We start from the raw sequence: 62776 nt of genomic DNA on the forward strand, positions 1-62776 counted from the left end.
TTTTCAGGAATTTGAATAATTTTACCCCAAGAACCATCTGAAGTTTTGGACGAAAGTTTTCTATTTGTCTGAGGGTACGTCAAAATTTGAAGGAATTCCGGGTCAGTGGCTATTTGAAGCGTTTCAAATAGCCACAAAACAAGCTACGCGAGGGGTCCCTTTATCCTTTATTTTATATAGCTAGAACTGTCCTTTATTTTAGATAGATAGAACGAGCCTATGATAAAAAAAAGTAATCGTTTTCTGCCAGCGACATCGCATTTTAGTCTCATAGATATCAGTATGCTACACCAGGAAAATTGAAAATCCAGCTTTGTCACTGCCTGAAATTGCATTGGATGTCTTTAAGCAAGAAGCTCCTTGCTTTAAGAGAGTACATGTTTGCAATGGTGGTGCGTGCGACATCTGGGGACAAGTATGCCCCGTAGTTTGTTGAAACCCTGTCAGGGGTGACAGTGACGTACATCCGAGGCCGTTTTTAGCTCGTCCCGTGGCCGTGATCGCCGGACCGTGTCGGGCCCCGCGCCACGCTACGCCGCCTCACTCCCCGTCTCATCCCCGCTAAAAACCCGCCAAAGCCGCTTACCTCTCCGCGGTTTGTTTGGCGGGGAACCATCGGGGCAAACACCGCCGGCTCCGCGGACAATACCCCCTCCTTACCGCCCGATTCAGCGGATGTAGACCGAAAATAATCCCATAGTGTCCGATAAAAGAAAAGGAAGAGACGAGAGGATGGGCGACCTGACATGCTTTCTTCGCGGCCACATGATATTGTATCGGCGGATCTCCGAAATCGGGGATCGGAAAAAGATACCGAGCTCCGGGAATTGTTTCGCTAAGTCGTCCTAGAAAACAGGAGGTGGGGTCGGCACGGAAGGTATAGCCGGTGGCTTTGTGTTATAAAAACAAGACCGTCCCTATAATCTGGTTTGGTCAGGCGGTGGGCAACCTGCATGAAAGACCCTCGCGACAGGTATTGCGTTGGGCGTAGTTTTAGATAGCACGCAACGCAGCGTACACCATGTATATACCAGTGGGGTTCAATCAAAACTCTACTGCATCAGACCTTTGCATAAAACTTTAGGCCATGTTGATTACACAATTGAAACAATTGATTGAGACAATAGCACAAAGTTACGAGATAACACGATGTTGTGGACAAATTCTACGAAAAAAGTGAAATCTGTATTTCATGACCCACAAGGTACGATGTTATAAAGTCTAATCATCAAAGGCGCAATAAACGAAGGATTGCTAGCCTCCTTATGTTTTGTAGTCTTTAATATCATACTTAACTCCCAGAAACTACCTATTTTTGGCGTGTTTTGAGGCGTATTTATCGGGCTTTCTTTTCTGTATTAGTCAGTAACTTTATCTTTTTTTTTACGCCAGCCTAAATCTCAATTAGTGACTGCCTGGCAATTTTGATCCAGTCTTGCAGCCACCAAAAGATCTGCTTGGTTTTAAATGGGGATTAAGAAACAGCCCGGCCGGGCCCCGGGTTGGGAATTGTGACCTTAACAAGTTGGCATAACAACTTTACTTATCCTCGCTCCATAAAAAGAGAGGGCTGAAATGTCTTGGGTGTCCCAATGTCACATGGACGTGCCCGTAAAAGAACTTGACCCCCCCCCCCTTCAGTGACCCCGCACGACCTACAAAGTCGTTTGCTCGATCGATCTTTCAAAGCATGTAATCAGGGAAACTATCAGTGTCAAGCTGCTTGGGGGTGGGGTCGAAGGATCAGTTTGAGAGCAACTGGGTTGATAAAAATTTGATTGACATATCGGCCTCCGATTCTGGCAGATTCTCCTTTTCTTACAAGCTAAATTCAGATAGTTTCAAGTTCTTGTATATTTTAATGCTAAGATGCATTATTCGCATACTTTTTTTCGCATCATCTTGTCTTTTGTTCATCAAAAGTAAATAATGTTATAGACAATTAACTATCAGCATCTAAGAATCATAATACTTATTTTGTGTGTATCAATACATGTTGAAGTCCTTACGAAAGTCACTGTACTTTTAATGACTGTTGTTTCTTAGGGGATTAATTAAATTATCATAATCCTGGGCGATTTAAGAAACTCATAAACATAAAATGATAAATATCGCAATTTGACCATGTTGCAGTAACGAGGACAATTATGACTGAGGCCACATTAGGTTCTGAAGTACCGTTTTGTATGTACCGCGATTTGATCTCCTTTTGGGCAGTCGACATGGTGGGCTTGGATATCTTAGCCTCAAAGCAGGCTTCGCTGACGGCCTTTTCTAGCTGCCGTTTCTAGGCTAAATTTTTCGATCTCTAGTTTTAGTGGCTTTGTTTAATTTGTAAACAAAATCAGCCTCAAAGGTTGCAAGCAGAAAACATACCGCAATGTACAAAAACGGAGATAGCAAAATGTTGACCGTCGAAAAGCCTGTTGACCGAGACTACAGATACCGTTGGATCGGACCGGCGACAGACTGCCCCTCCCGCTGTTTGACCTCTGACCTTTGGTGGATTTTTGGCGCGAACCACGCCGACAGCTGCAGACAGTAAAAGGACGTAACGCTACATACCGTGGAACAGTAACCCGTGCTAAATACGGTCGTCTGTTACGGTGCTTATAGAAAGACATTTATTGCTGTTAAGTGACGGGACACAGTTGCGTGTTAGTTGGCTGGAATACAGGGCAATACATCGTCGTCATCATTATATACATTATAAATATATATAGTCTGCTTGGCAATACATAAAAATATTAAGTCATAAATCTATCGTCCTACGCCTATAAAATGACGCTACATGGGAACATGCTTGTATGTCACACATTTTTATCTTCAATTTCCTATTTTATGAGCAGAAAGTTGCTAAGTATACAGTGATAGTTTTTGCTAGATTATTTTTTATCTAATATGAAAGTAAGACTACTAAGCTTAAGGGCACGAGGAAGATATTCCAGCAACAAAAATATATACGTTTTGAAAGCACAAATAAAACACTGTACAGGTTGACAGTTGAGACACCCACTTTTGTGAGAAAATTAGAGTAAGATTTGTATCAAGTTCACATCTGACGAAAATAGACAAAGAATCAGTTTCTTACATATCTAAAATTCAATAAAGTTCACGAAAATTGTGTGAAGACTGACAAAAATTGTCCTTGAAATAAGATACTGTGTTGATCCTTGTGTAATGGAATTTTTGTTGTCGTGTGACATTTTGACCTTGAGGATATTACCCCCCTCCCCCATTCATCTGACCGACTGAACAAACAATCATCTGTCATAACATTTGCAGGTCAAGGTCATTGGTTTAAGTGCCGAATCCACCCGCTTGTTTATCAACCACAAGATGGCCGCCGTCTGCCCGCGAATGTCCCGACATCGGGTGTAGTCGGAACCCCTCGGGAATCTCCGGTGCGATCGGCATTTGGTTACGACACGAAGCCCCGACACACGCCAATGTTATTCTGGTAAGCGAATACAACTTTGTTGGGTTGACTCAATTTGTGGCTTTACTGTACAGGCCACTCTAAGTAAGTCGTATGGATGCTATCCCCTGGAAATCTTAAATTTAGGGGGTTGCCAAAGAAATTAAATAAATATGTACTGAAATCTTATCATAATTGCTTTCATCGCATGATAATGGTGATATTGATAAGTGCAAATATGAATGAATGATAAAATAGATATTACTAAAAGTAATGAAGTAAGCAGATATTTTGGTAGTTGCATGCAACATACAGTATCAAATTGGCAAGACAATATCAACTTGGTTAGGCATCGTCCAATACACTACCCAAGGGGGCAAATAATAACTCGAGTGGTCGATTTGACCCCCCCTACCCCCTTGGAAATTAACATTGATCGGTTCAACTGTCGTCAGCTGGCGGATTAGCAACAAGTCAAGTGTTGAAGACCTTTGCGATAACAGCAAACCGCTTGGCGATAATTTGGCGGGAACGTCGTGTGAGTCAAGCCTGTCATGACGTCAGAATCAGACGATAGTTTGGGCACTATCAGAAACCTAATACTTCTAGCTGCTGGAAGCGCATTAAGATGCAGGAGAGCTTTGGAGATTTGGATTACGGAGACGATGCGAGACTTTTAGGGGAAGGTTTTCAGAGAATTTGCTGTGCAAAACCGTCCGGACAGCGGTGTTTTTGTAACGCGATCCTATAGAAACGCCTCACAGCGACATGAGAAATATGATGCATCTTTCAATGTAATTCTTGGAAGGGGAAGTTTTAAGATATTTCTGTCAACACGTTCAGACAGATACGACCGGAATAACCAATAGGACTGTTTCTGGTAACTATATAGCCCCCATCAGGCTTTCATAGCCGGTATAACCGCCCTTCGGCGTAACACACCAGCTTAGCAGGCACGCGGCGCAGCGGCAGCTGGCTACATTGCACCGACGACTTGTTATACCTAAACTCTGGCCAATTATTTTCCCTGTTCGGCTTAATTTTACTGAATCCGCAACGTTAGTCTGCTGGAGATTAGTATTTATATAGAATTATATAAAATTTACTAATCTGAAATAGTAGTAAGGCCATGTTGATTTGATTATATGGATGACATCCTCTGGGAACTCCAAAACTGATGCGAGCGTGCGAATAAAAAAAAAAGTTGCTTTCATTATGAAATCTACGTGGTCATGAAGATTGAACAAATGACACAGGGTATGGTATGGCGAATAATCTACTCTTCAAATTCATTTCTTTACATTTTCGTCTTTTTCGTTTGGTTTTGACATTCTACAACATTGTTATTGTTTTCCAATACTTTTTGTGCAACTTACGGTATATATTTGCTCATTTTGCAACTGTTTTGTACGATTTACAGCATGGTTGAAAACGTTTTTTTTTTTTGGAAACGGCCGAAAATTGATGCGCGCGCGGATGTCATCCATATAATCAAATCAACATGGCCTAAATAAGAAATGACTGAATAAAGAAAACAGAAAATGCCAGCGTATCACTGTCAATACTGGAGCAATAAGCAGATGTTGGGAGGCAAAATTGTTTCGTTTTTCTAGCTGCCCATTTATGTTACAGACTATACCGATTTTACCTCCCAACATCTGCTTGGCAGAGCGGTTACCATGGCTACACCATAGCGGTTTGGGTGAAGGCGAGGACCGGAAACGGCTTCCCAGGTTACCCGTCATGCTTGGCCCACAACTTCCGGTATGTGGGAAAGTTGGTCGGTGTGTGGTTTTCTGACATGTGATAGCAAGATGCCTCCAAGCTTCACGTATAGGTATGTAGTACTAGCTGACAACATATGTGTTATGTGGATGTAGAATGATGTAGTTGTGTCGTGAATATCTTTTCTGACATGTTATATAATATGCAAGTTTTTGCTATGTTATTGATGCCTCTATCAAGCAAATCTAACGCAATATTAGTTTATTTATTAATACCTGTTGATATTGAGCCTGCATGATGCCAAATTGTAAAGCTTTTGACTCCCTTTCATTTGAAATGAAAATGGTGGATGTCTGAAACATTTTCAATATTTCAAACAATATATTCAGATTGCGAACACCGTTGCATATACATGGTAGACTCCACTGTTTCCCACATACATATGCAAATAGGCGATTAGTCAGTAGCAGCGACATCTACCGAATTCTATCTGTACTGCAGCACATGGAACAGATGCTGACATGTGACATCTCGATTGACTTTGACCATTTGGGGACAGCTATGACTAATTTGGCAGCGACCTCAACTGTGACGACAAAATGAGTCAAGTTCATTGCTAAGGAACAGGCAGCCAAATTTGGTTGTTTATGAATCAGGCTTCTAGGAATTCAGGTAGTCAAAAGATGAAGCAATTTTGAGTGCTATTCCCAAATGTCATTGACATTTATAATATTTAGGTCAGGTTGTTTTTTCAGTTCTAGTAGTATATATTTCTTATTAGGCCAAATATCAGTACAAAGACTGCTGTTGAAAATATGCATGTATCTGTCACACAAGATATAAAACAATTGGGCAATGTCTTCTTTATCCATGTTCCAAGATTCGTGACAGATATGACGTCTAGATTTCTTAAGGACTGCTTTGTGACGTTTAGATTATGATAAAGTTGGACAAAGACCTCCCCAAAATTTTCTACTGAGAGTCTTAAGGTTCTACCAGCCAAACTGCGCACAATAATTCTTCTGCCGCCACTCAAAAGTGGTTTTAACAATAGGGATAATTACAGCGACTGCCGTCTATTGTCCCGAAGCTTTCGGTAGCGGACCAATCGGGATGAAGAACGCGCAGCTTTGGCAGGTGGTGAAAAGGGCGGCCGACAAGTTGCCCGGCTTCTCCGCGGCGCAATTATTTCAGCTTGGTTAATCGTTGGCAAGCCGGCGTATCCATGGCGTAAAACTGTTGGGCGGAAAACATACCCGCTGACATCACGCGAAAGCGAAGCGTACGCCGATTTTTTTTTTCCTTCCCAGGGGGACACGGGTTCGAATCCCGGTTGTACATCGGGGTGGGCCTCCCCTGAGAGTTTGGTGTGTCCGGTCCCCCCTGTATCCATGACATCATTAGCTTCCTGATGATCAAATTATGATATGAATAATTAATGAAGGATTTAAATCCACTTTGCTTTGGGCGAGCTCACTCTGTACAGCAGGGGTGTGCGTCTTCCGCGTATATGGAGGGACTACTTGATAATACCTTTAAGATATCAGAATCGTCGCATTCTCAGCTATATTATACAAATCTTAGAAATAATAGAGCTGATTATAAGATCTGCTTTAAGGGGGTATATGTGTGGATGTGTTCATGAAGATATAGGTTGGGGGGACATCCCTCTCGTTTGGGGCAGTGCAAGTGGTAGGGCCCACCGGTCATTCCAGGGAAGGGAAAAAAACGAACGCCCCACTTCCCACCGCCGCTATCTACCTGCACAGTCGCCTCTTCCTTCCACCCTTTCCGGGACCAGACCTCGCGTTTCCCTCCCAGGTCCACTTTCGGCGTCCCGCCAGACGACATCCCCCGTCCCCGACCCAACCACACACCGTAGAAAACCATGGACGTGAAGCAAGAAAAGCGAAGCTCCGGTGGACAAGCTTTTGAGGTAAGAAACCCGCATTTTCAATTCCTAACCCGCCATAAAACACGCCTTTAGGCTATAACCGTGATACAGTAGCATAATTTGGTGCAAATCGTCGCTTATATGTTTCTAGAACGTCAAACTATGGATACGTTCTGAGAAAATTATAGAATAAGATGAATTGCTATTCTTTAGCGATAAGGTATGGGAAGACGGGTTTTTAATTGCAACCTCGAACCTTAAGGTGCAAGGGGGAAAACGGTTGGTAATTTGAAAGCCCAGTGAGTGGAAATTTCCCGCCCCGCTTTGCAACACATCGTTATGTATCATCATGTTTTTGCCATGATACATATTCAATTAAACATATGGGATGTCGCGGAAGTGATTTCGGAAAGATACCATCAAGCAATCATAATTTCCAAGTTGTTTTTTTTTAACCAAAAACGGCGCTGTGGATTGATATGAAACAAAAGGGTGATGTTATATTGTGGGAGAAGCGAACGACGGTTGTTGTAGAGAGAGATTTGATTTCAAAATGAAGATGTCAAAAGGAATTGAGACGGATGTGCTGAATTAGGCGTGGATTTGCGCGTGTTTGGAGCAGGCTGCACATTTGTATTCAGACCGTGTTTCCGCCGTCCGCGGCAGGCAGACCAAATCACGTCACACCGACATCCATATCGTCTGTCAGCCCTGTCGATCAAATCCTGACACGTTTGTTGGTCATCAAATGAGAAAAAAAAATTTCCATTTTTTTTCTTTCACAACATAAGGCGTATGTATTTCTCCACCTAGTATGTGTGCTAGTTTTTTTTTACACACGTGAAATTTATTACGGCGACGTAATGGTCCATAGCCACCCCAAGTCTTGTCAATTAAATACACACAACACATTTGTTGGTCATCATGAGAGAAATATATTTTTGTAATCTTTTTTTTCACAACCTAAGAGGTATTTTTCCATCTAGTCTGTGCTGTGCTTTTTTCACACACGTGAAATTTATTACGTAATGGCCCATAGCCACCCCAAGTCTTGTCAATCAAATACTGACACACAACACATTTGTTGGTCATCATGACAGAAAAATATATTTTTTAAATATTTTTTTTCACAACCTAAGACGTATTTCTCCATCTAGTCTATGCTGTGCTTTTTTCACGCACGTGACTTTATTACGGCGACGTAATGGTCCATAGCCACCCCGAAAAAATAGACCTAATTTTCTTGCTTTTATTTCTTTGCGTGCTGCTGCGGTTTGACATTGTAGATGGGAAAATAAAACGTGCGTTCTGCCTGGTAAACAAGCGTTATTTCATTTCCCGTCAGTCGTCCTTTCTGTGAAGGTCTTGTTATTAATAAATCATAACCATGCATGCGGCGCGTCTGCCTACATAGTGTCAACCTATAGAACGATGGGCCCCTAACGGCAGTCGTAAAATCGAGATATATTCACGCAAAATGCCCATCCGTACATTTTATTGTCGTAAAATCTGACCCCATGCCCTTTACTTCTAGGAAATGGTGGGCCTAACACAACCATAGCTGTTAGGATGGAATAAAAAAACATGTTTGAAAGATATATAGCAAATTCTTTCCCCAAAATAATGCTTAAAATTATTTGTTTCATTGCAGTAGAGACTTAAAAATTAAACATAAAGCTTAAAATCACTTACAACTTTGATAACTCTTTGTATTAAATTCACCAAATAATTTACACACTATTTGTACATCCTTTCTGCAAGAGCTTAAATTTATTTTTGATTGTAATACAGGACAGAAAATAAACAGATAAAGCTTAAAATCGCTTACAAATTCTGTACATTTTTGTACTAAATTCACTAATGATTTACATACTATTTGTACATCCTTTCTGCAAGAGCTAGAAACATAGAATGCCTATAATGTCGAGGGAAAATGGGCATTCATACATAAAGATGTCATGCTTAAAGCATCATTACCTATCCAGAGCACGTTTCACCCAGGCTTTGACAGCAGAATTATGGAATCATTGCTGAGGAATTCCTGCAATTTTCGCAACCATTTCTACCGCGTATAAAACTCCTGTGTCTGCACTAAAAAGATCACTCCCAAGCGACAAACGATAGCAGGATTGGATGCATGGTGAATTTACCCACCCTATTTCATACTCATCAGATGACAAGTCCAATTTCTGTACAATATCGTCTTAGTCATCTTTGATATTTCACACGAAATCAACTCATTCGTTTATAGTACGTTTCTACAGTGGCGTTTTGGTGTAAAATCTAAACGAAACAGTTCGTTATAGTTTGTACTGTGCTACACGAAAGAAGCATAACATAAAAATATGAAATTTTGGTATAATTATGGATTTTGGCATGTTCACATCTGTCTAAGACGAATAGTCGCCGGGAGGGTCATTAGTGAGAAAAGTGCGTCCCCCGAGAGAACAGGTTTGATATGGGCGGAAAAAGGGAATATTTTATTACACCGGGACGATTCATTAATAATCACAGAGAGGGTGTGTATGAAAAATATTCTTCGTTATTTTAGTCACTAGTTTCTGCAATTATGTGTTCTTGTGCAGATTTCATATTTTCTTTGAGGTTTCTTTCTCAAGTTATTTTTGCTATGACAATATGACACATTTTCGTTATTTCGTCTACCCTCCCCCGAAATCATAAGTGATTCTCCCCTGTCGGTTTTATTGCCCCATAGAAACGCACACGTACCATGTGGTTACTCCAGACATGACGTAGCCACGATGTGACAAGAATCTATAAAACCGAAGAAGAAGAAGAAAAATATAGCCTGGGTGCCAGACTGTTGCTAGGGCCAGTATACAGGCTAGCTCCTCGGCTCCAGGGCCAACCTGTCCCCAAGGAAATTTTACCACAGACCCCCTCGGTTCGAGAGATAAATAAGACCGTGGGAGCCAACTCAGGGAGCGGGGCTTGTGGCTTCCCTCGACCGAACGAATGGAGTATCGTGTCGCGTCGGGGCCTGGCATCCAGGCTAAGCAGATTAAAAAAACGGTCACCGGCTTTCGGGTGAGTACTAGTAGTCCATTATGCAAATGAGCTGTCATGGCGGACAACCGTCACCGGGTGACATAACGCGATTACTGTCACAATTTTGATTGAGCGACGCTTTTTCTTCGTTCTTAATCTACGGACCGGTCGGGGGTCGCAGGTGATCGATGCTAAGAGCTCAAACCTTCATAGATTAGAACAAAAGAAGATATCTGTGAGATAGAATCGCCCAGTAACATTATAGTCTGCGACCGCCGAGCATCCAAACATTAGACAGACCGCTCAACGAATTTAAAACTAAAGAACTTTTTTTTTCGTTTTTATGTCCTGTTGTCTTAAATCATGATTTTGTATCGTACATGCTGTTACAATTTCAATAAAATAAAATAAAGCGTGTATTATATTCTAATCTTAAAAACAAGCTTGAGGGCTAACGGAAAACCAATTTTGTTCTCTAAGGGGGGCCTATTCCACATGATGAGCAAAACCACCATAAAAATACGATAAATTTCAGATAAGATAGTTAAGGTTTAATAAATCACACGAATGCGATGCATTGAAACTTGTCTCTGGTGGGATCGCTGTTGGAAGTCTCTAAGCTTATATCACGGAAGAAGCTGCATTATGTGATAAGGCCATGTTGATTTGATTATATGGATGACATCCGCGCGCGCATGAATTTTCGGCCGTTTCAAAAAAAAAAGTTTCAACCATACTGTAAATCGTACAAAACAGTTGCAAAATGAGCAAAAATATACCGTAAGTTACAAAAAAACCATACGAATGTCGTAGAATGCCAAAATCAAACGAAAAAAGACGAAATTGTAAAGAAATGAACTTGAAGACTGGGTTATTCGCCATATTTTCTGTCCTCATGACCACGTAGATTTCATAATGAAAACAACTTTTTTTTTTGCAAAACTTTTTTTTTTATTCGCACGCGCGCATCAGTTTTGGGGTTCCCGGAGGATGTCATCCATATAATCAAATCAACATGGCCTAACTGGTTATCAGTATTAGAACGTCGCAGCCCTTTCGATAAGGGTAAACGTATTGAAGGCGGAAGGGAGATATGATATAGAGAAAATCAGAGATAGAGATGTGTGAGAGGAAGAAAAATAGGAAAGGAAGAACCAGAAAGAGAGATTAAAAAATAAAATGATAAAAAATTATAGGTGATTTTCTCCTAGGTAATGTCCCCTTATGACCTAGCGAGGGCGTTGTTCTAGAAAAATACAGCGAGCAACACCTTTTATGACCTGTGTACGTGATCAGATTCTACCCTTTTAAGTTTTATTGCTCCAATATCTTTGGTCTTGTGGTGCTCTTTCGGCCTCTTTTGTATGTTGTTTTATCTAGTCAATGTCCTCATATGACATTACAAGGGCGTTCTCCGTGGTATAAAAGACAATGAGCATTACCTGGGATAACCTGTGGCCAGATCTTTACGATTCTATTGTTCCAATGCCTCTGGAAGTGTGGTGGGTTCTTTAACGCGTTTGTTATTTTCATACACGGATTGACGTAGCTATCTTCAAGCGCCGAAACGACAGTTCTTAGAACTTTCGCCTAGGACTGCATCCAAAACTTCATACCAGATCACAGCGTAATATCCAAAGCCTTTGGCTCCAAAACCAGGTTGCTAACCGGTAGACCAATAATGTTTTTATAAAGTTGCCCCCCTCCCCATCCAGTGAACTGAAAAGCATTGAACGCCTGCAAGAATTGTATAAAAGGCATACGCATGCGTACACAAGGGTACCTGTCACTGTATAGACCACACTGCCGGATGATATCTGCATTTTTAATCAAGGCAGACGACAGAAGAATGATTTGATGGGCATGAAGGACTCTTCTATTATTCCTGCTTTCTGGTACGGAACGGTTGAATTTTTGCTGTAGAAGCAACAAAACTTAATTGGTTTTCCCCAAGGTTTGCAATTAAATGCAAGCAATCTTCCTGCTGATTATTGTTCCGTGTCAACCAACCATAAAGTTCTGCATTTTTCATCAGCTCTGACAGCTGGAAAAAGGAAGAACCGCCTGTCATCTGGGCTTTCGAAATTCTGGGCTTATTGAAATTTTGCTGTAAAACCAACGCAACTAAATAGGTTCTGTAGCTTAGAATGCTTCATGTTTTCACTCATGTTCTGCATTTATATCTAAAATTATGTTTTCTGAATACTTTGACGACATGCACCATCAGGATATGAATTTAAAACAAAATTAATGATTTTTTTTCGTAAAATACATCTCTATCAGAGTAAGGCTGAATTACGTATTTCTTACAGGTTTGACATATTTATTAAAACACACCTATATTGATACATCATATTTAGATGTCTGAACGTTACAAACTCCAACACCAATACTAGTAATTGTAAAAGCATATGTATTTTCATCACATACTACATAATCTTGTGTTTTGTAGATCATAACATGATGTTTGTTGCTATATAGAAGTAGATGCCAAACGTTGCAATTGTACTTTGTGCAATTGCTGTGCAATTAAAGCGTTCATGACACGCATTTTATGACGTCACTGACAGCTGACATGGATTATGTCTCTTTGTCGTGTTGTACAGAAGGGAATTATTGTTCTCTTGGGACTCATAAACACCAACATCTGTTTCCCAGACAGAAGGTACTAGTATAGTCATCACACCAGTGTGTGTACTACGGCCATATAAACCCTAGGCCTTGGCAAGGTCTCCGAGCTATAAATTACAAGACCAGATGCCAGTATTGGTTTCATTGCCTATGCCAATGACCGCATGCTTTTTACTGGTATTCCATAGATTATATAGGTTTGGTAACGATGCAATTAAAAAGATATATACATGTACTAATATCACGATTAAGTTGATGATAAAGGTTTAGGTCCTGGTTTCATGGTCTTTGCCAATAAGGACCATAATGCTTTTTCTGGTATTCCATAGATTGCTTGTTTGAAAACGATACAATGACATATAGATATACATGTATTAGTATCATGATTACTTTCTTGACATTTTTGGGGTCTTGGGTTCATTGCCTTTGCCGATGAGGAAAATTAATGCTTTTCATAGATTGTTGGTATCATCTAACTGCTGATCTGTTCTGATAGCTACAAGTGCTATACTTTCTAGGGACACCACACTAACACAGTACATATATGGATTCGTAATCTAACACCAAATCTGAGGGGTTTTCATTCTCTGGATCGGTAACGTTAGAGGTTTTGTCAGTGTACTAGTATTTCATCACCCCATGTACATGCATGTCTGCGGCGTTTATTGTCTTCGTCAGAAGGACTATGAAATTGTCTCGCCGCATTGTGGCTGACTGCGGTTTTAGCGGAATAACTCTTGAAGGCATTATTCGACGTCCATGATTTTTGGCAGGCAGATTACCGTTGTAGAGGCCAATGCCAAGTGCAAGTTTGGGCTTCGTGGGGGGTCCGTACGTCACTTCAGTGGACTTTTTTTGTGTTTGTGGCTTGTTAGCAAAATAACTCGAGTACATTTTAACAGATGTTCATGATTTTTGGTAGGCAACCTACCATTGTAGAGGCCAAGGTCAAGTTCGAAAACGGGCCTCGTGGGGGGTCCCTATGTCACTGCAGTGGACCTTTTGTGTTAGATATATAATGTACTACCCCCACCAACGTCTGCATTGATTCACATGGGGACAGCTGTCCTCGCATGCATCTGGTATCAATTGCTTACAATTGAGGGGCTGTCCTATAAATACTGGGGCGGGGGAGGAAAAAGGTGGACATGCGTCAGGCAGGTCATTCCCTAAATTGTAAGGCCAGACCAAGTAATTTTTATGGATGACGTCCACTGAGATGCAAAAGTGCGATAAAATACATGAAGGCCAAAAAACCTGATTACTAGTAATATGCACAGATTTGGAACATACTAACTGTGGAAATACAAAGGTTAGGATGCAAATTGAATAAAAGAACATAGTGTAACAACAAACGAAAACAGCAATAAATCTCCCCCTGTTCTGATTCTTTCCTTTCATCACATCTTCTCATTACATTTTGCGACACTGTCGTAGAATAAAAAAAAAGGAAAAAGGGAGTACAGAGATTCTAGCTTTTGTACTCTAGACCAAATTGATTTCTAGTATTAAAAAACGTTCCTTTATCTAGAACAATGTCCCTCTGACGAAGGCATGAGATCCCCGACCTCTAGTTCATTCTGATAAGAGGCCACGGGCCAGTGCCTGAAGCAAATGATAAACTAGAGGTCGGAGATCTCATGTCTTCGTCAGAGGTACGTCGTTCTAGAGAAATTAACATGCGTATTCTTCAATCTTTTTAATAATCAATTTGGTCTAAAGAACAAAAGAATCTCTGTACTATTTTTATGGTACAGAACACCCTGAAACGGTTTGCCGCAGATTATACAGATGCGTCGTCACCCGTGTTAGCCCCCCCCCTACGTTATTTGAGTTTGGACTGTTACTGGAAAAAAAACGTTCAAGAAATTCTTACTGTGTTGAAAGTGTCACGACAGCGCCGCAAAATATGATAAGAGAAGATGTTATAAAGGAAAGAATCAGAACAGGGTGACTACTGCTGTTTTGTTAATTTGTCTTTATGACAAATAGAAGACTTGTTTCTTGTGTTCTTTGTGTCCTAACATTTGTACTTCTACAGTTAGTATATTCCAAATCTAGGCATCTCGTTTTTCGGCCCTTCGTGTTTTTATTGCGCGCTTGCCTTAAATTTAAGGTAATTAGATTTAAGGTCTCCAGTGGACATCATCCATAGCAATTACTTGGTGTGGCCGTAGAAAATAACCTGACATATGTCCAACCTATCCTCCCCCTGCTGAAGTTATAGTACAATCCCTCAATGTGACGTAATTTGATCCCATCCCATTATGGGGTTCCCCGGCTATATCCAGCTGTCGGCTGTCTCCAAGCAGATGTAGGTGGGGGATTTCTAAACACAAAAGGTCCTATTACGGGGACATAACGACCTCCACGACTCTCATCTTTGAACTCAATCTTGGAGACCACCACAGTAACATGCCTATCAAATTTCATTAACTTCTATCCACACATACAAAAGTTATCCTGCTCACAAGAAAAATTAACAAAATGCCCCCTGTAGTCACAACGAAACCCCCCACGAAGCTCAGTAACGAACTTAACCTTGGTCCTGACAATAGTAAGCACCACACCAAGAATTATAATCAACATTTTACAAATACTTGAGTTATCTTGCTAACAAGCCACAAACACAGAAGGTGCACTAACGTGACGCACGGACCCCCCACGAAGCCAAAACTTGTACTTGACTTCGGCCTTAACAGCGGTAATCTGCCTGCCAAAAATCATGGACGTCGAATCATGCCTTCCAGAGTTATATCGCAAAATCCGCAGTTCCCCACACTCCGGCGAGACAATTTCATAGTCCTTCTGACGAAGACAATAACTAACACAACCAGAATGGATTTCATGAATTTAAAGCACAAATTCTACAGCAATCGTGGTTTTAATCTGACCACCGGGCAGAGGTCTTCCCGCAATGTTGTTTGGGAAGCATTTGTCAACCATGACCCCTGACCTCCGCGACCTTTCTTTTCCAAAGGTCATGATTGAACCTGATGACCTTCGCCATTGTAGAAATTCAATGGAAATCTATTTTATATTGGCGTCAGTTCAACAATGGATACACACACACACTATTTGCAACAAAATATCGATGTAAAATTTGTTCTAATGTACAGACAGCAAAAACGAACGTTACTATTAATAATGAACGTTACTGTTCAAAATGAACGTTACTATTCAAAATGAACGTTACTGTTCAAAGTGAACGTTACTGTTCAAAATGAACGTTACTGTTCAAAATGAACGTTACTGTTCAAAATGAACGGTACTGTTCGAAATGAATGTTAACGTTACTGTCCAAAATGAACGTTACTGTTCAAAATGAACGACGTCACTGTTCAGAGTTCGTTTCTGTTACTTGTCTACTTTTGTACTAGTTAACGTATTTTCACATGCTCTTAACATACATTTGCATTTTCCCATGCCCTAAGCAATATATTTCAGAACTAGTCTTTGTAATGACAAATTCACCAGTCAGAAGCTTAGTAGTTTATGAATGCTCCTGATGTGACACTTGTGATCACCATGCGTGGCCTTGGCTAGTCTGTCCCAGACCTTGTCCTGTCAAATTGTCCACGAAATTATATACGTTTATGTCATGCATATTTCATAGAGCTGATGAAATTACAAGGTTCGTCTGCCGCTTACCAGCTGCGTAACATTGTGCCATTTGTCCCAACTCGTTTCGTTTTGAGCTGCACACATGTGCCAAGATTCTGTAACCTTAACCTTCAGGCTGCTAAGGTACCTTTTGGTACCAAATTTGTAATGGTTATATCGTAAGACAGCAGAGAGAGGGTAAAAAAAAAGAGTTCCACGATCTCATACCTTCGCCAAATAATGTTAACCTTTCCGGTGAACGAATTATACATTTTTACTGATTTGTATGAATCATATCAGTAAATCATATTCTCCAACCAATGACAGTCTTATCGTAAGATGTTATGCTGTTCACAGACAGACAAACGCTACTGAAACCATAACCTTCTTGGTAAAGGTAAAAATGATGATAAAAAATGAAATTGAAGCAAACGGCAAATTTCTAAGCCCCCTCCCCATGACACATGGGGACTATGAGTAATTTTGAGTCACACTGAAAGCGATACCGTCACGTCGTTAATCGTTCGCCTAAAGCTGGTCATATTCTCTGATTGCTTCCTAATTCACTTAGAAACACCGTCGATTACAACATTAAATTGTCTTTACATTATGTTGGTGACTGGTACAGTCATACACACACATTCACTAAGGGTTGAAGAAAGTTGATAATTATTAAAAAAATAGTTTCTTGCAAATACATTTCCAAGGACTAATTGCAAGTACAAACAACATGTATGAAAAGACGAATACAGTGATATAAGGGACTACGTCCAACGTCAATGAGGTTCAAAAAGATGAACCTCCTTGGTTTAGTTGACATCTTCTTTTGAGGCAGTAGAAGGCGAATTTGCCCACTTCTTCTATGATATGTGGGCGATTTGATTTTAGCTGTAAAATTGTTTTCTCATGGTTAGGAAATATAAGGAACGATGTAGTTGATTCCCCCTCCCTCGTTTGGCTCTATACCAATAAATGTAGAAAGACAATCATCAATCCAGACAAAAATAGTTAAAATCGATTTCCAATCACCATGTATATAGGCCGAAGGGCCAACGCTATCATAATGCTATCACGGTATATCTTCTATATCACCTATGTAATTCTACTATGTAGGTCAGTGATAATGTATGCAACATGCATACCAATATTCCAACATACCCCTACATTGAAAATAGCTATAGCAAATGTACTTAGTTATTACTGTTCTTTCTTAGTTAGAATAGTTTCTTTTGCCTAATCTCCAAGTAGATCATTTGGTGACTGCAAAATAATGTTTTAAAAAGGCCCGATAAAAACGCATAAAAAACGACAAAGAATAAGCTGAAGCCTAAATATTTGGAGAGCATCTTTTGCCATACTTTTAATCGTGTAAGTCAATCATAAAGAGATAACTGTGCTCACGCAAATTTGAATATTCGATTTGCCATATTCTTCAATAATGTCTTGGAAACACCAAATGGTCCTATATTATTTTTTCCCAAAGATAGATTGAGCTCTGAAAAACGGTACAGATAATTTTCTCATACACGCGATGTAAAACTGGCTGACATTTATGACTTTTGCGAAACAATTCCTCTCGTGTGTTTTCGGTCGCTCACTCTTCTACCCCGCACGAAAAGGTCCAATTTGATGCCCGGCTGGGCAACTGTTTTGACAGCTTCCGACGCACCCGGACAATACGTGATTAAATGTACAGATATTATATATGGTATAATTGATAGAGGTCGAAAATGTCTGGAAGGACACGTCACATTCCTATGCATCAACTACAGGCTGTACATGCAACACTGAGAACATCAGCCCCCCTCCCCCTTAGCTTGCAAACTGCGCTTACAAAGAGTCAAAAATGACCTGGGCCAGACGTCATTCACCATGGTAACTCGTTATAGTGTTGGGTTACATAATGTTGCAATTTTATAGCAGGAGGGATTTAGACTCCTGTCGCCATATATATGGATGTGTTTGAGTAGGAATTAACAGAGCAGACCATATGCGAAGGTAAACATTATGCATTTTTCTTTGCAAATGTTACCTTTCTAGTTTATTTATTTGTTTGTTTGTTTGTTTGTTTGTTTGTTTACAGATCGTGCTGGGTGACGCGGCCGGCCCTCCCCCCAGACCCTCCACCCCCGCCAAGAGCCCGCGCTCCGTCACGCAGGAGGACATAACCAGGAAGATGCAGGAGGCCGAGGACAGGAGGAAAGCGCGCCAATCGCAGATCATGGAGAAACTGCAACAGGTGCGACATTTGAACTTTGAACTCTCGAACCCTGACCTATAACCTCTATTCCTTATTATAAGATAACATGAAACAATTGATCTCAAATGGCTTATCAACGGTATGAAAGGTCAATGACCAGAACCAGACGTCTGTCACCATGGTAACTAGTGCTGGGTTACATCATGTTGCAATTTTATAGCAGGAGGGATTTGGACTCCTGTCCCCATATATATGAATGTGTTTGAGTTCTTTTTTTTAACAATGTGAAAGATATTGTCTATTCCACCTTCTCATCCATTTCTTCTTTTCTTTACTTTTTTAGGAGGACCAGAAGCGAGATGAGGTCCTGAAGCGAGCGGCGGAGGTCAAAAAGCAGCAGGGCGACAAAGACGACGAATGATTGACACATTTGTCAGACGACATTTCAGGCATGGCTGTAGCTAGGACGCTAGCATTCAAATTTAGGAAGCTTGTCTCCTTTTAAAAGGTCGCAGTCTATGAAAATGGAATTTTGTGGAAGGGAAAATCACGATTTGAACTGCTGCGAACATTTTTCCTGGCGACAGTCATGCTTGGGAGTGGTAGTCTACAAAATCTGCATCTTTGTATGCTAAATTGTTTGTAACTGTCAATCTTGTAGTTAGGACACATGGGACAATCCCTCAGCTTCGTCTTCTGCAGCAGTCACGTTACGTCATCAGGATCCGTTGATTTGATTGGACGGGTGACATTGATCGCCAAATAAGGCAAAACTTTGTGTTCCATCGCTCGAATCTTTGTGGTTGCCATGGCAAAGAATCTGCTGCAGAAGACGTTCGAGGAATTTTGTTTGACTCGTAGTTGCACGATTTTAAGCCTCGGATACCTGATTGGTCGAGGCGGGTAGGTTCTGACCAATCATAACGCGGCAAACAAAAAGCGTTATATGTCACGACCAAGTCAGCTGCTGTGATTGGTTCAGGAAGTTTTGGTACGGTCGACATTGACCAATAGGAAGAGAGCTCATTTAAGAATGGTCAAATACATGCAAAGACAGGTCAAACATGTTGTGATATTCTTATGACAGTAACTTATATTATCGGCAAAATGTTTGTGCAATTTTATAGTGCACGGTGCAGCAAACAATTGAAATATATACATGTATATGGGAAATTTTAGTTGCAAATAATATATTGATATCACGAATGTAGCATTTGTACATGCGACGCACATGTGTTGGGGACACCTAGCTAAAAGGAGGAATCTGCATAATGTGAAGGAGTGTTTTGTCGAAGCTCAAAAATGAGGTATGGGCTTGGTCTTTTTTGAACGATCGTTACTAATTTTATGTGTCTGTTGACTGATACATTCTGTGGAATTGTATCATTTAAAATGCTAAAAGCGAACGAAAATCACAGATGTTTAAAATGATCCTGAATCAAACATCTACAAGTGGCGGAACAGTACTAGACTGAGAATGGGGACAACCGTTCATTGGTTACAAAAGATCACGTGACGCATAACTGTTTTCATTGGCTGGAGGTTATATGCAATTAGGTAACGTATCGGTCACTATGACGTCATGGGGTCAGTTAGCTAGCGTCGGTGGATGTGTCGTCTGATATCATTGATTTTAGTGGCAAAATTTCCATAAAAATCAGATATTTCAAGCATGACACTACCGCGTTATGTGCATGTATGCAATCTGTAGTGTGGAGGGAATGCTAATATCCATGTAGAAGTGTGGCTGTTGTTCTTGTTGTCTTTTATTGCACTGGGATTTGGTCCCTTAGCGACCAGCAAAACAACAACACTAGAAAGGTAACATTTGCAAATCAAATCCAAAATGTTTACCTTCGCATATGGTCTACTCTGTTAATTCTTACTCAAATACATTCACATATATGGTCAGACAGGAGTCTGAATCCCTCCTACTATAAAATTGCAACATTATGTAACCCAACACCAGTTACCATGGTGAGAGACGTCAACAAATCAGGTCATTGGAGGAAACGTATCAAAAACAATGTTTTCCTTCGGTAAACTTAAAGACAGCGTAAAAACAAGCAAAAAGCAAGCCACAGTCACACCTCTGCTTGGAGATTAGAATGACCACCTTTAGTTTGTTATTCAAAGCCATCATCTCTACTACAAGTGCAATTATGTCTTGTGCCTCTTGTGTGTACGCTGACTGTGCTCTACCCAAGTCGAATGAACGATAGACGGCTCGACTGTGAATCTAAGCCCCCCTCCCCCCAAAAAAACACAGCCAGAAAGGCTTATACTTTCGGCTCAAAACTTCATTCTCCTCTAGTAACAACGATGGCTGAATATAGTAAGATTTAGTCAAATAGGGAGGATAATTTAGGGCGTTTAATGATCACCCTCCTTGCCAATTATTGACCCTATTTTTGCTATTTCTACTATCCATAAACCCCTAGGGAGGCCTTGTGGAGGCTACAAAAACGTCTGAACAAACAATGCTGGTTGGTAGTTTAGTTTAGTACCCCGGATGGTAAGAAGGTGATTGGTCAACATTTGTGACGGTTGTAATCTTGGGAAGGAAAGAAAGGTGTGTTTGTTGTACCGCTGGCTAGCAGTTACATGATGTATCAATACATGTTTTAGACATGTGAAAGAAACAACACAACTGCTTGGGATGTACATGGGTAGCTCTGCTTGAATTTGGTTCTAAATACTGACTAAGAACGCTTGTGAGAATGTCTGAAGTAACCGTGTGTAAAAACTGTGTTGGTGCTTTCTATCTACACAGACATTAGCATGAAAAAATCGTACTATCAGTGTTGGAAACGACTTGACAACAGGAAACTGAACATTTGCTCTAACTCAGTATGGATGACCCACGACTTCCGGACTCGTGACTCCAATATTTGGTCAAAACTATCTGGAAGTCGGTATCGTCCCCCGTCTGTCATTCAAGATGGCGGATTTTGCGAAGGATAAAAATCGGTGTGATACGTTTGACCCATTGCTGACGTCATGGCGTCTCGCGTGACTAAGGTCACGTGTCTGTAACTCTCGCGGGTTCACGTTCGGAAGTGATTGGTCATGAATTATCCTGATGAAAGCGACAATGGTCGTTGAAAATTTGATCCTTGTGTGCGCTTTGTGTTTTACATCGTACTATGACGGGTGTGGAATTGAGTACAATTCGTTTCGACCTTGTACCTGAGCAGGAGTTCAGTTTCCTAAAGATTTTACGACGTTGAGGATTTTACGGCGCTTCTTACAATCTGCTGCGTAAACTTGGCTTGTGGATGTATGTACGTGTGAACTTTGACCTCTTCGTGTCATTCCTGTCTAATAAAAAAAAGCCATTCCGAAAAAAACTGCACTCGTCTGTTCTGATTTATCATTACTTCTATACACGAGTAGGGATTCGTTTTTTCCATGTGTCCTTTGCTTTATTACCTTCCTATACGGTGACGAAGGTGTGCGGTCGCCGAACTCTTGTTTTCCTAATGACAATAATATATCATTTCGTATGTTAACATCATTTGGCGAAGGTATGACATCGTTGAACTCTTGCTCTGTCTAGCTTTGTTTTTATGTGCTTGGAAATATTGCTACTATTGGCATTCCAATGTGAAGACTGCTCTAAAAATGGCAGACAAAATCGACCTAGAATCGGTCGATGCTTCAAACATGGCTTTTAAAGTCAGATCGATCCTACATATATATATGTCACGTACTTTGCAGTAGCAGTAGTGATTGCAGGCCGGGCGTTCGTCAAAGACAACCAATCTATTTCCTTTAAAGACCCGGAGCGCCGAAGGATACCTATTAAGAGCCGTATCACACAAAACAGCCTCTCTGAAAAATCAATACGCGCATGTACGGGGGGTCACCTCTATAGCTCTAGCGGCACAGAATGATACCATAAGCCTTAGGCTTATTACCAGACTCAATTTGTAAAGATCGCGCTGTGTATTCAGTGACTGATCAACGCCTGGATCTAAGACCACCTTAGAATGAAAAATAAACAGCTAGTCGATCAAAATACGATTGCTTTGTGCGTCTGTAGATATCGATTCAAGAACGTGTCAATCTATCAACCATGTAGAAATTTTTTATAACTTTTGGTTAGGGCATGCCATGGATAAAGCAACATAGGGCTAGCCTCTACCTGGCTTCAGAGGCGTCTGGAAAGAGTAGAAATTGGCCAGAGAGAGTCTATTGACGCGGAGTAAAGTTTGTTGTTCTCTAGCCGCATCTGACGCCTGTTAGAGGCTACTTCGGCCTGGTACCCTTTAGAAGGATCGTCCCCCATTCCCACTCTCTCACCTTCCCTTTTCTTATCAATCTCTTCGTTTTTTTTTCTTTTCATGCCTCCTACACTCCCCTTTTTTCAATCTCCAAGCAGACGTTGGGTTTTCCGATTGCCGAGTTTTGGCTGACATACAACCATCTGCTTGGAAATCACACCCCGGGAAATTAGAATATGAAGCCCCTCCCCTCAGAGGCCTAACCAATGGGGGCTCCTAGAGAGCTTGATTTATTGAAGCTAGTTGTTCGTTCAGGCCTCCTTCAGTCAATATTGGCTATGGTAAAATCCTAATTGATATCAGCCTTAGAACTTCGGCTATGACTGAACAGTCTTATACGAGAATGCCACATAGGGTGCATCTGTAAGCTGACTCAGGTCTTTTGCAGAGTTGGGCCATGTTGATTTGATTATATGGATGACATCCTCCGGGAACCCCATAATTGATGCGCGCGTGCGAATAAAAAAAAAGTTTTGCAAAAAAAAAAAGTTGTTTTCATTATGAAATCTACGTGGTCATGAGGGTTGAACAAATGGGACAGAATATGGTTTGGCGAATAATCTAGTCTTCAAGTTCATTTCTTTACAATTTCGTCTTTTTTCGTTTGATTTTGGCATTCTACGACATTGGTATGTTTTTTTTGTAACTTACGGTATATTTTTGCTCATTTTGCAACTGTTTTGTACGATTTACAGTATGGTTGAAAACTTTTTTTTTAAACGGCCGAAAATTCATGCGCGAGCGGATGTCATCCATATAATCAAATCAACATGGCCTTATTTTCGTGTATGGCACTTAAAAACAAGCCCATACCCGTCAGCCACAGCACACAGCCGTGTGGACATTTTACGGACGGTTAGTTCTCTTTCCGCTTACACTCACGCCTGGCTAGAACTGACATCGTGAGAAACAAACTGATCAAAGCGAGCGGGCCTGTAGATCGATCATTCTTGGCTAAACGGGCACTTAGAAGTGCATTTCTACATTTTTGCTTTGCCATTTGTACGGTTTTTGTTTTGTATGCCTACGCCTTTACTTTCTTTTTCCATTGGACAGTGGCAAAGTACTAACCTGGGGTGCTATTCTAGTTAATTCGCCGGGTCTAGACAATGAAAAGGGCTACTTTGTAAGAGGAATCTACCATCAGCATCAGGGCAACCTACCATCACTCAAACAAAGACGGTGGACGATATAGACTTCCTGACACTTTTGACCAATTGCTGACGTCAAGTGTCCTCGATGTCACGTGATCCAGGTGATTTGTCACTTGTTAGACTGCAGTAGTACAGTCTAGGCAGACAAGTTTTTCATTCAGTTCTAATTCTATGTCCTTGTCTTATATTTCAATGTCTTAGCGTTTTAAATAAAGGTGGATGAGGGACAATGGCAATTTGTTACAAAATCGTAATCACTTAGCTCAATTTGAATATTGCCATCTCCAACCTTATGGGGTAAAAACGGACATGTTATCTCAAAATATTCGCGCATTAAAGTCAAAAGGCAGTGTTAAGCAAAAAGTAAGATGGTGGTAAATGGAGGGGGGGATCAAAAGTGGAAGGCCTAAACATCCTCGATCTCAGTACTGTAAACATGCTAATTGACAACCTTAAGATGTACGTATGGGTCAATATTTTTCCTCTTCTATTTACCTTTTCTTCAGACGTGATTTATGAACTACCGGCAGCTAAGTTGATACTTTTTCCACTTCCTCCCACTTTTAATTGCCCGCACTTTGTGCTGACTTGTCTGTCCTGATTGTGGCATGTAAACTCGTTCCACTGAATGTCTATATACCCGGCCATGCTTGTGACTGACCATGTCTAAGGACACAGTGTAACGACCACTACTTCAGCACGTGGTGTTTGCTTATGTCCAATTTCTGTCGACTCGGTTATAAATAGCTTCCCTAAGGTGTGTACATTTCGGTCGACGTGCGCTGAAAAAAACTTCAGAAACTACCGCTGTCCTTGAAACAGGGAGGGGGGACACGGTAAATGGTCAGGAGAGAATAGAGAGGGGTGGATTCTGGCTCGTAAGGTCAGGGGTTCGAATCCCGGCATAGAAGGAGGTTGATACTGGATCGTAAGGTCGAGGGTTCGAATCCTGCCGTAGAAGGGGGTGGATACTGGATCGTAAGGTCGAGGGTTCGAATCCCGGCATAGAAGGTGGTGGATACTGGATCGTAAGGTCGAGGGTTCGAATCCTGCCGTAGAAGGGGGTGGATACTGGATCGTAAGGTCGAGGGTTCGAATCCCGGCATAGAAGAAGGTTGATACTGGATCGTAAGGTCGAGGGTTCGAATCCCGGCGTAGAAGGGGGTGGATACTGGATCGTAAGGTCGAGGGTTCGAATCCCAACGTAGAAGGGGGTGGATACTGGATCGTAAGGTCGAGGGTTCGAATCCTGCCGTAGAAGGGGGTGGATACTGGATCGTAAGGTCGAGGGTTCGAATCCCGGGATCGATAGTCTGAAGCCTGAGAAGCCACTTAAAGTCACAGTCCAGACAACACCGTTACCAAACGTTTTACCTCAACCGTTGCTAAGAATTAAGATTTCCTTCCTTTGCCCAGGTGTTAACATCACACAGATTAAGGTAAGCCCACAGACTGGAGTAAACGTGCATGTGAAATGTGAGAGGGTAACTGATATGTCGTAACAGCGCCTCCTAGCGTGAAAATAGTTAAATATCAATGTTACAATGTACTGCAAAAAAATAGGCAAACAGATACGTCTGTCCCTCCCCTGAGGCCGGTACTCAGTCCGCCATGTATGATGAAAACCATCCTAGCCAGGCCACCACCGGTGGGGCAAACAGCCTACGTCTGTCCCTCCCCTGCGGCCGGTGCTGGCGGGTCTCAGGCAGGTACCTACTGCCAGAATGACCGTAGAGAGGCAGTAAACAACACCCCAGAAAACCCCGAGACAAACAGCTATGAGACTGTATCTGCTAACTGTCACATTCAGTAAATATAGAAGGAAGGAATTGTTGGGAAATTTGTCTTGATTGCCAACATTTCTTTACTATGTGTTTGGCTATCCCCCTCTCCAAAAAAGGTCTGGTTCTCTCTTACGTTTCATTAGATTATGGACATCAAATTCCGTTTAAGATGAATACAAATAAGCATCATATTAGATAAACCCTTTTTTAAGATATTGCTCTGGTAAACTCCAGTACATTGTTGCGAAGCAGGTACAGATGATTTGCAGCAAATTGAATATTTTGAAAATACCAAATGCAAATATATATTTGTTCGTACCAAAATATCTCAAGATTGATATACAGGATGAGTTTGAAAAGATACAAATGAAGAAATTCTATTGACAAGATAGCTACTATAAAGTAATGCATATTCTAATCAAAGACTTGTGTCGATTATCATTTTCTGTTTGTCTCAAGAAGGAATGTCCTACAGAATGAGACTTGTGAATATCTTTGGACTAAAAATTCTTCAGTCCTTTCATGTCGTCCTAGATACAGCGGAGAGTTATTTAATCCAAACCTGTAATAAACTGGGAGATGCTGAGCTGAATATTAGACCTCTGTTGCGCCACTGAGGCTGCAACACGGCTGATTTCTGTGCTGTCCAGGTTATCCTACAATTGTGGAGAAACTAACGGTAACATCTTGTAAAATCCTTTGGTAAGGTAAGTATGGTAATGTAGCCTTCTGTTGTTGCTCAATGCTATCAATAGTATGGTGTGTTAACGCTCTATCATGGCGATAAAGCTGATGGCAAAAGTCTCTTTGTTGCTGCTTATGCAGCTGCTAGTGCCATGTGTGGACGCAGGTAGCTGGCAGAGCTGCCATAAAGTGTCCGTGGCGAAATGTGGTGTAGGTGACAGCCGTAGTGATGGCCATGAGTACCGGTATGACATTGGGGCGTACCGGTACAAGTGGACCAAATACCCGCATGAAGTATTCAGCTACAATGGCCCCTTCAACACTATACTTTTGGCTCAGACATACCAGTCCTGTCAGATCTGCTCAAACGAAACAAGGCCTACCCAGGGGGGTCCCAGTCAGAACCCTTCGCTACAAACGAGAACCAACATCATGATCGTTGGCAACAACGTCGGAAAGCTTGGCACTGACAAGGCAGATATTCTCTCTCAGATCCCATGCGGTAGAATGTGCAGGTTGTGGTTTGTGGATTGTAACCTAACGGCAATAGAGGTAGGGGCGTTTGCTAAGTTGCCACAGGTATCTACCCTGGTCATCTGGCGGAGCAATGTCCAGACTCTGAAGAACGGCACGTTTGCTGGGATGGAGGGTCTCAAGTATCTGCTGCTCTTGGAGAACAACATAACACATCTGCAGGTGAGATTTTGGAATTAACATGTATTTCTCACCAATATCCTGATATGTTAATTATATGTCGATGATCGTATCTTATACTTTTTCTGAAGAAAAAGATGGCTTCCTTAGCTGTCATGTTTAAGAGCCTGCTAACCCAGTCAAAGATTTATTCAAATCTGGCTTAAGTTGTTGGTTCTAGCCCCACAGCGTCGATTCTTTTGTCCCAGACATAGAATTTTCACACGTTTTCTTTTCTCGTTACATTTCACTTTCTATGGCTAATATCTGAAGGTATCGGCGGAAAATACATTTTTATATCAATACTTCTCATACAAAGCTCAGAACTAGTATGATTTGCTGCAGGATGGCTGCTTTCAAGGGTTGCCCAGGTTGTCCTACCTCATCCTTGTGGACAACCAGATCCTGACGCTGTCGCCCGGCGCGTTCCTGGGAGTGCAGCCGCGGTGGTTTGACGTAAGTGCCAATCTTATCGCTACTGTAGCACCGGGGACCCTGCAGGCGATCAAGTCCGTAGAATATGTCCGCGCTGTTGAGAACAAACTGCGATCTATCGGCGTGGAGATGTTTCACGGACTTGAACGGCTAAAATACCTGAACCTGGAGGGTAACAGAATCTCCCACATTGCTGCAGGCGCGTTCCACTCAAACACGCAAATGAACATCCTAAATCTCGCGGGAAACAGGCTGACCTTCCTGTCTGGTGGTTGGTTCAAATCGTCATTTCCAAGCCATGTCAACGTGCGTGGAAATGCGATTGCCGCCATTGCGTTGGAAGGGAGGGCGCTTCCTCGGACGCGAGGAACCCGGCTCGACAACCCGCCGCGCTGCACGTGTGCGAACGATTGGCTGTACGACCACAAGGGGATGAACCCGTTCAAGTTCAAAAGGCCTTACGCCAGGGAAATGCGGGTCCCCTCGACAGCAAGCTGCCCCGCCTCGCCGCTGATGCCAAATCCTCCTGCTCCGGTCAATCCCAACGGGTTGCCCTGCCCTGTACCGCTGGTCGAGGTTAAGCATGTTGAGCGCAGCGCCGCGTACAAGTACGAAGCCGCTGGTGACGTGTATTGGGAGCAATTGCCGACAGTGTCCTTTGCCTTCCCTGACGGCTTACACCGCACACTCGACATAACATACGACACAATCACAACCACACACGACAGTCTACCGACAGGCAACCTAACCGTGAGAGTGGTGACCAACCTAAAGGCTGAGGGCTGGGTGAAATGTAAGGGACCAGAAAACCTGTTGGGGGAAACAGGAAATCACAGCCTGTGTTCTAACTACATGGGGAGGTCCAGCTTCACCCTTTGGCTTGAGACCGCCGAGCCCTTGTCCTTTGGGAACACCACTTGTACGGCTTCTTCCGAAACTGGATCCGACACTGCCGTCTTCTCGGCGAGCGCGCGAACACACTCTGACATGACAACACTAACCGAGCTGACACTGCTCAACACGACACCATTCTCAGTCAGCATCAGCACTACACCACTGTCCAGTGGCGTCAGCACTACACCGCTGTCCATCAGCACTACACCGCTGGCTACTAACACGAGCGATGATGTACATCTAACGTGGTACGTCCTGTGGGCAGCTCTGGGCGGGTTGTCGGCTGCTGCGGTAGGGGTTTGGGGATGTGCCATGGTCAGCTGTATCAAGCAGAAGCTCAAACGCAATGCCCCTGATAACGGTGCAGGTCCATCCCGCAATGGCAACCAGATCGCTGCCTGCTCCATGTGGCCCCTTCCAGGTGGCAACTCGGAGGAGTCAGTGATCAGTCCGTACGCTGAGGGGCGTTTGGAGGATCACGACAGTTTGAATGAGTCAGAGTCTGTCATCAGCCCTTACGCTGAGGGTGGTTTCAATGACCATCCTGACCTGCGCAGGGCCGATTCTTCGCAGTCAGAAATCGCCCCGTACGGGCTGGCGAAGCTTTGCCCAGCGTACGGTGCGGCAAGCCGCCCCCGCGCGCACACACACCCCGTGCCGTCCCGCCCGTACAGCACCGAGCGCCCCCGTCAGAAACCAAACAGTGACAGGGCAGGGGCCGTCCTGGCTGCCTATGGCCAAAATGGTCGCGACAAGTCCGGCCAAAGTTGCTACAAGCACCCCTCCATTCTCCCCAACCCGGGTGCCACCAAGTCCTCTGCCTACCAGCAGAATGCCAGCGCCGCCCAGCGTGCCCGCAAGGCACCTTGCTACAACTCCCCTGCCCTGGCCACCGACCTAAAGCGTACCCTGTCCAACACATATGACCAGCATGACCCTAGCGAGGCAGTCTGCAACTCCGCAGCGTCCCCCGCGGCCTCGCCTGGTAGTGAGACCGGTACTCAGTCCGCCATGTATGATGAAAACCATCCTAGCCAGGCCGCCACCGGTGGGGCAAACAGGTACGTCTGTCCCTCCCCTGCGGCCGGTGCTGGCGGGTTTCAGGCAGGTACCTACTGCCAGAATGACCGTAGAGAGGCAGTAAACAACACCCCAGAAAACCCCGAGACAAACAGCTATAAACCGGCGTCCGCTAACGCTCACATTCAGTGAGTACAGAATTAGGAAGGAATCGTTGAACGAAATTTGTCCAACACCTTTCATTGTTTATTGGACCTTTGGATAAAACCATTCCCCCAAAAGTTGAAATTTAAAGACAATCGCGGCAAATTGTAAATTCTACCGATTGGATTTTGACTCATAGTTGTCATCAAACCATATACATGTAGTTTGTGACACAACTAGTTGATTTACATGTATTATCTTAGGCCGATCAGGTTATGTTTCATGGTACCACATACTCATGTATGTGAGAGCAGCGTAATAACTCAAGAAGTTGTGGGTGGCTCTTCATGATATTTGGTATGTTGGTAGACATTTTGTTTGAGACTTTATAGGAGGGGGTGACGGGTAGCCATGTCTTTTGGTATGTTGGTATGCAGATAGTTTAATTACTATTTACATAATCAGTAATTAACTATACAAGCCCCAAGCTTTTTAATTGCCCAATCCGTTCCATGATAGGATTTTCATGCTCTTTTGTCAAAAAATGATTTTTTAATTTTATTGCATGCACTCCGACTTTGGCGAGGTTGATGAATCGGTATGATTTTTGGTATGCAGATAAGTACAAGTAGTTGAATTATTATTTTTTTCATAATCAGTCCTGACCTTATTTGCATAGTCTAGAGAGAAATTCTATGTGTTCCATGATAGGATTTGAATGTTTTGTTTGAAAAATAGTGTTTTGTTTGAAAAATAAAATTCTTACATAATTTCATAGCAACCTGACTTCGTATGAACTGAAGCTGCCGAAAAAACATGGCTGCACTGGACCATTTATCATGCATACGGTAGGGGCCAAAGTCATAGAAACAAACGTTAGTGTCTGTTAGGCTCCTATAATGGCATTTCATGCATAGAAAATAAAAAAATACTGTAAAATAACAAAAAACACGAATTCAAATTTCCAAAAAACCGTGCTGAATAATTGAAAATGTTTTATTATATTTTCCATGGTACAGATCTCAAAGTCAGACAAACTTGCACACATGTACATTCTGTACTACAGAATGGACTTGTGCCCGTGTGTCACCATTCTGTATCTTATAAAAATGGTAGCCCTGAAAGAATTCTTGATATCAGACAAAATTACACAAGCTTCTGAAGGACGCAAATATGGCCAGGATGCTATTCTCCGTAGTTTTTAATGTGCCACTAGATAACATCCAGGCTGTAGAGAGGGTTGAACACCCAATTGCTAATCCTAGCATCATTTTTCTGGGTCAAAAATGTACCAAAATTCTAGGATGAAAATCACTAAGGCTGATAGCAAGACTTCTCACCATTTACAGCAACTGTATGAATTACCCTAGTGTTTTTGGCATTAAACAAACGAAAACTACCCATTTTTATACCAAGAAAGAAAGAAAGAAAGTATATTGAACATCTAAAACTTAACATGCATGTGTTGCCACATATGTCGTGAAAGACATGCAACTGTAAGGAAATTAAAATATGGAATGATAACGTTAACTGAAATATCAAAACTGCAATATTGGTGGTGTCAATACATTTGTAAATAGGGAATATATGCTTAAATGATAATTGATGTTTGTAGAATCAATATATAATGTATTTTCCCTGCCATGGCAGTCACAAACGAAAACTACCCATTTTTATACCAAGAAAGAAAGAAAGTATATTGAACATCTAAAACTTGCCACATATGACGTGAAAGACATGCAACTGTAAGGAATTAAAATATCAAACAAATATGGAATGATAACGTTAACTGAAATATCAAAACAGCAATACTGGTGGTGTCAATACATTTGTAAATAGGGGATATAACGTTATACATATGCTTAAATGATAAGTGATGTTTGTAGAATTGATATATAATGTATTTTCCCTGCCATGGCAGTGCACATCTTATGGTAGAATAATATTTGATCACTAGATAATTAGCTTTCTGAAAATTCACTTCACAATTAGAATTGTTTATAACGGAAAGTATCATGTATAGACCATTTTCCATTAGCCAGGAGTGTTATTTTAATGTTATCTGGCTATTGTTTACGTTAGCACATTATAGAAAAAAATGTGATCTGTATTGTTATTAGGACGAGAAAAGCCCTATATATAAACTTCGTTAGCCTTGTTAAGTTGGTCATATCGCTATAAATGTTCTTCATCTGAAAGTACCAATGGTAAATCTGTACGTGTAACACATGACTGTAGTCAAAAACAATGTCTACACAATGTGGAAGACATAAGTAATTCACTTTATGTTCGGTTATGCGACAACAGCTGGGATTCGAGCCCGGGACCGGCCGATCCATGATTCACAAGCACGCTGCATCCTGTATGGTCATACACTACCTATGAGCAGTGGGCATCATCATCATCATTAACCAGTGGACAATGAACACTAAATGTACCATTGCGTGCTATGTCAAATGTGAATCCTCAATGGACATGACTTGTACTGTTCTCTATGTACGATGTATCATATCTCCACGGGAACAGGGTCTGTGTAAATTGTAAAGACTATGCACGATACATTATATCCACTGTAACAATGTCTGTATAAATTCTTAAGACTGATGGTTAGCTTCAACAGGCCGTCTACAAGCATACTATACGGAACTGTGAATCGGTGGGGTCGTGTGGCGTAGCGGCAGAGTGCGCGACTCGGAACTAAGAGTCCCGGGTTCGAGTCCTGACATGCCACCGATCTTGTGCCCTTGGGAAAGGCACTTTACACGGCTTTCCTCACTTAGCTCAGGTGTAAATGAGTATTGTCCTGTCCTGTATTTGTCCCCTGTGTTGGTGGCGGAATTAATATAAGTTGAGGAAACTTGAGTGTGTCGTCACCACGTCTGGTGATTACATGTTGGAATAAAAAAAAAAAACTGTGAATGAGAATTGTCATCAATATGGTCCAGCAACAAATCTTATGCATATGGTACATTACCCTTACAATCTTCATTGTGTATGTGTATGACTGTTACATGTATAAAATGGTACGCAATACCTTCGTGCTCTAGAAGAAAGCACTAGAAAAGCTACCGCACTGTACTAGTATAGTAAAATATACTAGTACATTTCCTTTTGCGAAGGTAAACATTCACTGTTATTTTCATGGTTAAGGATGGCCTACAAGGCAATGTGAGCTCATGTCATATCCATATATACCTAACAATACATAATGTATACTGATGATGTTAATATGACATATCACACGTCAAAGTGTTCCACGTATAGTTGCTATGGTACTTTTAGATGATACGGGATGACGATTTCCAACAAAGAAAGTGTACATAAAAAAAAAACACAAAAACAAAACTCTTTTTAAAGAGTTGCTAGCTGTTCACTGTGATCTTGATATCGTTAAATGTCGCCATATTAATGTAGAGTTTAGCGATGTAAATGATTTCAAGTTGATGTATACAAATATATGCCTTAAAGAATTAGTAAGTATGAACCTGATAATAAGATATTGAATAATACTTGAATAATAGCTATGTCATCATTTGCGTTGGTGGTCGTAATTCTAAAATATTTTACAATGAATTGCTTATTGAGATAATTCTAGAAGTGTAGGCATTATTTCTATGATAACTCACTCATGTATGACTAATATTGGCACCACCAGAGAAGTTATAAAATAATAACCAAACATTGTTAAGGTTGAAGAGTTTTAATAAATTGTCTAAGTGTTAACCCTTCAGGTTCTGAGTGTTCTATGGTGTTCTGGATTTCATTTGTGGATGTGTGGTGTGTGGGTATGATTACAGTAGCTGAGAGAAGGGGTCCATTTTGAAAAATTACAAAATCGGTGTTATTTTGATAATCTGATGAATACAAAATAATGCGTATTGTTCAAAGGACAACTCTAGCAAAAACAATAAAATCAACAGCTATTGATACAGTTACGTAGCATAACAACAATATTATTGCTCTCATTTTAACGGAAAATATGAAAAATACACAAACAGGTCAAATTTTAACACATTAACCATGAGACTACAAACTAAATAGAAAACAACTGACCAAGATGAGGACGTTTTTTTTCACACCAAATATTTGTGTTGTAATTTTTCAATGGATAAACAAACAATATAGAAATGTCGAAAGGACAATATTTGTTTATTTTATGATCAACAAACACAATATCAGTACTCTCAAATCTCCCATGTTGCCATGCTGAAAAAAAGTTGAATAATTACAGTTTTAGCTCAGCTACAGACTAATAAAGCTTGGAGAAAATTATAAAATAGTTGGCGATGCTTTTTTTTTTTTAAATTTCGTGTGGGTATGATTAACTACTGAACACCTGTTGTAAAAACGACGGTAAACAAAATTTGTGGCATGTCCGGGAATGTTTTTTTGGGGGCTTTCATCTTCTTTTTACGAACTGACGATGGAAACCTTTGAAGGTAGTAGAATGTTTTTATGAATACATTGTAAAGTGACTATTTTTTTTAATCATAGGTCAGGGACTCCAAAATTCAGACTTTGTAAGCGGTGATATCCAAACGAACTAGATCACAAAATCCCGTTTTTAATTGGGGTATAACAAAATCAAAAACGAACACAAAGTAACACTAGATACCTGTATTAAACGTAATAAATTCATGGTACTCCAACTAGTTTTGAAGAAAATGATTTGGGAGGGGCCCAGTACTGGTGCTCTGTACGTGTGGATACCGTTATTTGTGGTAACGTTAAATGCACCCAATGTAATTTTTAAAAATTGTGCATTTATCTCACATTTCTGGCATTTATGGTTGGCGCTAGAACAGCCCACATAAGGCGCACTAAGTTTGTGGTGCCACCACAAACTACCAGAATGTAAACAAACATGGTTGACAGCTATGTTTCAATCTTTGAAACAAGCGTGTTTCAATCTTTGAAACACACTCGTAAGGCGTCATCTTTTGGTACCTACACTCACCTGAATTGTACATGTAACGTTACTTATTTGCAATGGAGAAGGGTTGATTCAAGTTGAATTAAAATTTGTGAAGAAATGGCTAGAAAAATTTAACTTTTTGTATCGTCCCAATGTTCAGGTTCGTCGAAAAGATTATGCTCAAATCCATGAATGAATGAATGGGTGGACGGATGAATGGATGGACGGAAGGATGAACGAATGAACGAGTGAATGAATGTTTTTTAATGATTTTGATTCAGTCAAAAACACATTGCAGTCACAGGCTGTGTACTTTTTACACATTTGAAAACTATCTTTGAATTTATCTAGCGTCACTGAAATAACGTACAGTAAGTTTCTGAAAGAATTTTCTTTCTCAATTTTGCTCATTCATAAAACACTATAAAACACCCGCCATAAAAAAATCCCATGAACCTCTCCGGCAACCCACGTGACTTTCACGCCAGGAAGTGGAAAGATCGGGAAGTGAAGTACAAAATGTAAGTAATTTTCAGCTTTATTTATTTAATTACACTGATATAACGTTGCAGTCATTTCTTTAAATGTAGTTCTGATGATTTGAGTGCGTCTGTTGAACGATTTCTTGTCTCAGTGTTGCAAAAACGTGGCTCATGTTACGACGAAATGGCGAATGGGGGAGGGGTTTTTAGTGTACTTTGGTCAAATCTTCGCAGGAATTTACCACAAAAATCTCGTTTAAACATCACATTACTTCAAAAACAAATTCAGAACGATCAACTTTAACTTTTCGTGGCGTAGTGAATACATGAAAGGCTTTGTAGCGATCCACATATCTTCAAATTGTTGATTGTCGGTGCGCCCCCTCCCCCTTCCTGTCCGTCTTAAGGGCGATGACTAGTGACTTCATTTATTAAGGTTGACATAATTACGCTTCACGTATCTATCTTAGAGCTCTCACTTGGAAGAAAAGGCACACAATACGTTGAGTTTCCACTGATTTTTTCCAACATATTTTAGAGGGGGAACTATGTCAGATTTGATGCACAAAAATGGGGAACAGTTGTATGTAGTATTTAACAGGAAGTGTTAAAGTGGTGTGTGGTATGAGTAAACTGACTCAGCTACACTGGAATGTCGAATCAGTCTCTGTGTGTTTTGGAACCAAACAGTCTCAGGGCTTCTTTGCAAAGTGCGGTTTAGAAAACCTTGTGTATTTTCCAACCTTTTCGGTAAGTACATGTATTATAGGGTATTAAATGTAAAATTATATTTGGGAAAAGAGAATAGCTTTGTATTTAGAATTTCTTTGTTCTGTGACAATAGCGTGATATTCTGTATAGTCTGGCAAGTTGAACTTTAAAGGTATTCATTGTAAGATTGTGGCATTGTCAATTTTCTATTAAGGTATTAATGTAAAAAAAGGGAGTCTCTGTGAATGTACAAGTTTTAGTTGCATTTGTGCTGTGTGTAAAATTTATGTCAAAAATATGAAATAATAGATCTGTTGAAAAAATGTATGTCTGTGAATGTCTAAAAATGAAAATTTCATTATCAGTAAATTTCTGTTTCTGAGTTAGGGCCACATGTTGGAACTGTTGAAATGTACATGTGTGTAATAGAATTATATGGTTGTCATGAAAATCTTAAATTATCATTGAAAAAACAGTATAAATTTTGGATGGGGGTTTGAGCTTACACCAATATGAGCCATTCCAAAATGGCTGAAAAGAGTGAGTTCTTTTTAAATGTAGTGACAAGTTATAGAAGGCAGTTGCTGATTTGCCAATTGTCTAATTACATTAACAGTAGAAGAATCCATCATGTAAAGTATTAGCACTGAAATGATGTGGTGTAAGAGAGTACTTGATTAGATTGTGACGATGTCTGGAGGGTACGTTTATTCTGGGGGATATATTCATTAGATTTTGAAAATTTGTCTGGGGGGGGGGTACTTTTATTATGGGATGTATGTTTATTCGGGACCTAAGACAGTAAGAGTTAGTGACAATGTCAAAATCTGTGTATTTCAATTTGTCAATATAAACTCTTAAAATTTGATTTTATAGTTAGAGCAGTGTTCTAGCCAGCTTGAAGTTTTGTTTTTCCATCATCTCAATTTTGTTTGATGTAGCAAGATCATGTTATATGCAAAGGTGCGACAATCCTACATTAAATTTGCAGTTTTGACCCTATGAAATGAAATCCTGTATTTTGAGGGGCTGATATAACATTATATAATTATAGTGGTATCCTTGCCCACCAATTTTTTTCCGTTAAAGATGACGGATTGAGCAAAAATTTTCTCTGTCATGAGCTGGATCTATGGCCACACCAATTTAATTTCTTGGTTAACGGATTTTTCTAGAAAAATAATGGAGCGGGCGGGCGATAAAGAAATAAAAAAAAAAACAGGCCTAGACATCCTATTATGGCCCAAAATGGTACGATAGGAACCATGAAGTCACCACACCAGGCCGGTTCAAAATTTAAACAATGAATTTTGAACTTTTAATGATACCATTGCATTGAAAGATGGAATAACTGTAACAACTAGGATGAAAATGACTGTTTTCAACTGTTCAGGGCAAAATATGAGCATTTTGCAGTTGATTCTGAAATTTTATTTTTATTTGCAAAGCAGAAAAAAATGAAGCGGGCGAATCCGTTAACCAAGAAATTAAATTGGTGTGGCCTAAGTAACTAATTTTACTTGGCCCAAACGTCTATTGATTAACTGTTACAACTCCAGACAGACTCTGTCATGAGCTCAGCCTTAGGCAAGCCTAGTCAGCTGGGTACAGCCAACCCCAGAACGTACCCAAATATGGGCATATCCCTCTTCTACTGCAAACACAACTGAAGGTCGCCCAAATCTTTGTCTTTCATCTACCATAACTTCTGTACTAATTTTACCATAAGGCCATGTTTATTTGATTATATGGATGACATCCGCGCGCGCATGAATTCTCGGCCGTTTCCAAAAAAAAAGTTTTCAACCATACTGTAATTCATACAAAATAGTTGCAAAAAATCATACAAAACAGTTGCAAAATGAGCAAATATATACCGAAAGTTAAAAAAAAATCGAAAATGATACCAATGTCGTAGAATGCCAAAATTAAATGAAAAACACAAAAATTTGAAGAAATGAATTTGAAGTGTAGATTATTCGCCATACCATACTGTGTGTCCTTTAACCTTCATGACCACGTACATTCATGATAAAAGCCACTTTCTTTTTTGCAAAACTTTTTTTTTTATTCGCACACGTGCATCAGTTTTGGGGTTCCCAGAGGATGTCATCCATATAATCAAATTTTGAAATTTCAAGCCTTTAAAAACGCAATTTCCAACATTTTGAGAGGCAAATCATGGGGATGAGAGTGGTTGTTGGTGGTCCTTTGTATGTTTTTATGTACCCAAGAATTTTGTCAATTTTGTCTATCAAGGTTTAAATTTTTTTTCTGTCACATGCCACAAAGTTCCTGCAATTGATGGGAAAACTGGTGCTGGCTAGAACCCTGGTCTTAATACTTTTGAAATAGTCTTGATATAAAATGCCAGCTTGTGGTAGTTGAATATTCCAGATAAAAGCAAAAACAACTTGCAGTAGTTGGCATTAAGCAAATATAATGCAGGCTTGCTACTAAGATATTGTTGAAAACTGAAATGAAATATTTCAAGCCCTGTCATCTCTGATTAGCATAAAACAGCTGTTTGGGCTGATACCCCCCTCCCCCCATGAATGGAAACAGGTGCATCAAATGATTGGTGTGAATATGAGCGATAGCCATGAAGTCATGGTACGCAAAAAGTGGGTGATGGTTGGTTGACTTGCCTACAGATAGTTTGCATATGTCTTGAATAATTTGCATGTATATCATGTAAACAAAAACAGTGATCGCTCGTATTGAGCTGTGATAATAAAAATATAGTTTATCAGGCAGATTTCCTCATTCAGTTTTTTCTTTTGCTTTGGGTGCCTTTAGATAAATAAACACGTCAAACTTTGGCAATAACATATGAGAAAACATTCCTAACTCATCAGTCATCACTTGTAAGCCCAGCCTCACTGAAAAACAATATTTGGCATTTCCCTTACTGTAAGTCTTAAAATATTTGCAATGTTTTAAACCTACGGGGTTTTGTAGTGGCCTCTCACAAGTCATCATACGGTACCCGTACAAATATTTTGTATGATCTTTCTTCAATTGTTACCACATATTCTACAGTTGAAATACACCACAAACCCTAATATTTTCAAATCTAAATGCTGTGAATCTAAACAGACTTACAGTAAATTTTGCAAGTAAGGCTTTTTTAAATGACAGTTTCCATAATGCATAAAATATATTTTTCACCACAACATAACCTAAACGTACCGTACTACCATTTAGAAATATCCAAATTTAAATGCTGTGAATCTAAACAGACTTACAGTAAATTTTACGTAAGTAAGGCTTTTTTAACGACAGTTTCCATAAGGCATAAAATATATTTTTCTTCACAACCTAACCTAAACCATGTAGAACTATCCAGAAATATTTCAACTTGTACTAGCCTTGGTTTCACCATATAGAACATACTAGACTTATCAGTCACAGACCCAACCCTAGCCTTCATGACATAACTGTGAAAGGGGCTATTTTAAGATCCAGCTGTTCTATATGTTCTATGTTTAGCAGTACAGTCCTTCCTTGTTGCAGTGTATCAATGTGGCGTCCATGCTTGGTCTAGCTGTGTAATCTCCATTTATTCCGTTGAAGTCCTCTCAAAGGTGATATTGTAAAGCTGGTTTTGTACGGAAAACCTTACAGGTTGGCTATACATTTATTCTTGATGTAATTTTGAAGAAATTTTGAGTGCAAACATTGCTAACTAGACTACGTTCATAGAACTGAAATGGGTACTGCTAGACTAGTATTTGGTACAATTGAATGCTAAAATTTCTTCTATGAAACTTCATGTAAGTAATTTCAAAATCCTGAGTTTTAACGATCTTCAAGTCACAGTTTTTAGAATCATCTTGTGTAATAATTATGAAGTATTTGTGTGCAAGTGTTCTGTATTAGTAGCTTGTTTTCTCTCATTGTACTATTATGTGCACAATACTCTAGCATGTCATTGTCTTTCATATATATGGCCAATTTTTACTGCATATAGTAAATGTTGATCAATATCACATCAAAATATTTTGTACACATTTTCTTTCGCATTTCTATTACAAGTATTGGTATATCCTCTGGCAAAATAGTTTCTACTTCCTCATTGTTAGTTAGTTTGCTATCTTTAGTACACTTTCCCTATATTATCTATTCTTTTTCTTTAAATCTGTTATCGTTTAATCTCTGTTCTTTCACTCACTCACTCCTTGTATCTATCATTCCTCTAGTGACTCTTTCATTGTCGACTGCGTGTTTGAATCGAAGTTTGTGATTGGTTAACGTCCGTTGGTTACCATGGAGAACAAAAAGTTGTTACGGATCTCGGAGAGGTTGGAGAGAGTCGCTGTACAGTTAGAGCTGGTGCTGCCTTTTTTTTCCTTTTCCTTTTCTGCAAACTTTCCTTTTAAGCTTGCACAGCTTCTGCATTTCTTATCGAGCAAGATGAAAACAAGAGTTTCTTTGCATGCGAAATTTCTAGTTTTTCTTCCTCAAACTTCTTTTTTTTCACGTTTGTCTTAAAGAAGTAGATACAATTTGCACAAATCACTTTATCTAGCTCAGGGCTCAAGCTAGTGCCTGTTTTTCCGTCAATTGTCGGCATGTTGTGGCTAATTATATGTGACAGAAAATTTTTTGAACCAATCCGTCAACTGTAGGCAAAATCAACAAAAATCTTTGGTAAAAAATATAAAGCTTAAAAGCATCTGAAGGACCACTGACAACCACTCTCAACCCCATGCATGTTTTTTTCTCTCAAAATGCATGAAATTACATTTTTGTAAGGGCTTCTGAATGATGGGAAAAAGTCGGCTAGAGCCCTGATCTACACATAGCTCTCATAAATTGCTTGCTTACTGCTGGTATTTTGTTAAAGCAAAATTTCTTCTTTCTTTAATTCTTTCTATCTTGCACGAATTTGGCTGCTTTATTGCGTAATCCTACATATTCTATCCTGTTCTTCCTTTTACTTTTTTCTCCCGCCATCTCTCCCCTCCCTGCGCTGCGCTGTGATTGGCTAGAGTTTTGACGCCATGTTGGATGAAGGTGACGTTGACCCGAGAGCGTTTGCCGACAGTCTGAAGGGTAGACTGAGGGATAAGATTCCAGTACGTGTCCAGATATTTGCTTTCCCTCTACAGTACATGTACCCCAATATGCCCCGCTTTTTAGTAAATTTTACTTGTAGAGATATGATATACAACGCAAACTGTACATGTGCACACTCATATAGAAAGTACAAAACTGAGTGTTAGAGCTTATATATAACAAGTGTAGCCTATCTAATTAACCTTGTCTACTCCTATATCTGTCTACAAATACTATCTCTTTGTCTATCATTCTATCTATCCATCTCTTTATGTACATGTATTATTGTATGTTGTAACGTTACATGCGAAAGGACAATTAATTTAAGACATATATGGTACCTTCTTGCAGATGCTTAATTATCTTCCAAGCATTTGAAGACCAATGCAGTGCTATGTTATGTTAATTAAGATTTTCATTAGAAAACTACAGAGCAGATTATTTTAAGGTTCTACATGTATTACAATAATACACAATCCCAGAGGGATATTTCAGGTTGTCTTAGTTATGAATTTCCTGATAGGGTCATTTATCATATTCATGATCTCAGAGTTTTTAGAATAAGTACAACTAAATAGAAGCAAAACATCAGCATTGATATGTGTTAATAGGGTATGTTGTATGATACTTGAAAAGACAGTAACTATAATTGAATTTCTAACAATCTCAATATGCAAACTTATCATATTCATAATGTACCACCAGTTTGTGACACAGTTTATCAAAGTTGCGAAACGTTTTGGTTCTGTGATAAAGTCAGACGTTTCATGGAAATTTGATTTAATATTTACCAATCTAATGATGTAACTCCAATAAAAATTTAGTTGATTCATGGGGATGAACACCATCTTTTTAGTATTTAAACTTTAATTTTTTTTCAGTCTTTCTTTTATTTTTCATTCACGTGGATTTGTGAGTATCAGATAGCAAGCACAAATGTGCTTATATGATCCCCACAAACATAAAACATACAAAATACAGATTGAAATAGCAAATACAAATATATAACAAACATTAAATTGAAAGTGGCTTCAGTCTTTACTGTCACCTTTCCAAAGTATTGACCAGTGTGTATTTCATCTGGTTGCAGTTTTACACCATGTCTACGGACCTGACTGGTATTGTGAGGCGGTTGGAGGCGGTTACGTCCCGTCTGGAGGCGGTCGCAGGTGCCGGTGGCGGTGCTGGTACCGAGAGTTCGGTAGGGGACGCTGGCGGATGTAAGTATTTATTTATTTATTTATTTAGGCCACACCAATTTAATTTGTTGGTTCACAGATTCGCCCGCTTCATTTCTTCTGATTTGCAAAAAAAACATGTAATATTATGCCAACACCATTTTGAACTCCTAGCCTGATTTTTTCAGTCTGTAAAATTTCAGATGCTCCTTACTCATCCTACCTATGTAGAGGGGATGCCATTGGTTGGTTTATTACCCTAAATATGGTAATGATGAGATGATGTTGTGTGATTGGTCACTTCTTAACCAATCAGGTCCAAGGTCATACATTATATCCCATTTTCATTCAATTAAAACCTTCTTTTCGGTACTATCTGTTGCCACTTTATTTTTGTTTCTTTATCTCTTTTTCCATCTTTCCTTCCTTCTTTTCTTCCTTCCTTCCTTTTATGCTGTTGTCCTGTGATGATATGAAAGATGGAGTGAATGAGAAGAATACCGGAGGAAAGAAGGATGTTCAAGTCGTATTGACTCCCCAGGTCAAAGAAGGTAACTGAAAACAACTTAAAATCAAGGAGGTTTAAAAAGAGCTCTTTTTAAACTTCCTTGGGTTGATTAAACCAAGATTCATAACTAACTTGTCTCTTATATCTGATATTAATTATTAATTATTCCTTTGGCTATATTATCATTTATAACTCTAACATTATAAATAACAAGAGGTGATAAACTTAATAGTCATTGAGTGAGTTTCCCACAATTCCTTAATCCAGACTACCCCCTTCAATTTTAAGACGGAATAACCGTTTGTATAAATTATTAAATCTAAATGATATTACATGTACAAATGTACACATCAACAATATCAAAAAGAATGTCAGTTAGAAAATTTGAAAGAGTTGTCCCTAATTCTTGTAGTTACCTTTATTTTTTGTAACACTTTTCTGAATTACGTAGTTGAGAGAAAACTTGCTTAAAAACTTAATTTATTAATTTATTAATTAGTTCATCAACATAATAATATACGTAAATCAACATAATGTGTAAGAAAGAGATTCAGAATAATTCTATTAAAGGTTTTTTTTCCTCAGTAGGATTAATATTATAACAGTTACTGTGAAAGAAGGTAGTGTCAGGAAAATAATAGTCACCCCCACTTTTACAATGGAACAGCCCTGTTGACCTCTACTTGACAGCCCTCACTAAGAACAATAGGTACCCTATTATGTCTACTAGATCAAATATCACCACACGAAAAAAAAGGCGCTCCAACTGTAACGGCCTCAAAACCTTTATTTATGAACAAAAAACACAGTTCTTTTCTTTTTCTTCTCTGCTCGACTGGTTATACAAGTTGGTGCTTGTAGCAAGGAGGCCAGATATTTGTGTAGGCCCAATTTCTGGGTGTGTATTGTTATTAGTTACACACCACCACACCCAAAGTGAGTACAGTACGTGAACAGGCATGGCGTGCTTTAGGTGTTTTTCTAGAGGCAAGAAAGCCAAGCAGAAGTACAGTTTTAGCGAAGGAACTTCTGTGAACAGTAACAGTGTTAGTGTCCCTATGCAAAATGGAAGTCCAGAAAGAAGAATAGAACTGGAAAAACAGAATGAGAGAGAGACAAAGAGAGAGGAAAAGGCTTGCATTACAGAGGAAGAGGGTAGGAATTATGTTTGTATTTACATTTGTTTATTATTTGCCTGTTGACAAACAACAACTTTGCTTGTGCTGTTAAATGATAATGAAACAATTTTTAGCTATAATTATTAATTATTCATTCCAGTCATATTTTATTTAACAAAATTGTACCATCTTGATAGACTCAAATCTAGTATGCAGAAATATAATTATAGCTCAAGTTGATGTAGTTTTATTTGGTTACGTGTACAGAGATCTCTAAAATGCAATTATTCTGTCAAATAAAAGATTACATGTTAGAAGAAATTGTCTAAAGATAGGGGGCAAAGGTCATGACCTTTGACCTAACTGGCTACAGGTGTATCTAAGTTGTCTGAACAATTTTGGTATAATTACATTTTAGACATCTTTCGCCTAGTATAATGCCAAGGAGGTTAAATTCGCATTTTAACGTAATGCCTAATACTAGTGATAATGCTATTTGTCTGTATCGCAATTTCTATAAAATAAATAATATGTCATTGTATAAACTAGTATAATAGATGTATATTGTGTAAACAGGGCCACAACCAGGATCTCTTTGAAGAGAAATAAACCATTTTACTTACTACTGATATTGTAATTTGTTAAAGATTTGTCATAGAAATTGACCTGACTACTACTATTAAAGCTTTAAGTCATCCTTGGTTTTAGGGTATCTGTATCTGTATAGCAGGTATAACCGCCTTTCGGCGTAACACACCAGCTTAAAGATTATCATAGAAATTGACCTGACTACTACTATTAAAGTGAGACTGTTGTGCAGTTGATAAGAGATGTCTTAAGTTTTGTTCAAGATTTGTCTTAGAAAGTCAAGGACCTGTCTATTTAATCTTTGCGTTTTCGCTGGTATTAGCTAGGTTTAACTCCTGTCACCATATTATATGATTGTGTTTGAGTAAGAATTAACAGAGCAGACCATATGCGAAGGTAAACATTATGCCAAAAAGCAGTTACTCAAGCAACTGGATATGATTTTGAAAACGTCAGACGTTTCAGCTAGCTAGCTATCCACTAGCTTTCCTTTTCAAAATCATATCCAGTTGCTTGAGAACTGCTTTATGGCGTATCGTATTACCTGGATGTCTAACCTTCATCGATGTAAACATTATGCATTTGCTTTGCAAATGTTACCTTTCTAGTTTGACTGTTTAGGTTTTTAATGAATGAATGAATGAAGACCTTTATTGTACACACATACCCACTGGGTTAAGTACAGGTCACAAAAAAGAATGGAATATAGATAACGTTACATATATACATCGTCAAGTAGCTACAATCAAGTAAATTCGTTTTCTTCTCGTTTCTTAGTAATGGCAAAATGTAAGAACAGATATGTTTCAATACAGAAGGTTTGTCTAAGCTCATTAGAAATATAGATTTATCTGTACAGCATAGATGTATGAAGAAGGGGAACATAGATTGTATCATATTATAAAGATCTGCTCTCTCTTTGTGGTATAGTTTACATTCTGTTACAAAATGTTTCTCATCTTCGATTCTTCCTAGATCACAGTACCGATATATTCGTTGTTCTAGGGGAGTGCGGTTATGTCTACCAGTTTCGATGTGTAATTTGTGTTTAATGAATTTTATCTCTGCCCCCTTCCCCAGCTTTGGCGCCGTTCGTAGAGGCCTACGATGAAATCCTGTCTGGACCATTCGCACAGGTCGTTTCCCTGAGTCAGCAGTTAGGAGGGGATGTCAGCACACAGGTAAGCTGTCAATCAACCAATCAATCAATCAATCAATCAAGTAGTTGGCCAATCAGTCACTTTTGTGTTTAGTCTGGAGACTCTGGTCTATGATGTCATTGGTACTGAGTCAGGTTTTTGTGAACTAAGGAATTTGAAATTTTCATATCTATGAGTAAATGGAAATCTTTATTGACACAACAAAAGTATAGCGACTTTTGTAAGGTCTTCTACAACTACAGCTGGTGTGTTACGCCGAAAGGCGGTTATACCGGCTATACAGATACAGATGCAGATACATGTATACCTAGAAACAAACAAGTAGATACAAAGGAACTTACATACATGTATAAATAGATAAATCAGCATGTTGAGTTTATTACCTTCGCCAAGAAGGTTATGTTTTCAGTAGCGTTTGTCCGTCTGTCTGTCTGTCTGTCTGTCTGTGAACAGCATAACTCAAGAAGCTTAGTATGCATTGTCATGAAACTTGGTAGGTAGGTAGGTCTTGATGAGACCTCGAAATGATTAGATTTTGGGCCCCCCGGCGGCTTCTGTTGGTACTGCAGCAGAACTTCCGGTTTTGATATCTCGTGATCTGTACATGCTAGGGTCACGAATTTTAGTTGGTAGATAGTTCTTGAGGTAGGGAAGAAGTGACATGAGTTTGGGCCCCCTAGCGGCTTGTTCTGGAACTGCAGAAGCATTTGTTGAAAATTTTTCGAAGGATGATAACTAAGGAACCGGTTGACGGATTGTCGTGATTTTTGGTATGTAGGTAGCTGAAGTGATGCTCGACATAATCAGATGACAATTATGCAAATCAGGAGTTAATTTGCATAATTAATGAGGAAATTCTAAAACTCTGCATTGTTCAATAATAGGACTATGAAACACTTGTGACATGTGATTGAGAATTTTAAAAAATCTGAGGATATAGATTATGTAAATGAAGACCTAATTTGCATAATTAATGGGAAATTTTTATAATTTCATAGTTGTAACTGCTGGGAATTTCATACTTCCCACATTTGGAAGTTAAGTGAAAGGCGAACATCAATAAACATAATTTATTCAAATCATGACCTCATTTGCATAATTTATGAGGAAGTGCTATAGTACCCTTTTTGTTAAGATAAGACTGTCATTGGGTGGAGAATATGATCAACTGATATAACCCATGCAAATGAGGATCTTATTTGCAAAATCAATTATTAAAATTGTATAATTCTTCAACCGCAAGGGTTAACATCTTTTGGCGAAGGTATGAGATCGTGGAACTCTTGTTCATTATTTTTTTTACTGGTTTAAAAACATTCTTCTATGTTCTTGTCTACAAGTTCAGGAATTTTTTGTCAATGTTTTCTTCTTTTTTTCTCCAGGTTTCGATGGTGAAGCAGGCGTTCCAGGCACAGAGAGAGTTCATCGTGCACGTGTCCAAGTGTAAGGAGCCTAGCCCGGTGAGTGGGTCAGAGGTCAATGGGTCAGAGGTTAAGGGTTCAAAGGTCAGAGTTGACAGCAAGGCAACACGCATCAGTCACAGCGATTTTGGGGATAAATGTAAAAAAAATCCAAATATAGACTGAATTTGAATTTGGAGGAAAAAACTCCTGCAAAATTTGGCATTTCCTTTTTTACAACAACCCTATGCTGTCAAATAATAAAATATTATGCTTTCTACTAAAAATACATCATTTTGGGAGGAATAAAGGGTGAATTACCTGTTCTATAAGATGGACAGTGAACGACAATCACTCAAACCTTTGCAAATGACCTACGTAAAATCAAGGACCATCTGGCCAATGCGACAACTTTTTGGTGGTTCCTTAGTTTTTTCACGTTGATACAATTATTAAGAATCCTGTCTTTGTGTTGGATCAAAAGTTTTAACTTTAAACAATAGATATAATTAGCAACACAGATAAACTTTCATGATAGATTAAGAATAAAGAACTGTGTCTTTCGCGACCTCTTGTCATTTTATCTGTCCCCTTAGTGGTCTTCTTGGGACTGTAGTCACTTCTAATTTTAGGCATCTTCACTACAGGTTTTCTTAGTCTTAAGTTTCGGTAAGTATGTGTGAGTTCTTGTTGACAGTGTCTTCAAGGGTCTTGTTGACCAAAGTTGTCCACGTCTTGGTCGGTGTGGTTTTCAAGACGCTGAGAAAGAGGAAAGTCTTATGTTTCGGGTTGTGTCAATCCACTTAACATGCCTCAAATACCAGTAAACATGGACTAAAGGAAGTTTTAAACCTTCCTACATAGCTGAAAGGAAATGGCTATATATTAGGGTATTGACAGTAGATAGAAGAGTGTGTGGTCTAGTGGTTAGTAAACCAGCTTCTGAACCTGAAGTTCAGGAGTTCACACCCTAGCTGTTGTCACTCGCTCAAATTTCTTTTTTTTTTTTAACCTTCTCCCTGCTGCCTACCCCCCCATAGCCAACACAAATTTGGTGATAAAAGGCTACTTCAGCAGGAACAAATTTAAATTTTAGGTTACTACGATGAGAATTTAGAATAGTGGCTAAACATCTTTCTTGAAAATTTTTTGCTAGAAAGAAGGCCTTTGTATATGCATGTATCTGTGCAAGATAAGGTAGTGTCTATAACGGAGAGAAAGCTTATCAATTATTTGTTTAAAGTTAAAACTTTTGGTCCAACACAAAAAATTCTCTCACCTAGAGCTTTCAACCAGTCACTCTGGTCTTCCTCAATAGACTGACCCAGTGAAGGTTGTCACGTGGCTTCTTTGAAGTGTGACGTCAACACTCAACACTTATCAATTATTGATAATATACATGCAAGCATACAATGTACAATGTACATGTGTACAATCATGTACATTGTACCTGTGTTATCAAACAGGAGAAAGATGCCCCCTAGCGGATGGATTGTGAAGTACATTTTCAGTGCACTCTAATGAGTAATGATTGTTGTAAAGAAAATGTCATATCTCATTGATTCTCAATTTATTGTTAGCTAACAGAAAAAAATTCTGTAAGTTGTCATAACAACATTCAACCATCAGTATGACAATAGACTGGGATTCGAACTCTGGAACTTGAACCACATGTTGAAGCATTTTCAAGTTTGTCACTGTGTGTAGTGACTGTTGAATTTTTCCCTTACAGGAAATGTTGATGAAGATGCTTCAGCCGACTGCAATCTGCATATCAGCTGTACAGGTCAGTCAATATTGATAGTAAATAAATAAATAAACAATGGTAAATTTCAATAAACAAACACCTGTAACAAGCACAAGTGAAACTGGCCCAAAGGTTAATATTTTTTTTGATGCAGCTTGAGAGTTGAGTTTCTTTTTCTTGATGTAAGTTGTCATGATTTGTGTTATAAATGACTTCAGTCCCATACACACACATAAATGCACACACACACACACACACATACATGTGCGTGCACTCACACAGACACATGCGCACACACACACCAACACAATACCAAAATGCAAACAGACACACACTCTCACACACATACACTAAACTACACTCATACACATTGGCGCACTACTAAAATTTAGTGAAAAAAAACAAACTACACACACACACAAACACACAAACACACACACAGACAAGGTCACACATACACATACGCATACACATACATGCACATACTGTGATACACATAGTATTAATATTGCACATACACATACACACACACACGACACACAGCAAAATCAGTACTTCACTCCCTTAACTTGACATAATAAAACACTACAGTCCCTATATATATACATTGTACTTGTACCTTCACTAAGGTTCATTTTCTCCTTTGCAGAGTTACCGTGAGGGGAATCGAGCCAGTAAAATGTTCAACCACCTGTCAGCGTTCAGCGAGGCCATTCCTGCGCTCGGATGGGTCACCATGGTAAGGACAAACAAACAAACTCAAGTTCAGAGTTCGACCTCCGTTGCCAACACAAGCAATGTTTCAACTGGCTGGATTTTCAAGTAGCTGTTTGGTCTTCTTCAGTAAAACTGATCCACAGTTTATTTAGTACAAAGAATCAGTTTGAAAATTCAATGGTTGGACATTTCTTGTGTTGGATAGAATGTTTAAACTTCGATCCAGCCCGTTCTTGTACATTGTTTCTCTACCTCGTTCTATCTCATTTCTCTCCAGTGTTTCCTTCGTTGTTCTCCTCTTTCTAACTCCTCTCGGACTTCTCAGATTTATCCCATTTCTTGCTTGTTTCTGCATTTCTGCATTGTTTCTTTAATTTCAATGGCTCAGACTTCTCACAGGCAGACTTGTACTTTGGTTATATCATACATGTACATGTATGTATATAACTTAGTGTTGTGAAGGTTAAAGAAAATGATATTAACACAATGCCTGTGAGAGTTCTCTGGTGACTTTGCTTTGCTTATTGACTTTGACCTTGAACCTGTGCCATTGACCTTGACCTTTTGCCCCTGCTTTGTGTTGGATTCCGTCCCCTCCGCCATTTTCTCCTGGTTTGTGTCGATTTCACTAGAGAATCCCCGAGGCCAACGATCCGATGGGGGTGAGTTGGTGTGATGAAAACTAACGATTATTAGGCCACACCAATTTAATTTGTTGGTTCACGGATTCACCCGCTTCATTATTTTCTGATTTAAAAAAAAACATTTCAGCCTACGAATCAACTCCCAAATCTCATATTTTGGCCCCAATAGTTAAGTTAAAAGAGGTCCCTTTTCTTCAGAGTTGTACAGTTTTTCCATCTACATGTATCAATGCAGTGGTTTTATTAAAGGTTTGGAATTTAATGTTTGAATTACAAACTAGCCTGGTACATGTACAAATGTATGTTGACTTCAAGGCTCCTATCATGCCATTTTAGGCCATCATACATGTAGGATGCCTTGGTTTGGTCTGGTAAAATTTTTTTTTTTTTCACCCTGTCGCTTCATATATATTTCTTCTGAAAAAATCTTAGAACCAATAAATCAAATTGGTGTGGCCTTAGATGATGTCTCTTCCCACCACATGATTACATGCTGACAATTCCTCTGTCAGCTATGGACACTTTATTGAGGCTGCACCACAGTCAGGGCTTGAAATACTTTTTTTCGGCATATTTGCACTGATACAGAATGATACAGTATTTCCAGCCCTGTGCTTGGTGTGGTGAGAGTCTAGTTACTGCAGGCACTGTGGCCTTGTTGTGTTCTTTTTAAAGCATGTTAATTTTGCTCTGTTACTGTTGCAATGACTTTGCCTTGCATCTAACAGTTACAGATTGTCTGACATGTCCACACACCATTGCACGGTGCCTTGTTCATTTGCCAGATACATTTAGAAAGAAAATGTTTAGTAATACACACTTGGTCGATTGCCACTGGTTAATTTGTTTTCAAAATTTGTTGCTTCAAAAGTCAAGAATTTCAAATAATCACACTTGTTTCTTAACAACTTAAAGATGTACATTTTGTACATGTGTGAACAATGTTTTTGCAATATCTTAACAATATACAATATTCTAACCCTCTTGATTCATCTGCCCTTGCAAAATATAATTATGAGATTAACAGTTGATATAATTGGTGTATAACTGAAAGGATGTATCGTGTAGAGCGTAATTTGAATACATTCCCTCGTCAGAATCCGAAACCGGCGCCGTACGTGAAGGAAATGAAGGATGCTGGGATGTTCTACACCAACAGGGTCCTCAAGGACTTCAATAAAACGTAAGTATTTTATTTTTTTTACAATTTATTTGCACAAATAAAATAATAAAAAAAAAACAAAGAAATAAAAACAGTGTGCGGGAGGAGGAAAGAAGCCTGTAAGTACTGAGACTATTCTGTACAGCCGTGTTGCAATCAAATGTTTGTTTGTTTGTTTGTTTGTTTGTTTGTTAAGGATCTCCATTAGTGTGATTTTCACACTACTCTTCCTGCAGTCTGTAGTGAATAATCAGATTAAAGTATTTGGACCATCACACACTGGGGCATGCCCCTACTCTTTTTTCTAAAGGTGTGGTGGGTTCTTTAAATGCATAGGGTGTGGCTGTCCCCAAACACGGGACCTCCATTTAACGTTCTGTCCGAGAGGACATCTCTAACCAAAGCTAGGTACTCATTTTCACCTTAGTGAAGTGAGGAAAGTGCCTTTCCCAAGGGCACAAGATCAGTGACAAGGTAGGATTCGAACCCGGAACCTCTTAGTTCAAGGCCAAACACAGTACTGCTACTACTACTAGTACTCCACACGACCCCACATCTGTTAACGATAGTTTTAGGACAAAACACTTACGTCCTATGAAGCAAGTTTAAACTGCAATTTCCAACACAACAAATTGGACTCACCCAAATTTTCGACTGTACAACTCAAGGAGCTTTGTCAAGGAATGAGCAATCCACCGCTTCTGTGACGTCACGCAGATAACACACGTGACTCCGTGAGCAGTGGATCATAGGTTGCAGAAAGTCTGTGGCGCCCCCTGTCTCTGTTGAGGGATGGTTGTAAAGCTCTGATGTAGTTGGCCTCTTTAATCCTACTTCCATCCTAGGTTGCTAACCCTGGTACTTGACCTGCCTTTCCAGGGACAACCGGCATGTGGACTGGGCCAACAACTGGATCAAGACGTTGGTGCAGCTTCACGACTACGTCAAGGAACACCACACCACCGGACTGTCCTGGAACAAGGCTGTAAGAACCATCAAATAACACCCACCTCCATCTCTGATATATAACATTAAGGCCACACCAATTTAATTCGTTGGTTCTCAGATTTTTTCAGCAAAAATATGAAGCAACAGGGCAAAAAATAAAAAAAATAAAAACAGGCCTAGCCATCCTATTACAGCTCCAAATGATGCGGTAGGAGCCATGAAGTCAACATAAAAGGCTTGGTTAAGATTTGAACAATAAATTTTTAATTTTTAATTAAACTACTGCATTGACAGAATCTGATGTAAAAACTGTAAAAACTAGTTTCTTCAACTGTTGGGGGCAAAATATGAGCATTTTTTAGTTGATTCAGAATCTTTTTTTTTTTTTTGCAAATCAGAAAAAATGAAGAAGCAAATTCGAGAACCAACAAATGAAATTGGTGCGGCCTAACACCTGTTTCATTAATTGTGTATTTTTACAAGTTATGTGTGTGGATATCCTTTAAACTACATTGTACATGAAGAGGTATGGTCTTGAGTTTTATAGCAACTGTTGAAATCATTATGTTTACTGTTTTTGCTCTGTTTCCTCTTCTTCTTCTCCAAACCAAATGACCCAATGACCCAAACCCGATGTCTGTCACCATGGTAACTAATGTTGGGTTACATCATGCTGCAATTTAATAGCAGGAGGGATTTAGACTCCTGTAAATGGCTGATTGTGTTTGAGTAAGAATTAATAGAACAGGCCATATGCAAAGGCTAACATTATCATATGATTATGCATTTGCTGTGCAAATGTTACCTTTCTAGTTGATTTTGTATTTGTAGCAGTTTGGGGCTTGTTTAAACTATGGTCTTGAGTGTTATACATGACTGTAGTATAACTGTTGTAATCACTAAGTTACTATCTAAGACCATTCAGTTGTGTCACAGTACTTGAGTGCCACATAGTATAAGATGCAACTGCAGGTTTATTTTGGCTATAAGATGTTTCATTTACAAAATCTTAACGTCAAATCTTCATTCCTTTGCAAACCTACTAGTATTGCACTGGAGAAGTGTGAAGAGCTTGGCTTATGAAAGCATGTATGTGTATATACATATGTGTATATACATTGTTTGTCTTGTGTCTAATTCTTATAATATGTACATGTATTTCAATTACAAGTTTATAAGTGCTGTTTAATATTATGTACATGCAGGGCTTGAAATTCATTTTTGGAAATAGGTGCACCCAACCCAAAAAATTGGGTGCACAAAAATTTTTGGGTGCACCATATAAAATAAAATAAGTAGAATGTGAACAAAAACTGTAAAGAAAAGTACTACAACAACGATTTTATTATTTTCCTGATACTTCGATGTTAAGAATATACTGTATACTACTATCTGTTATAAATTCAACATGTTACATACATAAACCTACAAAAATGCACCCACAGAAAAAAATGGGTGCAAAGCTCCAAATTTGGGTGCACTAAGGTGCACATGCACCCAGTATTTTGAGCCCTGACATGTATACAGTACTATGGTACTCTGACAGTGTTTGTTCTGTTTTTTTTTCCAGGGGGTTCAGGCAACAGAACCAGCCCCTGCTAAAGCTCCGGCTCCCGCTGCCCCCGCCAAAGGTGGGGCACCCCCCTCCCCCTCCCCCCTGGGCCCCCCCTCCTCCCCCACCCCCTCCCCCTGCAGACCTCACCTCTGGTTCGGGGGGTGGGGACGACATGGCCGCTGCCAAATCAGCACTGTTTGCCGACCTCAACAAGGGAACAGACATCACTAAAGGTACGTGGGCTGTCATTGGACAGGACTTTCTTCATTAAAGGTATGGGGGCTGTCATTGGACAGGACTTTCTTACTTCACTTATGGTACGGGTGCTGTCATTGGACAGGACTTTCTCACTTCACTAAAAGTACATGGGCTGTCATTGGACAGGACTTTCTTACTTCACTTAAGGTACGGGGGCTGTCATTGGACAGGATTTTCTTACTTCACTAAAGGTACGGGGGCTGTCATTGAACAGGACTTTCTTATTTCACTAAAGGTACAGGGGCTGTCATTGGACAGGACTTTCTTACTTCACTAAAGGTACAGGGGCTGTCATTGGACAGGACTTTCTTACTTCACTAAAGGTACGGGGGCTGTAATTGGACAGGACTTTCTTACTTCACTAAAGGTACGGGGGCTGTCATTGGACAGGACTTTCTTACTTCAATAAAGGTATGGGGGCTGTCATTGGACAGGATTTTCTTCACTAAAGGTACAGGGGCTGTCATTGGACAGGACTTTCTTACTTCACTTAGAGTACAGGGGCTGTCATTGGACCAGACTTTCTTACTTCACTAAATCAGACCTATCCTAGCTTGTCTTCGACGAACGTTCTTTTGTTAGTTTCGTTACATGACATTTCAACTGGAAAGTTTTTAAGACAAGGTGTTAATCATGTATATCTTTCTAGAAACATGATGAAGGTTTGTGTCAATCTTCTTTTCTACCAGCAAGGATGAGTTAATGAGTTTTTTTTTTCTTGTTCCATTCCTTTAAAGGTCTGAAGAAGGTGACATCAGACATGCAGACCCACAAGAACCCAACCCTGCGGCAGACGGGTCCTGTCACCTACAAACCCGGCTCCGGCCCCAAACCTTACTCCAAACCCACCACAACAACCACCGGGCCACCCAAGATGGCGCTGGAAGGGAAGAAATGGAGTGTGGTACGGAAGAACTCATGATATAACATTGTCTTGTTGCATGTTACTAAATACTACATCAGGGTTTGAAAGACCGGTCCTTTTTTTTTCTCACGTTGCCCAGTAGGCAAATTAAGCCAAAAGCTTTCAAACTTGGTCCAACACAAGGAAGAAACTCACCATAAATTTTCGGCTGAACCCGTCAACCTTCGTCAGATGTGTGATGCAATCGCTGATCACTTTCCGGAAGCCAAAGTTCAAATTTATGGTGAGTTTCTTCCTTGTGTTGGAACAAGTTTGAAAGCTTTTGGCTTAGTTTGTTGGAACAAGTTTGAACTCTTTATAACTATGGATTCGGCAAACACAAATGAGCTTTCATTCGAAGCCAAAAGCTTGGTTGCCCATCAATATTTCAGGTTGCTGTCAACATGTGCACCTTTTGAAGGCAAGTTGTCAGCCTAGCCAAGATATCGCTCTGAGGGGGAACACAGTTTATTTTAAAAGCTGTAACTTCGAACCGCATTGGGCAACCTGGCAGCTCCAATAAGTCACACACAGATAGCATGACTTGATAGAGGGTATTTGGAACCCTGCTACATGATGTTGTAACACATAGGTGTTGATTTGTATAGAATATAGCATGTATGATTGAACAAGCCACCTAACTTGTGCAGTGTGATGCATTGTGGACTGATTAAACTGACAAGTTTAACTTCTAATTCTAATCCCTGCCCTTCCCCTATTCCCTCTCAATCTGCCAAATCTTTCATTTATTCCTGTCTTCCCTGTCTTTATCCTTTTTTATCCCTTCTGCTTTCTTTCTTTCTATCCATCCTACGTGTTTTCAATGGCCTTACTTCCATTCCTTTTTTCTTTTCAAAAGCATCCCTCTCCATCCCATTCTCTCAATCTGTCCATCCTCGTGCCCTTGTTTAACACAGTGACCAAAGTTTCCCCTCCCCCTCCTGACCATATGTATAATGATATAGAGGTGTGTGTGCATGTTGACTGTCTAACTGCATCCAGTGTTTGTTACTCCAAACCTCAGCCTGCAAAGGAGAACCCTCCTGTGCTTGAACTGAATGGCAAGAAATGGAATGTGGTATGTACTGCTGAACAGTCGGTTTTACGTAACACTAACTGCAAAGTTGAAGTACTGTAGTACTTGTCATATGAAATATGGTGTCTACAAGTCGCAAATTTTTAGCAGGGGATGAAAATGTCTCGTGACAAAAAAGTTTCATGGCCTAGATCTACACAAGTACATGTACTGATGCAATGTCCTTTTGCAATCCCCTTTTTGGTGTAAGAGAAAAAACAGACAGCTGTAAAGGAGGTCATGTAATGAAAAAATAAACAGAACGACCAGGTGTAGAAGGTATTTTATACTCCCTGACCTACTGGCCATGGGGACACACACACACACACACACACACACAGACATACCAAAAACGATACCAGTCCTCTGTTTTTCACAGAGGTAATTTATAATATTACTGACATTGTTGATGCTTTGTGTTCAGGAGTACCAGAAGGACAGGAAGGACCTGGTTATCTCCCAGGCAGAGATGAAGCACACTGTGTACGTGTACAAGTGTGAGAACATCACGCTGCAGATCAAGGGCAAGATCAACTCTATCACATTAGGTACATACATGTACATGTGTACAAGTGCACTCAGTATATGTAGTATAAATTACATGTATCTTAACATGACATTGACAGTTCATTTGTGTTCAACTTGGTAGAAATCATGATAGTAAAATGTTGAACTTTATTCCAACGCAAGGGTAACACAGATCAAATTTTCAACAATCACTTGCCTTCATCAGGATATTAAGTTATGACCAATCACTTCCGAACGTAAACTTGCAAGAGTTATGGTTACAGACACAGGACCGTATTCGCACGAAAATTTTTTCGGATACGTGACGTCAGCTATTGATCAAACGTGTGATTATGTTATCTTTCTTATGGATGTCAAGTTACTAAATTGCTACAATGCATAAGGAAACACACTTATACATAAGGCTTTGATTTTGAATCTTACTTTGAAAACCCTGAAAATAAATCCACTGCAACTCTATTATGATTTACAGAACTTGCCTTAGGCCACACCAATTTAATTTGTTGGTTCTCAGATTTTTTCAGAAAAAATATGAAGCGACAGGGCGAAAAAAATAAAAATAAAAACAGGTCTAGGCATCCTATTATAGCCCCAAATGCTACAATATGAGCCATGAAGTCAACAAAAAAGGCTGGGTTAAAATTCAAAGTATAAATTTTGAACTTTTAATCAAACCACTGCATTGATAGATGGAAAAAACTGTAACAACTAGGAAGAAAAGGAATTTCCTCAACTGTTGGGGGCAAAATATGAGCATTTTTGAGTTGAATCAGAACCAGAATCTTTTTTTTTTTTTTTGCAAATCAGAAAAAAATGAAGAGGCGAATCCGAGAACCAACAAATTAAATTGGTGTGGCCTTACTATAACACCTTGTTGTGTTTCCCCATGTTGTGATACAGATAGCTGTAAGAAGGTGGCTCTTGTGTTTGATGATGTCATCGCTTCAGTGGACTTCATCAACTGCCAGCGTATACAGGCACAGGTAGGTCAGAGGTCAAGGTCAAATACAAGTACATGTACACTTCTAGTCTTCAACTCAAACAGCTCGAAAGTTGAAAATAAAACCTTTTTTATGTTAACCTCTGCAGAAGGAAGTCATATGGTTTTTGCTTTGTTTCTTCTTTTCCTTCAAACACATGAAATAAAGTCAATGACCTGGACCAGCCGTCTGTCACCATGGTAACAGGTGCTGTAGCAGACACCCTGTTGTGTTGGATTACATTATGTAGCAATGGCAGGACACAGTTGGAGGGGCTGATCACTCTAGATATGTATGATTGCGTTTGAGTGAGAATAAACAGAGCAGTAGTTTGTTAGCCTACAATGTAAACCATGTGAGGGTGAACTTTGGAAATATTACCTTTCTAGATTCACCTGTTTTCTCACCTTTCCATTGTAATCTGCACAGGTGATTGGTAAGACGCCGATCTTTAACGTTGACAAGACAGACGGGTGTCAGATCTACCTGAGTAAGAACTCACTGGACACGGAGGTCGTCGGCGCAAAGTACTCGGAACTCAACATCCTGGTTCCTGACGACAGCGGGGAATTCGTGAGTTTGATATATCATTTTTTCATCATGTTCAAAGGAAACTATACATTGTATACTTTGTAGCGTCTGTGTGGTGTAGTGGTAGAGCATCCGACTGTCAAGCAAGGGGACCCAGGTTCAATCCCCAGGGATGGACCCAGATGGTGTGCCCTTGGGAAAGGCAATGTAAAGTGCCACCCCTCAGTTAAAGATATCTTTGGCCCTACTAGGGTTTGGGTTGCCGTTAGGAAGGCCATCCAGCCGTAAAAAATCTTGCTTCAAAAAAGACTTCCGCTTGATGCAATCACCAAAGCATGGATCTCTATTCATATTACAATGTCTCGTTTCAATATATTTTTATATGTATTGTGTGATTTTTTTCTATTCCAGACTGAATTCGCCATTGCTGAACAGTTCAAGACAGTCTGGGACCCCAAAACGAAGAAGATGAACACCGTTCCAACCGAGGTCGTAGGTTAAACAAACTCCATAACCCCCAAACACACCCTCAAATATACAGCTTAACTAGATACAGGCATCTTTTGTATGGGTATATTTGCATATACAAACTTATTTCTTAGGATAAATCTTTAATTCTCTACCATACAAAGTGGCGGTAAATTTTACAATTAAAAGAACACGTTACTCAGAAAACTTTCACTAAGTGCATTTATGTTAATTAGTTTTAATCTAGTCAAAAAATTGTACAACCTTTAAAGAGTGGACAAAAGATGAGGAAAAGTTTGGTTTTTCAGAGATGGAATACTGGAATGATATGCAAATTTAAGGCTCTTGTTTTCACAAATGTATGTATTGGATACCTGAATATGCAACAGTTACTGAAGATTGTCTCAGAATGGTACATTTCCACAAATTAAACTACTTTGTCACCTTAAAGCAATGTCTGTTTGCAGTTGATTTTTATGATCAATAATATATTATTTTTTATACTTTTGAGCAGTGTTCTAGCCAGCCTAAAATTTTTTCTGTCATCTTAATGTTTGATGTAACATCATACTGAAGGCACGGCAATCCTAGGGGGGTCTGTGTGCATGCTTCCTTGGGAAATTTTGAAATCTTGACCCTCTGAAACACTATTTCCTGTATTTTGACATTTGACGGGCAGATTTTGCTGGTAGACATCCCTTTACACCGATTTTTCCCTGTCAAAGACTGGGCAAAATTTTTGTCCATCATATTGCAGAGAATTCTGTTAAATGATGAAAAAACAGACAATGGCTAGAACACTGCTAATACACACTGTACATGTACAATGAACATTGTATTATGTAACATCATTACTTGCAAATGTTTGGACAAATGAAACCAAACTCACCTGGGCAAATTATTCTCCGGGTTTGGCTAAATTTGACTTTTTTTTCAGCCAGCATTTTTAGTCTGGTGGAGACTAAGAAAAAAAAAGTCAGGGTAATGACAAAAGCTGCTGGGGAAATTTGAAGGAAACTGCAATGAAACAAAGTCGGTTCTTTTCCTATGAAACTTGAACTTTTGAGACAAGTCAAGTGCAACACATGGACAACTCATTGTGTGGGTGAGTTACATGTAACTCTTCAACTAACCAGTGAAAACCTGTGTACCTTCTGTGCTGTATATATATATATATATGGCACATGGAGAGCAGTTAAGGTTGACAAGTTATCAATTAAACTGATGGTTACTCCCTGGTGTAGTATAGGGTATCAATTATAGCAAGATCTAGATGCAATACATGCCACTTTGAATTCTGATGCTGCCATACATGTCTACTTTCCAAATTTACCAGATGCATGTCACTTTGTACGTAACATATTATATACTACAGGTATTCAGTGATTTTTTTCCATTATCATATATGGTTAAAGCAGGTTAAAGTGAGTTCTGTATATGGCTCATGTAATTCAATGAGTTACCCCCAGTATGTGTTGGTTGAGAGGCTTGCATAGATGCTTGTTGAAATCCCACTTTTGACACCAGTTTAGTCTAGGGATTTTTTGCAACACCTTTAACTGCTGAGCAGTGGAATTTTTGTATACTCCGTACATAAACAGAAGTAAAATGAGTTGTAGACAAATGTTTTGTCTCATCGTGCATGATCAGTTCTGAATTGATGACATTTTAGAACTGTTACAAGAATTTGGCGGTCTTAGACCTCCGTGATATATTTATATCTTATGTGATGGTGACTGTGTCCTCTTCTCGTTCACAATGGTGTCTACAAGTCTTTATTTATCGTACAAGGGAAACAACACCAGCTGTCAAGGAGGTCATGTAATGAAAAACACCTGTAAGAACAGCGAGCTATACCGGATACAGACATGATTAATGACTTTCTGAACCAAACCATATCCATAACATGCACACACACACTCACAGACACACACACACATATCAAAAACAATACCACTTTTTTTTTTTTCACGGAGGTACATGTACATGTCATATAAAAACTGATCATACTAGCATTAGGTTTTGGTGTTTAAAAATGTTACAAGCACTAACAACAGGCGACACTATAATTCCGGACAGACACTCTAATTCCGGACTACCTCCTGGACAATTGACATTCCACATGGTGATGTAGAAGATGACAACAACTATGTAGATAACAGTGATAGTTCCCTAGGGATCATGTTATTTCTGCAGATTTCTGCAGAAATCTGCAGAATTCTGCGCAGAATTCTGCACCCCGCGCAGATTTCTGCACAGAAATCTGCGCTGGGCGCAGAAATCTGCGCAGAATTCTGCGCAGAAATCTGCTTTTTTAAAGATTTTGTACAATACTGTCCTACAAAATGTATCATTATGGTGATAGGTGGTAGATTTACTCCCCTACAAATGCTACTATCAGGTTACGTGTATTTTGGGCATAACTTGTCGGAAATGCATTGGCTTTTGTCCTGGGGATAGCTTTGCACTGTATGCTGTTCTTTTCCTTTCATTTCTTGAAAAAAATTGTGATCTTCAAAATTATTTATGAAGTAAAACAATTCTCCAAAAAGTAATGATGGGCTACACATTACAGACTAGGACATACAATGTAACAGACAGCTTGTTTGAGCTCGTTTGAGCAACATTGTGTATACAGGCAAGCATAAGACCAGATCCTGTAACCAGTTAGCCTAAGTGTCAGCCTTTTTAGCTTTCGTCTACTCCCCATTATATGCTACCCATAGAGTGTGGGGAGCGGATGAAAGCTACAAAGGCAAATGGCTCTGGCTAGTAACCAGCAGTATCAGTTGAATGAACCATAAGGGAAATTCCATTGACACACAGGGCGAAGATTTCTGCAGAAATCTGCAGAATTCTGCAGAAATCTGCAGAATTCTGCACAGATTTCTGCGCAGAAATCTAAATTATTACAAAGATTTCATACAATACTTAGAAATTGTCCCACAAAATGTATCATTTGTCCCTACAGATGTTACTACAATGTACTAGGTTATTTTGGGTAAAAATTGTTGGAAATGCATATTATTGGCTTTTGTTCCACTTCATCACAACCCAATTCCATTGGCATTGAGATAGCTTTGCACCATACTTTGCTTTTTACCTTTTGATTTAGGCCTAGCAACTTCTAATATTTACCTTATAGAAAACTGTTTTTAAAAATACAATATATCTACAACTGATTTGTCACTTTATAGCCTTGGAAGAGCTTGGACATGATCTTAGCAGTAATACTACTTTGAAACCCAGTATTTTTGTGTTCAAACAGTGGACAACTTACCCTTGGAATAACTTGTCAGCAAGGTAGCCTGGGGTTGCTACTGGGTTTGTTTGACAATTTGATTTGCCCCACCTCCACACTTATCCAAACAAATTCTGGGCTCTTAATCTAAGCCTTCACAGTAAGGGTCCAGAGAGCCCCTCCTGCACACCAAACTGTAATCACTACCACATGTTTTCCATAGCTTATTTATCTAGCCTATAGAGGAGACTAGTCTCAGGAGAACAACCTTCTGCCTGTGTAAGTTGTAACCCAACCTTTTGTCTGGAGCCTGTTTAGGGGGGCTGAAAATTAATCAGGTTCAATCAGGCTACAGTATACACACTTACAGTACATGGATGAGAAAATGAATTTGATTTTACCTGTAGGTTATCAAAATCATTTCTTTGCCAGTTGTTACTAATGTTAGGGTACCCCATATATTTCCATTTGGTAAGAGATTTCTTTAAAAATATTGAGTTAAAAATTCTCCACAATATGATGATATGCTACACACATCCCAGACTAGGATGTCTTGTTTGAGCTACAGTATGCAGGCAAGTATGAGACCAGGTCCTGTAACCAGCCTTTTTAGCTTTGTCCATTCCCAGGCTTGTAACCAGCAGTATCAGTTGCATTGAACCACAAGGGAAATTTGACATTCCATTGACTGGTCACCCAGGGGTCAGGAGTATCTTTTTTCCTGTTTTATGTCCTGACCTTTATACACTGTGCCAGTTTCGTAAGAATCTGTTGTTGCAGGGGAAGATACGTAGCAAGTCTAAATGTTGGAATTTTTTATGCAAGAATTGTTTGCTGTTATGAAGGTGTCAGTAGTCACAGTGCAGAAAGTCTACTTCTACATGTACTTCTAAGACCCCTTCTAAAGTAATCTCGAGAAAATTTTCTATACATAAGCTTTCTGTGCACAATGTTCCAACCTACTCAAGGTTCTAAATGATGTCTGGTCCCAGATGCATCACAACAGTCACTGCAACTACAATTGACATTGCGAGAAAGAATATTAATGTTTTTGCCTGCTATCAAGGACTACGTTTCTGTCATGAAAAAAGACATTATCTCTCCTACTAGCCTGATTAAATCGCTTTTGCCGGCCGCCCAACATCCAGCCGGTGGCGGACTATGTAGGGACCCCCCCCCCCGCTGGGTTACATAGGGATAGGCTACTCTCCTACTTGTTCTTACCCTGGAATCCAAACTCGTTTTCCGGGCCACAAGAGCCCTTCGCCCGCTGGTGCAAATTACCGCTACGGTGAAGTCTAGCCCGGGGGAGTTTGGCTGGCC

General features: G+C 39.7%; 3 protein-coding genes across 4 annotated transcripts; all 3 read left to right on the forward strand.

The window, feature by feature from the left end:
- The first annotated feature begins 5187 nt into the window (after window positions 1-5187).
- Window positions 5188-20384, forward strand: LOC109483119 (stathmin-2-B-like). Of its 2 annotated transcripts, none has more exons than XM_019786115.1 (4): window positions 5188-5255; window positions 6965-7079; window positions 18364-18519; window positions 18824-20384. In XM_019786115.1, the coding sequence occupies exons 2-4, from the start codon at window positions 7032-7034 to the stop codon at window positions 18899-18901; spliced, it is 282 nt and encodes a 93-aa protein (XP_019641674.1). In that variant the 5' UTR covers window positions 5188-5255; window positions 6965-7031; the 3' UTR covers window positions 18902-20384. The 2 variants fall into 2 exon arrangements, with proteins under 2 accessions (XP_019641674.1, XP_019641673.1); XM_019786114.1 differs by having other exon boundaries at window positions 5204-5255; window positions 6791-7079.
- Window positions 20385-26471: 6087 nt separating this feature from the next.
- LOC109483048 lies at window positions 26472-29622 on the forward strand. Its single transcript, XM_019786004.1, has 2 exons — window positions 26472-27084; window positions 27427-29622. Exons 1-2 carry the CDS (start codon window positions 26482-26484, stop codon window positions 29620-29622), a joined length of 2799 nt encoding a protein of 932 aa, XP_019641563.1. The 5' UTR covers window positions 26472-26481.
- Window positions 29623-39177: 9555 nt separating this feature from the next.
- On the forward strand, window positions 39178-59821 carry LOC109483071 (adenylyl cyclase-associated protein 1-like). Its single transcript, XM_019786035.1, is given in 20 exon segments — window positions 39178-39309; window positions 39885-40017; window positions 40677-40763; window positions 41834-41963; window positions 42401-42472; window positions 45216-45316; window positions 46678-46755; window positions 48428-48481; window positions 49092-49181; window positions 49792-49821; window positions 50901-50986; window positions 51845-51950; window positions 53493-53566; window positions 53568-53701; window positions 54464-54630; window positions 55655-55708; window positions 56130-56253; window positions 57134-57216; window positions 57643-57786; window positions 58156-59821. Coding segments are annotated over 19 exon segments (1770 nt in total). The 5' UTR covers window positions 39178-39309; window positions 39885-39951; the 3' UTR covers window positions 58246-59821.
- Window positions 59822-62776: the final 2955 nt, after the last annotated feature.

The sequence above is a fragment of the Branchiostoma belcheri genome, unplaced genomic scaffold, assembly GCF_001625305.1.
Source record: "Branchiostoma belcheri isolate BF01 breed outbred unplaced genomic scaffold, Haploidv18h27 scaffold62, whole genome shotgun sequence".
In the NCBI taxonomy this organism is placed as follows: domain Eukaryota; kingdom Metazoa; phylum Chordata; class Leptocardii; order Amphioxiformes; family Branchiostomatidae; genus Branchiostoma; species Branchiostoma belcheri.

What these genes read in the sequence shown, in the direction of transcription:
- LOC109483048 (XM_019786004.1), top strand. Translation starts at nt 26,482, where the DNA reads ATGGCGATAAAGCTGATGGCAAAAGTCTCTTTGTTGCTGCTTATGCAG. An exon ending in ACAACATAACACATCTGCAG is followed by an intron (nt 27,085 to 27,426) that starts GTGAGATTTTGG and finishes GATTTGCTGCAG; the next exon opens with GATGGCTGCTTTCAAGGGTT.
- LOC109483119 (XM_019786115.1), top strand. Translation starts at nt 7,032, where the DNA reads ATGGACGTGAAGCAAGAAAAGCGAAGCTCCGGTGGACAAGCTTTTGAG. An exon ending in CCGGTGGACAAGCTTTTGAG is followed by an intron (nt 7,080 to 18,363) that starts GTAAGAAACCCG and finishes GTTTGTTTACAG; the next exon opens with ATCGTGCTGGGTGACGCGGC. An exon ending in TCATGGAGAAACTGCAACAG is followed by an intron (nt 18,520 to 18,823) that starts GTGCGACATTTG and finishes TTACTTTTTTAG; the next exon opens with GAGGACCAGAAGCGAGATGA.